The 72,089-nt window shown below is 39.0% G+C and overlaps 1 pseudogene; it reads right to left on the reverse strand.

Annotated features, from left to right (window-relative positions):
• Positions 1-7,428: 7,428 nt before the first annotated feature.
• Positions 7,429-50,851, reverse strand: LOC149143524 (iron-sulfur cluster assembly SufBD family protein ABCI8, chloroplastic pseudogene; annotated as a pseudogene).
• Positions 50,852-72,089: the final 21,238 nt, after the last annotated feature.

Here is a 72,089-nt window from a genome sequence, read left to right on the forward strand (position 1 = left end):
ACACTTTTCTTTCACTGTACTTGCGTACCTGTAGGTATAGATAATTTCAAGACTTCAAGATTAACCCAAACTGTCAGATCTACAGATCTGAACATGCGCCGAGGAGATATCAATCCATTAGTAGATCCAATTTGTAGTTCTCATGTTTCTCCTGATTTAGATCTAGCTTTCTCTCACAAACCCATCACTAGAATTTCAGATCTAGCTTCTCTTAAGATCTTCTTATTTCACAAGTGTCTAGCCAAATGATCTCCTTTGCTTTATATAGGCAAGCTCTCCCTAAAATCATGGAACATGGGGCTCAATAATAATAATAATATAAAACAATACCACGGGCCAAAACCATAGAATCAAGAACGGCGGGCTAAATACCACGGGCCAAACATAGGAAACCCCACGTGAACGCGCTTCTCTGCCTTGAAGTAAGTGAACTGGGGGTACGCACCTTCTGAACGGGTGACCTGCGTGTATGTACGCAGTTTATCTAAGACATGCCTGCGTGTACGCATCTTTTGTACGGTGTACCTGCGTACCCCTTATTTTCTTCAATATTTGAGAGCTGATCATCAATCTCTGCTACTGACCTGAAGTACTGTGATCTATCACCTGTATGGGTTTCCATCAAGGACAATACTTTAGCCATAATGCCAACAATCTCCCCCTTTGGACTTGATGGCAAAGCTTACTAAGAACTTGCCATTTGATTCCTTTGAGCTGTCCTGCATCTATGTATGATGTCACATCTGATATCTCTTCTGTAGATTCATCTGAATGTATATAAGTGAGATGATCTTCTATGAGAGGGTTGCCATCAAGTACAACACATGCATCATAATGCCAACAATCTCCCCCTTTGGACTTGATGGCAACAACACCAAAATCACTCTCCCCCTTTGACATCAAGGGCAAAGGGTTATGCTCTCCCTAAGAACATGCTCCCCTTGACTATAAACCAGATCTGCTGAAGTTTCTGAATGAGCTCCCCCTTTGTATATGCCATGGTGCATCAATCTGATAATGCTCTTTCTGAGAACAAGCTGAAATATCTGCTCTGTTATATAGTGTTGTTCATGCTCAAGCTCCCCCTGACTGTAAGCAAGGTTTGCAAAAAGATGTTCTACAAGAAGAACACGACTCTACATATCATAAATGACCTTCCTATCACCAAAAGACTTAATACATACATCCATCACCCAACCAAGTGGGGATACATCAGGAACTAAATACATTACATCTTCATCCCAGGCATAGTGGGGAAACCAACATAGGTCGTTACATGACCTGAAGAGATGATAGACTATGACATCTATAACAGAGATCAATCACCTAAGATAAACATCAGCAACAACACTGTATGATCTGCTCCATAGTATCTGTCAACAGCAACTAGATCAGCAACTTGCATTAGTGCATGAATCATCAAGGTATGTCCGCACCAACAGAATTTCACATTCTATGTGAGAAACACCATAGCCATCATGATCATCATTTGGGAATATCTGCATCAATCAACATATATACGAAACAACCTATCATCATATAGGTAAGAGCTCATCATCATCATGTCTCCAACAATGCAACTTTGAATGATCATCCCTGTATCCAGCCAACAATCATGCATCATAACTGTAATATATGATCTTTATGCATATGTCAACAGCAGCATATGAGTGACTCATCATCAAGAAGATGTGAATTTAAGCTAAGTGCTTCTCCTTATCCTCATTAGAGAATCAACCACAAATATGATCCAAGAACCATGTGAACAACTCATAGCAAGATGAATCATTTAAGCATCATCACCAAGGATTATTACCCATAATGCCAACAATGCATTAAAAACATATGCTCCCCCTAAACTGGTGCCATTTGTCAGATCTTATCAACAAGAAAAGTCAGCCATTAAATGCCTTAAGACAGATACGCAGTTTTTCATTATATGACCTGCGTGGCTCCGCACATCATCTTTCGCTCCTCTGCATATCCACGCACCTGTCCTTCTGTGTTTCTGCGTACTCACACAGACAGCCTTCTACTACAGTGCGTACCCACGCACCTATGCCATCAGTTGTGCCGCGTACCTCACGCATCCTTTGCTTCTATCGCGCCGTGTACTTTCGATCTTGCTACGCACCTGTTCTTCTGCCTCGCCGCGTCTGTCCGCATGTGCTATTTTGTTACGCCGCGTACATACGCACTGGGACTGTGCCTTTACTGTGTATCCTCGCACTTTCACGGTGTATCACCTGCGTACGCCCGCACTTTCACAGTGACTGGTCTACGTACCTCTGATTAGAACCCAATTAACAGTACTCCTTTGTGCTACTAATATTCAGATTCCCAGATCTGATCTTGTGCTCAAGAGATCATACTTCATAGATTCACTTCACTTTCCCTACTGCCTTTCTTCAAACAATCATATACGTGATTGTGCAGTATCCAACTCGCGTATATACGCGACTTCCCTTTATGGAGTTTGCATATGAGATTCTAGACACTGAAGTTTTGTACTTTCAGCTCCCTCTGATTTTGGTATGTCTGTACGTTGTACTGTGCCGCCTTTTTCTGACTTTACTTCCTTTTTCCTCCATATCTTCAAGCGTGATTATGACATTTTCTCCTTTTGATATGGTGCCCACACTTTGTTCCTACAATTCTTGGCTATATGTCCAAGCTTGTTACATGCATAACATCTTACATGTTTCATATTCCATTTGTAGCAATTAGCAGCTTTGTTACCATACATATTGCAAGCAAAGCAATATCCATTAAAGTACCTTGAATGTGATGATCTTTCTGCATAATGGTCTTGAGCCCTTCTTCTTCTACATCTAGCTGCAACATGTCCAAGATTATGACATACATAACATTCAACATTATTCATGGGAGGAGTAAAGGATTTTCTTTGAGGAATCTCTTTCCTTGGTTGATGATGAGATTGATCTTTCATTTCTTCGTTGATCACTTTAGAGTTCCTTGCCTCACCTTGTGAACTAGATTCACCTTCAACAGATTCATGGAAACCAAGACCATTCTTTAAAGTAGGAGACCTTTGACTACTAAGAATATCATCCAAGACTTTAGAACTATCTTGAAATCGTAAAAGCTTATCCTTTTCTTCTAATTTACCTTTCAAGATATTTACCTCAACCTGAAGCTGTTCTTCCTTTTCAAGAGATTGCCTTTTCAAATCTTCTTCAGCTTTCCTTCCTTCTTCCATTTTTTCCCTTAGTTTGAGAATCTCCTTTTCTTGTTCTTCATTCAGATCCTGCTGCATTTGACGAACTCGGAAGACACATTCCATCTGAGATTTTAAGCTGATGACTTCGTTGTCTTGTTTTTCAATTGCTTGATGTAGATCTTCATTTTGCTTCTTTGATTCTTCAAGATCTCCTTTTAATGAGAGGATTGTAGCTTCAAGATTTTCATAGTAGCTGGATCTATCTTTGAGTTTTTTTATGGTTGTGCTTCTTTCGTTGACTTCTTTTCTTAATGATGTCACTTCATGCTGCAATTTTTTACATTGGTCCTCCTTGTCCTTGAGTAGTTTTCTTACCTTGTTTCCTTCTTCTAGTTGGGCCTTTAGTTTGGTAGCTTCTTCTTTGAAGTCACATTCCCTTTTGTTCAATAGATCTTGTTGATCTCTAATTTTTTCTGTCAGCCTTTTAAATTCTTCCTCTATTTGATATCTTTCTTGTTCACCCATAAGAGCAAATTCAGTAGTCTCATTATCACTTTCATCTCTTCCAAAAGGAAAGATAGCTGGAACATCAGAGGATAATATATTCATACCTGAATGGTCATCTTCATTCTGAATTGATTCTGAATCTGAAGAGCTTCTTATACCTAAACCCCAATCGATTCTCCCACTGTCATAGTTCTTCTGAGATGTCTTCTTCTTCTTATGAGCTTTCTTCTTAAGCTTCTTTCCCATTGTTCCACGGATCTCCTTCAAGCGATCAAGCTTCTACCAAAGGACCTGCTCTGATACCAATTGTTGGAAATAATACTGAGAGGGGGGGGGGTGAATCAGTATTATCACATTAATAAAACTTTTTCATTTCCATAATCAGATTCATATATGCTACTTCCACAACTTCTTATGATTAAGTTAATTGATCTTCAATGAGTGTATTAGAACATTATCAACCATATTATCAATTAACAAATGCAGTAACGTAGAATAGATCATCACACATAAGGCACACACATGAACACCATGATATAAGGTGGAAACCCAATGCGGGAGAAAAACCACCTGTTGCAAGTCATCTCAATCTTCTTCTTAATAAGAAAATCCTTTTACAATATTTTGTACTGGTGCAGCCTCATACCAGTACGGGAGCTACAACCCCCTTTGCTCTTGTACTAGCCGATCCATTTACTAGTACACAGGCTACTACCTGCTACAATGCTCCAAAGATTTCTTTTAGCTCTTGTACTAGCTTAGATACTAGTATGTAGGTGTTGACCTACAATCTTCTTTCCTCTAGGTACCACGTTTCATCAATTTCAGACTGGATACACTGAAGCACAACACATAATCTGAAGGGCCACTTTTCATCCAATTTTCATACTGGACCCAACAACATTGAAGCTCATAATCAAACAACCTTCTAAATTACCCAAGCACTAGATCAATACATATACAAGTGAGTCATCAATCAGATCTAGTTCATTAGATCACATAGAATGAGTCAATAAGAACCTGATCCATTCATCCATAAATGTATAAACATTTAATCAATCACTGTTGTTATCAGAACTTAATACCAGAAACCAGACATCACTTCACAAACCAGAACATAGCAATGATAAATATGGACAGCTAAGTAGATTTCATGAGAAGTACGTAGCTTCACCCATATAACACCTGCGTAGAAGTACACACTGTTTCCAACTGAGTTCCTGCGTACCCACGCACTCTACCTCACAGACTTCCTGCGTACCTGCGCTTTGTGTCCAATGAACTGCCTGCACCCCTCCACATCTACAGCACTTCTGGGCCTGCGTATCTGTGCACCTGCAGCGCTTCTGCGCCTGCGTATCTCCGCACTTTTCTTTCACTGTACTTGCATACCTGCAGGTATAGATAATTTCAAGACTTCAAGATTAACCAAACTGTCAGATCTACAGATCTGAACATGCGTCGAGTAGATATCAATCCATTAGTAGATCCGACTTGTAGTTCTCATGTTTCTCCTGATTTAGATCTAGCTTTCTCTCACAAACCCATCACTAGAATTTCAGATCTAGCTTCTCTTAAGATCTTCTTATTTCACAAGTATCTAGCCAAATGATCTCCTTTGCTTTATATAGGCAATCTCTCCCTAAAATCATGGAACATGGGGCTCAATAATAATAATAATAATATAAAACAATACCACGGGCCAAAACCATAGAATCAAGAACGGCGGGCTAAATACCACGGGCTAAACATAGGAAACCCCATGTGAACACGCTTCTCTGCCTTGAAGTAAGTGAACTGGGGGTACGCACCTTCTGAACGGGTGACCTACGTGTATGTGCGCAGTTTATCTAAGACATGCCTACGTGTATGCATCTTTTGTATGGTATACCTGCGTACCCCTTATTTTCTTCAATATTTGAGAGCTGATCATCAATCTCTGCTACTGACCTGAAGTACCGTGATCTATCACATGTATGGGTTGCCATCAAGGACAATACTTTAGCCATAATGCCAACAATCTCCCCCTTTGGACTTGATGGCAAAGCTTACTAAGAACTTGCCATTTGATTCCTTTGAGCTGTCCTACATCTATGTATGATGTCACATCTGATATCTCTTATGTAGATTCATCTGAATGTATATAAGTGAGATGATCTTCTATGAGAGGGTTGCCATCAAGTGCAACACATGCATCATAATGCCAACATGCTTTTGGTGAATTCCTTTTTGGTGATGTCGAATGCCAATGCAATGGACATTTATCCTCGATGTTTTTCTGAGCCAAAGGGAAGCTCCACAAGTAACAACCAAAAAGTAGCCTCAAATATATTATTGGGGGCCAAAATGCAATAATTATATGACAATCCAACAAAAACTGCATGTTAATCATCTTCCCTTTAATATTCATTAATAATTTCTTTGCATGATCATGTAATACTAAAGTGTAAAGTAGGGACATTTAAAGTTACTCGTCCATCAATATCACCTTTGAGAGCACTTAGTAGTTAATACTTCCTATTACACACATAGTAGATCACCAACCTCAAGGATAACAATATAAGCACAACGAAAATGAAATTAAAAGAAATGGTACGAAGTCAAATGCAATTAATCTCGAATCAAGAAAATACCAAGCCCTTCAGATTAGCAAGGCATTCTTAGGCACTAAAATAGAAAATCCTTCCATTGCATCATTTTCACCTTTTCTTTAATTTCTTTAATTGAGAACATAACTTTCAGAAGAAAAAAAAATCATTGAAAAATATCTCAAAATCCTAACAATTGCCTGAGTGATTGTCGTATCAATTAAAGAGAAAGGAAATCATTCGATATGCTTTAACTTGCAGAATATATTGAATAATATGAAGTGTTCTCATCCCTTGCTCCTAATGAAATTGTGATCCGTGGGTTCCAATGAAGTAATCAATTTCCCTCCAAGATAGTTAAGAGATCACTTTGGAGAAGGACTTCAAGAAGCATTGGGATAGTAGAAATGGAATTAATTAGGAGGAAATGAAGCACTTTAGTGGGTTCTCCAAAATATTTGAATGTAACCGAAAATGATTTTATACTCTGTCCACAGATTTTAAAACAGAAACCATTCAGCTACATCTCATTTATTTTCTACCTTTCTCTAATATGTAATTCTTTGAGCAAGAATAGATAATTCACAAATATTGTCATGAAAGACAACTCTTCATAATCCTAATAATTTTGGCTCTAACAAATAAAAAATTTCATGTAGTGAATAAATATTACATGGTATATTTCAGTAATTAAAATGACAACTTTATTCTTAATCTCATTACAACAAAAATAAATTCAACCCTAACTAGTTGGTATCTAACAAATCAAGAATTCTATGTAGTAAAGTAAACTTACATGGTAGGTCCAAATTATTTGCAATGACAACTTTATTCTTGACCTTATTACAACATAGATAAATTCAAGAGTACATACATATTTCCTTATTTGAGACAAACTTTGCAATGACAACTTTATTCTTGATCTTATTACAGCATAGATAAATTCAAGATTACATACATATTTCCTTATTTGAGACAAAATTTGAAAACATTCTAAGATTTCATAAAAATATAATGATACAATTTACCTGTAGGACATGAGAAAGCTATCTACATCTAGCACCTGTCACTGGACAATAGTGTTATTGAGACACAATCTCATGGAATTATAATCATGTAGATAGATAGTGTTATAGATATACCTTGCAACACCTATTCAACACTACCTTCAAGCTTCAAATTCATCAATTGAATTACTTTAGTAGAAAATTCTAGTGGGATTTCATTAAATACAACCTGACAAAAGCCATCTATGATAGTTGTCGTTGCCTTCTCTGGATCTATCCCCTTCTGGAAATAGAATAACTGATATTCCCCAATTTTTTAGGTACTTGCTTCATGTTCAACATGGGCTATTGGGTTCTTCACGTGGAAAAGGTTGCAAATATTAGATGTATAATGGAAACAAGCATGCAATTCAAGCTTGCTCCTAAGGTCTCTTGGGGGGATTATAGAACACCATCTACTTAAAACATGATATATGGTAGTAACAAAAACCTACCCAAGATCCCAATTAAGAAGTCAAAATGTTGCAAATAGGAGATGTCTTAAACAACATCAACTATTTAATTGCATAATAACACTAAAATAGACAAATCTTTAAAATGTTGAAAAGTGTGAAAAAATGGAGTTGGAATATTAGTGTTACCTCATGGTAGATATAGATATGTAAAGTGTAACTTCTATCTAAAACACGTAAATGTAACTTCTATATAAAAAATTGAAGTTGGAATATTATAGTTATGTCAGGGTGGATATAGCTATGTGAAATGTAACTTCTATATAACATTCTAAAGATCCCTTTTTAGTCATTTAAGAGACTAAAATTTTTTTCATCTTTAGTTAATAACTTAATACTCCACCAAAAATAGCATTGAATTAGTTCTTCACCAATCAATGGGAAATTTTAAACCATTGTGAAAATGCTTACTCATTCCCCTACCATATTTCTGATATTTTATTTATGTGCAGATTTAAGCTCGTGTAATGTAACTTCTACATATTTGAAAATTTAAATGTAAAAAGTTATCCAGATTGAAGTTATACAATTAACATATGCACAATAAGATACAATATGCATGAGTTATAAGTAATATGATGTTTACATGTTATATCAAGACCAAATTTTTCTCATCTCATTAACTCTTATCTTATAGTTGGTGATGGATATAGCCTTTAAAATTATGAGTCATCCTTATCATATCTTATATTTAATGATGGATATAGCTTTTAAAAGCATCAACCTTGTTTTTTATTTTATGTACAGTCAATTTAAATGTAAGTGCTCATAATTTTATTCAATATTACCTTGTTTTGTACACATGGAAATAAAATGATGTGGGGGTGGTGTTTCTAATTATTTTCAAACTTGTTTTAACTACCTAAATTTAGCCTATTTAAAATAAACAAGGGTGGGGTAGAATAACAATGAACGAATCCATCCAGATGGTTGGGGAGCTACTAGTAAATTTTGGAAGAGTAGTTCCATTGTCAGAGGTCTTTCAACAACCCTTGAAATTGTTGAATTGATTATTACATCATGGAACATAAGAGGCCTCAAGAATAGAGGAAAACAGAGGTACCTTAAAGAGAGACTGAAGAAAGATAAGCCAAGTATCATGATAATTCAAGAAACTAAAATTAGTGAAATAAAATTGAAAGGGGTTCTTCAAAACTTTAAACCCCAGTACCAAGTCATGGCCCAGGAAGCAAGCGACAGTGCTGGGGGACTAAAGATTATATGGAACCCTGAAGAGGTTCAGTTTTAAGATTAGGTCAGCCTCCGAAGAATAACGTTAGCTAAATTTTGAAACATTGGATCCAAAGAATGGGTGCTGCTTACAAGAATTTAAGGGCCTCATATCCCAGGAGAAAGAGGCTCTTTCCTACAAAATATTGAAAATATGATAAATTTATACCCATAAGACCTTTGGATAGTCAGAGAGGATTTTAATATGATCACCTCCTTAGTGTATAATAAGGGAGAAATGTGAAGAATGGATGCAGACATGGAAGCCTTTAGCGATATCATATCAGAACTACACATTGGGGACATGCCAAAAATTAATGGTGTTCATACATGGAATAATAGAAGGGGAGGGATACATCAAATCGCTTCATGGTTGGATAGGTTCCTAATCTTAGAACAAGCTATAAGCAAAGATATATTCATGGAAGCCTCGATCCTCCCATGTATGGGTTCAGATCATTGGCTGATAATACTAGAAGTGGACCTGAAAGAATGACCTGTTGGTCGGATAAATCGTTCTTGCGGACAAGACCGATCTCCCTAGTATCAACAAATATCTAGCCACAAGCAGGACAAGCAAATCTACATTTCTCTAAACATATTTTGATTCATTAATAAAAACTAAAGAGGTGTTTTAGACCCTACCATAAGTCCAACGCTAGTTTGTGGCATCCATGCTCCAACCGTCCGAAAGAGTTTCCTTTTAAAAAGCTGCAATCACAAACAAGCACACATCAAATAACACCTGCATAGCTAATATAATAAATCATGTTCATTATGATGATCAAGGAGTTCATAAAATAAACCATAAAACACAGCTTATTGAGAAAAATAAACTTGATTGTATTAACTTTGAAATAGAAGAACTTTACAACGTTTGGTGCCTTGATGATGTACAAGATCTTCCCAGGGTCCAAACAGGAATCTCCTCTACTTTGACAAGCCTCACTCTCTTCTAAATGAGATCAAAAGGTATGTAATCTCTCCTCTCAAAAGCTCAATTAGGAAGACTAAGTTCCAGCAGCATTTCACCTCAAAAATCTTCAGCTTTCAGCCTCTTTAGTAACTAGCCCAATGCTTCATTTTATAGTGCAAAGGAAGGAGGTTACATGTCCATATATGAAGGGATAGAGTCCTCCTTCAAAGGGATAAGCTCCTCACATCAAGGGGTTAGCTCCTTAAGGGATGGGATGCATGAACCTTAAAGGAACGAACTTGCCACCTCAAGATTCCTTCTAGAAGCATCCAGAAATGACTCAAAGTGAGTTTTTAAGAATGTACTTATGCCTTTTTTACTTTTACAGGGGTCTGCACCCATTACACAGAGACAGAGCGGTCAAGTGCACAAGGGACATGACCATTAGGTGCAGGATCGCAGGTAATGCTAAGAGAAAGTGCAGAAATAGAGTTTTAGAGACTTTTAAGGTCTTTCTCTTATTTTCAAGGCTTGATATGAAGAACTAAGGTTTAAGACTTGCAAAGGAGGAAAGTATGAGTGGTGATAGACTCACACAGACTGCAGAATGTCATGGTGACAGTTTTTGTGCAACAGATTGCCCCCTAAAGTGCGAAGTCTGTAATAGATGAGGATGGTTTTGTCATCTAAGAAGAGTGAAGTACTTTATCATTTCGAAGATCATCCTGTGGATACCCTGGTCGGAACCTGTAAAAAAATTCAATACAAAATATATATATATATATATATATGTGAAGATATCATCGTTGAGGTAAGCATTCCCATACTCAGATCAAAACTGACTAGAGAACTAACTAAATTGTTCTGATACAAGAATGATTTTGTAATACATCACAAGTATAGACATATGTAGACACAGTATGGGTGCAGCCATCTGTTTATGAATAGTCCATTGTATAATGAATAACAAAATTCCTCGCAGCCTGGATGGTGGAAACTAGATCCAGGGTCTTGATTTTCTGCTTCTCGAACTAGTACAATTCTATCCATGTGAATAAATGTGTCGAAGTTGAACATGGTAGAAACCACTTGATTACCAGTCAATGATGTAAACTGTTAATAAGTGTGAGAGAAACCACCAGTAATGTCAATGGCTCTCAAAGTACTCAGTACAATCCATGAAATGTGAATAAATGAGTTGATGTCGAACATGTCACAGAATCCTTTGATCGAAGGTCAATGATGCAACCTATCATCAAAGGTGAGAAACCTGCCACTGAGGCATGCAGATTCCAAGGTAATGACGATTTCTAGATCATCTTTCTAGATAATGAGCTGAAGTCGATAGAAAGTGATCCGTCGTAGGCAAGCCCACAACATGACATCATAGATCAAGTTTGAAGAAACATATTTGGCAAGGGCTAACTCAGGGATGGTCAAAGATGGATGACAGATATTTTGAAAATGAATGGTTTATTTGAACTGATCTCTTGAACACATAACGACACTACAGATGGTTTGGTGACAATTGACCCAAAGCTAATACCCAGAAACTGGCTAAAGACTTTCAATATGGTTTGATTAACTGTTAGGCAAAGGATTTCCAAACCCAGGTGAACAAAAAGTGTCATGTTCAAGAGTGGTTAAATGCTTTTCTAAAACACAAAGTGTAACAAACAGGTTCATTTTTCTCTCTTTCCCCCCACCATTTTTGGCAAGTACCTCTTTATTTTTGACAAGCTTGACGAGGATAATATTTGTTGGATTATAAGCTCATCCTTTGGATGAGTCCAACTTAGTTTAAAATTTGAACCCTAAGAAGGAGTGGTCCATTCCTGTTTAAATTGAATAAGTCCTTTACTGTTTGAATTTGTACAAGTCCAGTATAGGAAAAACTTAGTGTTTTTCAATTTTAGGGAGTCAGAAGAAAAACTTAAGGAAACTCCATGGGTGTCCCTTTTCGTAAATTTGTGTCTTCCAAGCCCAAAAAAGTATAAAATAATACTTGAGAGAATCGCTTGACCATTACGATCAAGGAGTACTTTTCATAATTAGTGGCCCTGATCTGAAAAAGTAAAAAAGCGATCAAAGACACGTCGTTTTATTACCAATATCGAACTTGAAATGACAAAAGTCCGGCAATATTTTCATGTTTATACGGTCAGAAAAGAGCTGTAAGTGGACCATCCTTTTAATTCCATTTTAACGAGTTTAAAAAGAAAAACTCGACAATCTTTTCATATTTTACGAGTCAGAAAAGAGCTTTAATAGGACTCCAATGTTTTTTGTTGAAAATGATTAATTTATCCCTAAAAATCCAATATTCTGCCCAAAAACTCAAAACATTACTCATATCTGTTTATAATAAATAAAAATGCATCAAAAGTAACCTTTTTATAGTGAAAAATTAAAAAATTAAAAATTCATTTATTCAAAAAAGCTTATAAAAAGGGCTTTTGCAAATTCATTTTTACCATTTGACTTCAGAGTGAAAAGTAAGAGCTTTTGGTAAGAAACTTCCTGTGAAGATTGCGGAAAATATGACCGTTAAAATCGAAAACCATCAGCTCCAGGTAATCCACATCATCCCTAACCTGCATTTTAACGATTTAATTTTCATTTTAGAGCTTTAAAAATTGATTTTTAAGGGAAAATCATGTTTAAAAAACCACTCGCGGGGTCTGCAGGTGCAACATGTGGCCCCTGCGGACCCCGACTTTTTCGTACAAAGGAAAAAGTCGAGATCCCGCACCTGCTCTTAAGGACGAGTGTGGACCTACACACTGTCCCTAACTAGCGGGTGCGGACCCCGCGGAATACGTTTTAAAACTTCAATTTTTTCCATTTGCGCCCAAAAATTTTTGAACTAAAATGTTCTAATCCACCTTTTTTGCAATGTAGGATATAAAAAAATGCTCATTTGGCGGGAACGGGAGCACGAATATGTGGACCTAGCTGCATTACTTCATCCACCTACAATACAGGCATTAAAATCATGCGGACTATTTAAATTCTAGGCCATACCCGACATGAGGACTCAGGTAGACTTCTTGCAATGGCTGGTGGACAGGTGGAGTACATAGGACTAGTGTTTCATTATTGGTGGCCACCGGCTCGAAATCGAGCTAGAGGACATATACTTCTTGACTGGTTTGCCCAGGAGAGGTGAACAATTATCTCTATCCGGGACTAGGCCAGGTGGCCAGTCTGTCGCTAGTCTCCGACTATAGTTTTGTAATGACCAAACAGAGGACAAATGGATAGATATCAAAACTATCTCCCGTCCTGAAATTAAAGTGATTACATTTACTATCACCAGACTATGTGGGAGTGCGGCATTGCATGTAGCTACCGAATCCCAGATGCGAATGGTAGTAGACTATTACCGAGGCACCGTCTTCAACTGGTGTGAGGCTGTGTTAGCGAATGTAAAAGGCCAACTGACTAGAGCAAAGAACGGACAACTAAAAAACTTTGGATATGGTTTCTTGGTTGTGAGATTTGGCCTAGAGAGGGTCCCTATGTTGGTCCCACAACAGCTTTCCGTTGAGGATGGACTTCCTCGAGAGCCTAGGATTATGCGTTGGGTTGCAGTGATGGCCCGTCATCCTGAGGAGGGTTCAGAGGTTGTCCGATTTCCACCTGAGTATTTTCGTTGGTTGAGGAACCAACTTTTTGTGATTTAGGATTTTCCATATGCTGGGATGGATTATCATGGTGATCTAGACATGGCTCTTCCACCAGGAGAGCAATGGGATGATTCAGGTAAAATCATTTTCAACACTTTCTAAACTTTAATTTTATTTTTTTGTTTTTAAATCGTCCAAAATTGAAACTAAAAAGTTTTAAATGTAGATGTGGGTCCATGGTGACCAGCCACTCTCCAGCCCTATGAGAGGAGACAACCAGCTGCAGCAACACCAGCCCCATAGGACCAATCAGCAGAGACCCTGACCGAATTGGAGCATCATCTAGAGCATTTGACAGCAGACATTCTAGATATTAGCATAGATGATATTACACTTAGGTTACAGCGCTATGTGATTGGGGTCCCAGGACCTTTTAGGAGGTTCCTTTGTAGGGTGGCCCGAGCAATGCTTTCTTATCGTGATCATCACCAGTGATAGGATGATCGCCTTTATAGACTCACATGACATTTTATATCTTTTTGTACTATCATTTTTGCCGATCATAAGGTGTTTTTCAATCAATGATCGAAGACAATGTATATTTGACACACCTCTATGCTATGATATATCACTATTACTGGCTACCTTGTATAACATGTTATGGAATTTTTTTAAATTTATTGTTTTGATTATTGCAAATGTCTATTTAACATTCGAGAAGCAACTGCATCTGCTAATGTATTTAAATGTCTTGGAATATGCTGATATTCAATGTAGTCAAATTCACGTTCCAAGAGACGAACTCTCAAAAATAATATTAATAACACTGGATTTCTAATGGCATAAACCTTGTTAAGATGTAATACAACGAGTTCAAAATCTAACCTAACAATCAAACTCTGAATCCCAAATGAGATGGATTCAGATAATAACTCAATCACTACACTATACTCTGCAATGTTATTTGTTGTTTGACCGAGGCTTACCCCATGCATAGATACTAACTTGTTAGAGGGTGAATAGATAACCCAAGTTGCGGAAGAAATGTTTCGTGTATTATGACAAACGGCATCAGCAAAACCAATGTATGTTTGAAGATCCATTGACATCTACAATATCAAGAGTAAAATCAAGATAAGCAAGAATAATGATAAAAACACTCTCTAAACTAGGCACACTTTCTAATCTAAACACGCCAACTAGAAAGAAACTATTCTAACAAAAATCTCCACACAAAAAATTAAGCATAATATCTTGTCAGGTAAAGCCCATTTCTGGGTTTACCCAAAGAGACACCATCAAAATATTCCAATTCATAGGCCCCTTTTGCTAGCTTTCACTTAACAACATAAAGACCATGCCACATAGGTACGAATTTTCCAGCCCCTAGTTTATCGTTTGCTTGATCATATAATAAAACTAGGTCACCTTTCGAAAAATTACGAGGTGTAACATTTCAGTTGTACTGAGCTTTTATCCGTTTTGCATGAATCTCGATTTCTAATGCATCATCACGTCAATTCTCATCTAGCTAAGCTAAGTACAACAAACGTTTCTCCTCTTCGGAAGTGGTTGGGAGTAATTCTATGGCTATTTGCAATGACAAAATTTCACATTCAATGGGTAACACTGCTTCCAAACCATAGACCAGTTGAAAAGGAGTGAAACCAGTTGATGTTTTTACTGAGGTTCGGTATGCCCAAAGCGTTGAAAATAACATGTTATGCCAATTCAACGTATGAGTCCCAATGATTCGTTGGATCATAGTGACTAGAACTTTATTGATTGCTTCAACCAGACCATTAGCCTGTGGGTAATATGTAGTAGAACTATCGTGACGCAGGCAAAGTTGATCTGTTAGTTCAGTCATCATGATATTTCGAAAATGACTTCCATGATCAATAATAATCGCTTGAGGAACACTGAATCTAGCAATTATATGATTGAAAATGAAAATTGCAGCAGTTTTTCCATCTACCGAAAATGTAGGCATCGCCTCGACCCACTTAGTAAAATAATCTACCGCAAGGATGATATACGCATGCCCCCCGACCGAGTGAGGGTTACATGTAAGAAATTCGATACCCCACTTTGCAAAAGGACCGACGACAATTATAGGGTGGAGAGGAGCAGGTGGAGCACGCATCTTACGATCAAAAATTTGGCAATTGTGGCATTTCCGGACTACATTGATACAATCTTTAAATAAGGACGGCCAAAAATAACCAACGTGCAATATCTTTTGGGTTGTGGCATACCCAGACATATTACCGCCACATGCTCCAGAGTGACAGTCATTTAGAACCTTTTCAGCTTCTTCATGAGTTAGTCAGAAAATAGAATCCGCCCCACGACGATAGAGTGTATCTCCAATAATATTGTATTGTTGGGATTGGAAATGTATTTTCCTTCATTGAGATCGTGAGATTTCAGGCCGAAAAGATTGGGTTTGGAGATAGACAATTATATCTCCATACCATGGATCAAGAGTACTGATAAGAAACAAGGATTCATCCACAATGGGTTCTTCCACCACAGTTTCAGTGTCAGTACGCGGGAAGTCACACATCAATTCCGCAAAAACCAAAGATTTCTTTGCCTTGGATTTTTCAAATTCCAAGTCAAATTCCTGCAGGATAACTATCCATTTGGAATACTTTCCCCCTAGCAATTGTTTAGTCAAAATATACGTCATAGGGTTACAGTCAGAAATTACCGTGGTTTTGCGTAATAAGATGTAATGACAAAATCTTTGGACAGCTTGAACAGTTGCCAAGGTCAATTTCTCTACATGCGAATATTTAAGCTCAATCGGATTTAGGGTTCAACTAAGATAGTAAATCACATTTTCACTATTGAATTCATCTTCCTGAACTAAAACCATCCCATTGGTGGAATGAGAAGCGGCAAGGTACAAGAAGTAATCCTGGTTGTAGTTGGGAGGATGCAATAACGGTGCATGGGTCAACGCGTGTTTAAGTGCATCAAAACATTTGTCAGCTATCTCATTCCAAAAGAATGGAGTATTCTGTTTCAACAACTTGTTAAAACCTTTCGTTATCTCGACGTAGTTAGGAATGAAATGACGTAAAAAGTTTTCTTTCCCTTGAAAACTTTAGAGTTGGTGAAGAGTCGAAGGCAGAGGTAATTTGACAATAGCTTCAACCTTCGAGGGATCGACACGAATGTCGGCTTTTGAGACAACAAATCCCAGTAAACGACCTATTTCTATACAAAAAACACATTTGTGTGGATTCAGCCTAATTCGATAATGCCTACATCTCATAAATATTTCTTGTAAATGAGTGTGAGATGATCGGCTCTATATAACGAATGAGCAGGTAAATCATCGAGATAAGGTTGCATAATGTGCTTGATGTCATGAAATGTGTAAGACATAGCCCTTTGAAAAGTTGCTCCGGCTTTCTTCAATCCAAAAGGCGACTTGCAATAATCAAATGTCCCCCATGGACAAATGAAAGCCAGATTTGGTTGATCAGCAGGGAGTATGTTGATTTGATTGTAACTGGAAAAACCATCCATAAAGGAGAACATTTCACTGCCGGCACAATCATCAGTAATTTGATCAATATAGGGGGTTGGATAATTGTCTTTGGGACAAGCTCGATTAATATCCCTATAATTGATACATATTCTTATCGTTCCTTGATCTTTGTTAATAGGAACAATATTCGATACCCAATCCATTAAGGGAACTGGATAAATGAAACGTGCTTTAAGTAATTTCTCAACTTCAGCTTTAATAGCAGCATCTTTTCTCCGATGGATCTGACGCAAACGTTGCCGAACAGGTTTAGCATCCGGGTAAGTTTTAATTTCATGAACAACAATTGATGGATCGATTCCTAGCATTTCTTCATATGGCCAGGAAAACACGTCACGAAATTCTTGAAATAGGGCTTTATAAGTTTGGATTTCGTCGTCCATACAGGACGCACCTATATGAATGTTTTCAATAATTCCGGGTTTTACTGAAATGTCAATAGGAACCGTTTGAGAGATATTTCCCAAATTTATCTCAGAATCAGGATGTTGCAATGGATTCTATGGTTCTTTGACATAATCAGCGGTAAAAATAGATGAAAAATCATTTTCAAAATGATCAAGCTCAGGTAAAAACGAAGACCGATGATGAAGATCTTCCCATGGTAAATGATCAACAGACATGAGCTCACGAATCTGCTCATCAGTATGAACAGGATCAGAAAATGTTGTTGAATCTGAGGTTGATATTGAAAGTGATTCTCCATGGACCACATTCATTGGATCAGATTTGGTTGAACAAGAGTCAGAAAACCACTGTACAGCCTGATATGCAACTTCAAAGGGACTCAAAGGCATTGCATCACCAAATGAGTCCACCTCAGAATAGAAAGGTACGATCCAAGGATCATCAAAGACATTGGTGTTTGATGAAATCATATGAATAGTTGCAAAAGAAGGCGATACGTTAGGAGGAGGAAATGAAAAAGTTCCTAGTAAACCAAAATCTTTAACCAATCCTACCCCAACATCCTTGTAAGGGATAACTATTTTACTAACATGTTGAATACTATTAGAAGAGGTTGGATTGGATTAAAAATAAGTTAACTGATCTATTGTAACGATCTTTCCATTATGAGGAAACTTAATAAGCCGAAAGACTAATGAAACAACAACAGTCATTGCGTAAGACCAACTGCGACCCAAGAGAAGGTTGTAATCTAGAGGGGCATCAACCACTTCCACAGCTAGATTTATAGTTTTTCCTTCAACCCCTATAGGTAAATCTTGCAAAATGCCAAAAGGATGAAACCCTCAGCCATCAAAATCCTTTAGAATCATCGGGGATTGATTGAGTGTAAGAGAACCAAGCGATCTCCAACACTGAATTGACATAATACACGTAGAAGCTCCCTCATCAATCACAATCCTAAAGCAAGGTCTATTTTTTACTAACACTGGAATCTGGAAAGCCATTTGGTGAGGGAGATGAGGTGTACTATTCTCTAAATCGAAGATTATAAGGTTCAAATCCTGAATATCAACAGCTCCTATAGCAGACAATAGTAATTTACGTTGTGTTGGACATGATTGCAGCACCTCCAAAGCCGACATTGCTGAAGGGGAAATAGCTAAGTCTTCAACAATGTTATAGTTATGAGGAGCTCTCGCATGTGGATTGAAAGCTGACTTCCGAAGTATACCTTTAGCAGGTGGTTTGATTACTAAGTCTGAATTAGGTTTCTCGATCTGTAGCGGATCATAACCAGAAGGAGTTGAAGTTGATGGGTTTGAATTAGAAGATTCTACTTCCTTACCACCAACAAGACCTTTACTACCATAATCTTGCGATCGCATTGCAATCCTGACATGGGACATCATCATTATGGGTTCTTCTAAGGCATTTGAGGAAGAACCTATCATCTTATTATATTGACTAGGAAAAGGATCCTTCAAGACAGCAGGTGTTTGAGAAACTTAACGATTTTCGAAACCTCAGCTCGATGTGGTGAGTCTCTTGTAAAATGTTCTTCGTCACAAATGAGACAAGGATATCGAGATTTACGTTTCTCGTCAGTAGATTCAGTTTTATCTTATTTCTCTTTTTTGTTTTGTTTATTTTTCTTCTTCCCCTTCTTTTTACTGCCGGATTTTGATTTGGTGGTAGATGATTCTATGACATGGATATCGGCAGGAATTTCAGCGGAAGAATCTCCTGTCGGGGAATCTGGTAAAGTTATAATCGGAGAAGAATTCTTTAAAGATTTCTTCTTGCTTTTGGTACTAACTAAACCAATCATACCATCAGCGGCATGAGACCCTGAAGGAGCTGCAGTTATTTGATTTCTTTTTAGAAGGTCGGGGATTTTTTCATGTAAAGTACCCAACTGCGTATAAACGAGGTTAAGGTACTGAGCCTGAGCAATTACTTGCTCTTCAATAACAACTACTTCTTTAGCTACATCCTAAGTGATTTTAGGTAATAATGATTTAACAAACCATTCTTCCAAAATTTGATCCGGAATAAAAACTTTCACTAAACGTCGTCGACGTCGCCATTCATGAATATGATCTGAAATATACGTGGACGTTCACTATTTTAATGAAGTTAATAATTCCATGCCATTGTCATATCTAACAGGCAACTGAAAATGAGTTAAGAAGGAAGTGGCTAACTGACTAAAACTATAAAAAGAGCCTCATGGTAACTCAATGTACCACTTGGTAGCAAGACCAATCAGAGTGCGTTGAAAAAGACGTAAGCGAATTGAATCATCGATAATGGAATTGGATGCACACCAGAGGTGATAAGTCATCACATGATTAGACGGATCTTCTCCTGACCTACCCTCAAACTTCGGGATATCACTAGGCAACTTATTTGGCATTGGCGGCCAAAACAGAAGATAATTAATTGGATCATTCGTTAGGCACAACAAGTCAGGTAAATCCAAAGTTGCTATAAACGGTAACTGATGGTTAGGGTCTCGAAAACCTTGGGTCATAAGACCAGCCCCAGGAGGAGGATATCTAGGATAACTTGGAATTGGATTCGCATTTTGGATATTATATCCTCCTGGAAAACCAGGATTAACCGGACCAAACTGGGGTTGTTGAGGTTGCTGATAAGTATATCTAGTACTGTCCCTGGTACGGTTGATAAGTGAATTGTGGTTGACCTGTGACAACTGTACTTGGACTAGGTTGTCCTATAGGCATCTAAACCGAAGTCTGAATTGTAGGTCCGGACTGTGGTAAAGAGGCTTGAGGAGTTGATGCAGGAATACTAGAAACCGGAGCTGCCGATACTCTAGAAGTAGGTGGGCTTGACTGAACAGAAGTTGCAGTAGTTGCAGCAGTCGTTTGAGGTGGAGCCTGAGGTGAACTAGGCCCAGACTGATGAACTACACCAAGTGCAGAAGTTTGAATAGTAGGCTGGACAGGTTGTTGGGTTGGACCAGAAACCAAAGGTTGTCCAAATTGCGATGAGAACTGCACATTGGGTTGCAAAGTCTGTTGAGATGAATCCCACACCACGTTCATTCCGAGGTATGGACCCATATAAGGTTGAGCGTATTGAGGACCATAACCAGGTTGAGTGTAGGGTTGATAATTAAATGGTACATTTCCAATTCCTTGAACAAATGGTTGACCAGAAGGTGGTTGGAAAATTACTTAAAACAAAAATGCCAATGGAACTCACTCACAAGAGACTTTTGACAAGACACATGTAGATATCGACAGAAACTAAAAGTCGTAAATAAAAGTTAAACCTAACTAGACGAAAAGATTTTAGGTTTTTCAAAAATTTGGACAGGGTCCGCAGGCTTCCAGTACAACCAGATGCGGTACCGCTCTATGTAGTAAAGTAACAGTGCGGAGATATCCGCACTGTATTACAAACAGAACGTGCGGTCCTCTTTAAAAATTTCAAAAAAACAAAAAACAATCTAGAACTTAAAAACTACCCAATCCCACACACATCAAGAAAAAACCAGAAACAGAAACAAGTCTCTCAAGTCAAAGGTAAAGGAAAACCAAAAAACCAAATTCTGATCCCTATTGGAGTCGCCAATTTGTTGGCTGGATAAATCGCTCTTGTGGACAAAACCAATCTCCCTAGTATCAACAGATATCTAGCAACAAGCAGGACAAGCGAATCTACCTTTCTCTAAACATATTGCGATTCGTTAATAAAAACTGAAGAGGTGTTTTAGACGCTACCTTAAGTCCAACGCTAGTTTGTCGCAGCCATGCTCCAACCGTCCGAAAGAGTTTCCTTTTAAAAACCTGCAATCACAAACAAGTACACATCAAATAACACCTAAATAGCTAATATATTAAATCATGTTCATTATGATGATCAAGGAGTTCATAAAATAAACCATAAGACACATCTTATTGAGAAAAATAAACTTGATTGTATTAACTTTGAAATAGAATAAATTTACAACCTTTGGTGCCTTGATGTTGTACAAGCTCTTCCCAGGGTCCAAACAGGAATCTCCTCTACTTTGACAAGCCTCACTCTCTTCCAAATGAGATCAAAAGGTATGTAATCTCTCCTCTCAAAAGCTCAATTAGGAAGACTAAGTTCCAGCAGCATTTCACCTCAAAAATCTTCAGCTTTCAACCTCTTTAGTAACCAGCCCAATGCTTCATTTTATAGTGCAAAGGAAGGAGGTTACAAGTCCATATATGAAGGGATAGAGTCCTCCTTCAAAGGGATAAGCTCCTCACATCAAGGGGTTAGCTCCTTAAGGGATGGGATGCATGAGCCTTAAAGGAGCAAACTTGCCACCTCAAGATTCCTTCTGGAAGCATCAAAAAATGACTCAAAGTGAGTTTTTAAGAATGTACTTGCGCCTTTTTTACTTTTACAGGGGTTCGCACCCATTACACAGAGACAGAGCAGTCAGGTGCACAAGGGACATGACCATTAGGTGCAGGACCGCAGGTAATTCTAAAAGAAAGTGTGGAACCAGAGTTTTAGAGAATTTTAAGGTCTTTCTCTTATTTTCAAGGCTTGATATGAAGAATTGAGATTTAAGACTTGCAAAGGAGGAAAGTATGAGTGGTGTGTTATCTCTCAGGTTGTTCCCCAAGAAAGCTCTAAGGGGGGAATACGGCCGAGGTAACCACTAACCAGACTTTTAGCTCAGATTCTAGCCAATCTGCAACCAGAGAGGGCTCTCTCTTTGTAATTTAGCTTTGTTTTGAAGTATTTTAGGCTAGTTATGATGCACAGAGTTTGGTTTTAAGTTTGTTGGATGGAGATCTTAAATAGAGCTAGGATGCAAGTCTAAAACAGTTTATACCATTGGGCAAATGGGGTCAATGAGGACGGACTGCTGAGAGTGTTTTCTTTGGTAAAGGGCAATACTATGGAGCAATATACTCTATCTTGGAACAATTTTGAAATCTGGAAATTGATGGAATGTAAGCCAGTAAATGAAGGGCAGCCAAGAATCCTTCATTTTCTTGGCAGAGGGAAAGTGCATGAATATTATCAAGGAGCAGTAAAGAATTCCTAGGCAATATTCAGAGTGAAAGAATCAGTGGAAACAAGAGCAGCTAAGAATTCCTATTTATGGCTAATTCTGAAGAAAACATAATTAATACCAGAGATTGAACATAGAGTGTATTTAAACAAATTCTGGGCTATTCTTTTTCTCTGTTACTAATATTATGAAACATATATGAAATTTGCAAACACATAAGACACAAATCACAGTTTAGAATAACTTATTGATCCATAGAAAGACACAGGAATTCTGTAGCAGGTCCCAAAACATCAAATCCACATTCAGACGGTCCAGCAGCAATGAACTTCAATAACCTTTGTATTAAAAAATCTCAGAGTTATAGCGCAGTCTAGAGAGTAAATCACCAACCCCAAATACATTTTATGGGGAGGTATTTATACAAAAAGGAGAAAAAAATATCATGTAGATAAGCTATCACACAATAACTTCCTTCACCTACTCTACAGAAGAAGTAAATGAGAGAAATGAATGCAGCAGTAAATGTTGGTGTGCTGGCTATTTAGTCTGTCAAATATATTTGACTTTTTGGACTGAGTGAGTCGGCTGGTAGCTGCGTCTTTACTCTGTGCTCCTGTGTTTGTTGTCTCGCTTTGTTGTTGTCCCAGCCTTGTCATCAGTGCTTGGTCTTGCTTTAATGAGCTGCAGTCCCAACCTGATTTCCTCTTTCTGCTATCTTTATTCTTTGACAGGTGGCCCGTGCATTTGAATTTGCTGACCTGTAGCTGATCAAAAAAGAAAAAGAACTGAAATTACCTTAGCAAAATCTCAAACATCTCCTACCACCATTGGTCTGTTGGCAACTGATGCCTTTGTATTTTTATTAGTGTCTCATCAGCTTCAGTATATCTATAGAAGTTGGGATGGACTTCAAAAAGATGATTTACCTCATGTACAATGTAGAACAAATTTTCTAGTTTGTCATATAGACTCTATCTAGAGGGAGGCCCTGTGTCTTCTGAGGTGCTTGATGATGTTATAATTTGATTGGAAACATAGTTATTTACCCTATTAGCATACTATTCATGTGGTAACAGTCTCCCACTGCTGGTCAATAAACTGGGTGACCCTTTGCCCTGCAATATTGCAAACTTTTCTTTGAAGGCATTTATTTCTGTTTGCATTTCTTGGCACTTTCTTTCCAAGGTTTGTACAAAATTTCTCAGGGTCAGCACCTTTTTCACTATCAAAATGGTGTCTGTTCTGTTCCTGATATCCAACGCTGCTAGTTGTTCTCTGGTATGAGTATTCAAAAATTGAATCATTCTATTGGCCTGCTCAGACATGTTTCCCAATAATGCTCTAGCCTTTTGAGTCTCAAATTGAGCTATCCCTATCAATTCTATTTTCTCATGTATTGTCTGAATTGATTGCCATTGGTCAGTCATAGACTGGCCAATTTTGGCCCACAAAATTGTCTTGATTTCAGACAGAGTTTTATGTACAGTAAGCTCTTTTTCTAAGGATTTTATTTTGTTATCCAAGGCCTTTATTTCTCTTGTTTTCTCAGCCACTGTTATCTTGGACTTGTCATAGCTTACTTCCAGCTTGACCAACTTTTCTTTGGCCTCTTTCAGCTCTGTCATTTGGACTTCTAGCTCTTTTACTGCTCTCATCATTTCTTCCATACTCATGCTAGATTCTGGTGCTGTTGTTGCTGCTGCTGCTGAAGCATCCGTGGTTGATGTACCTGTTGTTGATGATGGGATGATAAGAGGGATTGCTGCTGCAAGTGTGGGAGGGACAGTGGCAGTTGTTGGAGCTGTTTCAGGTGGCTGGGAGGTCGACTCTCCCTACTTGGACTGCAATGCTTTCTCCAATTCTTGCTCCATTTGAATTATCCTTTGATTCATCCTCATCAGAAAATCCATTGTATCTCCTTCTGCCTTCTCTTCTGCAAGTTCTGTAGTTTGTGGGTGCATGGTTGCAGGTAGCCTCAACTGCTTTCTAAGTGCAGCAATATCTTCTTCCTTTTTCCTTATGAGGGCTTTGATGCCCTTGGCATCCTTAGGATCATGCCCTAGCTCAACAATAATTTCCAAATCCAATTGAGCAGATGTATTGCTTAATGACTCCTTCAATTGGTGGGCCAGCATTGCCTTGTCTGCCAGTGTAGCATAGGCCATTTCGCCTGTTTGCTTGTGCAGCTCAATTTGGTCCATTGGATGTATGTCTTTGGCGAGGACTTCTAGATTGGTCTTTATGTAGTCCGCAGTTGTCTGTGGTTGCTGAACCTTAGGCTTGAAATGACTTAAGATCATTTTTTCCTCCTTAATGTCATAAGTTGCAATCAGCCTTTGTTGTTTGGAGGGTGTTGTTTTGAGAAGTTGATCATAAAGCTGTATTCTCAATAACTCATTTTGGGCCTTAATTTCCATGAATGTTCCTTTAATACCAGATGGTTGCTTGCTTTGCTTCTTTGAGGAGGACACCTCCATACCATGTTGCCTCTCTGTTTCTTGTCTGTGAGAGCTGGTGGATGTTTGCTGGCTGGTTTCCTTCTCCCTCCTTGGACTCTCTAAGATTTCTTCACTAATTTCCTCTTCAATTTGAGGAACTACTCTCTGCCTTGTGGCCTCTGGCTACTGTGTTGACCCACTTGCAGGTGTGGTCTCTTCCTTGTCCCGTTTCTTGCTCCTTTCCTCATTGAGAGGAGTCTGTAATGCTGGCACTTGTGGTGCCTTTGTCTGTAGTGGAGGGTCTTGCCCTTGACTCTGTTCCTTTGAGGTAGTTGGCTGGTCTGTCATTGTTTCTGGCTCTGTATCTACTACCTCCTTGCCCTTTGTTGTACCTGCTACTAGTGTAGTCTTTTCTTGGGCAGCTTGTGAAGCTGCAGTAGTTGATTTTCCTTCTCCGACTTGTTGTGGCAGTTTGAATGACACCTGCCCAAAAGAATCCAAGTCAAGAGATTTTTCCAAATCTTTCATATTTTGCTCCATTATTTCTTCCTCAGTGAACTCTTCAACTAGTGTGCCTTCTACCCACTCATCTTGGTTGGCAAATTGTTCTATCTGTGGGATTTTGCAATGTTCATAAGCTAACAGCCTATAATTTATTTTTCTTACATTGATAAAGCCATTTGGGTCATAAGGTACCCACCAGAAGCTCCTTTTTAATCTGAGTTTTTCACCCAATATCTGATCAGCATCTTGCCATCCTTCTTTTTTGTTCATGACATAGGGCCCTACTTGGTCTCTGAATTTCAACTGAGCCTTTTTCTTGGTGCTATGAAAATGAGTCAAATCTGAATTGATAAATTGCCTTTAATATTCCAAGGCAAACAGTCTCATTGGCACATATCTTGGCAGCCTGTAGGGACACAACTCACAGCCATAAATTCTGATGACAGTGGATTTTGGTAGAAGTACCAGTCACTTATTTTGTAGTTTTTTGAGAGCTACAATATTTTCTGCATATCATAAGATAGCCTAGGAGGAGGAGTTCTCTTTAGGAGAGAAGAGACTGGATAGACAAACATGTCAATGAACTCACAGTAAGAGTAGGGAGAGCTGCGGACTTCATGAAAGACTGAGGTCCAAAAAATCACAGACCTCTTTTCTCCTTTAGAGTCCAATCTTTTGATGGGGCATTGGAAACAGTCTGGCTGATAATACAGGAATAGATGATAGATGTAGGATGAATACTTGAATACTCCCTCCCTATCTAGTTTCACTAGTTGGTCATGTATCTTGTTGGCAATGAATTTGGCATAATTGTATTTGACAGCAGGGGGCTGCCCTGGGGTAAATGCAGACAGTAAGACCAATATAGTTTCATCAATATGTTCACTTGTCTTGAAACCCAGAACATAAGATATCATATCAACAAGTAATTTACCCACTTCGTTGAAATATACATAGAGAAAAGGAGGTGGCCCTGTAGGCTGGCGATCTGCTCTCATGAATACTTGGGCAATTCGGGCTATCTCTGAGCTGGAGAGTTTGGGACCTTCATCAAGCAAGAATTTCATAGAAAGAGGGAACATAAGCTGAGTTGGCTTGAAGTTTAGCATTTGATTGATGGAGTCAGGAGTTATATGAAAGAGGATGCTCCCAAATGGAGACTTGACTGCCCTTTGAGTTGGTTCATAGTGTTCACAGCAGAGGTGAATTATCTCAGGGAAGATATTGACAGAGGGGAGGTAGTATATGGGCAAATTTGATTCCCATATCCCATAAATATCATTGTTTTTCAAATAACTGTTCCTCAGCTCACAGAATGTCTGCAGGTGGTTTCTGTCACCAACCAAGTCTTGGATTAGATAGTCCCTATCAGCCAAAGGTAGTGTTTCTAATTCCTTGTGGGGTGCATTGAGAGGAGTAATGTTTAAGGCCACTGGAGTCTCCATGGCTCAATTCTATGAGTGTGAAATTTGGAAACTGAGGTTTGTGTGGATGAAATGAGTAGAACAGCAGCTTTGGGCCTCTTTCTGTGGAATTTTACAGATTAAATTCGGCTGAATGAACTCATGGGGTGAAAATGATAGTGAAAAAGATAGTCTGCAGAGTTTTCTTTAGCAGGAAACTGGATATGGACAGCTCTGGGCTTTTTCCTTCGGCGTTCACAGAATAGAGTGAACTCGAGTTCGAGTCCACGGGAGAAATTTTGCAAAGGGTGACTGTTTTTACAGGATTTCTTGGTGAAAAATTAGAGAAAATTGCGGTTATGGTGCAGTTTCTAAAGGTGTTTTGATGGGTTTTAACTTAAATTTCGGAGTTCATAAGCAATTTAGCAGAGGAAACTGAAAAACACAAGGGTTTGGGCACGAATGTAAGTAAATACCTGTTTTAACGGTAAATGAGCGATTAGCAGGCAGCAAGTCGAGCTGCGGGGTCGAGCTACGGAGCAAATTTGCTAGGTGATGGACTGTGCAACTTTGGTGGCGAATTGGTCGTAAATCACATGCAGAGGTCTCCACTAACGAACAAATAGAAATAAACAAAAAACAATCATTTTCGCGACTTTTAACACAATTTGGGCCTTTTTGGGCTTTTGGCGCTTTTTTATGATGACGTCATCATGACGTATTTTTGTCGTGTAGCGGGTACGGAGGATGACGTGTTAGCTGACGTGTTGGATGACGTGGTGGATGACACGGTGGCGAGGTGGTGATGTCAGCAGATGACATGGCGCTGATATGGAGCGGTGGCAGGCGACGTGGATGCGACGTCATCAGGTGACGTGGGTATGACGTCAGGGGGTAGGCGGCGGGGCGGTAAGCGGTATTCCCCGCACCGCCTTTGGGCAATGGTGGTTTCGGGGGAGGGGGCTCCGATCACGCTGGGAAGCCGACGCGTGGCAGGGGTACGGCAACAATACTGCCAATCCCCCGGACGCTAACGTTCGACAGATGGGAGCTTCCGATATCGCCGCCAGCCGTTGGATCTATGGCACGGGATCGGACGGTCGACAGGTGAGGTAAGTGGCAAAGGCTTATTAACACGGGACCCGTGTTAATATTTCAATGTTTTATAAGGTTTTGGGGGGTATAAAACCTTTGGTTATGGTGGAACGGTTATTCATTTAACCGAATGTTAAATGAAACCCGATATATACATGTGCGCCAGAGGTTAATGTATGGTTTAGGTGGGGGGATTTAGTGTGGTTGTTTATTTAACCAGATGTCAAATAAACCCCAAGGTTTTTGATTGCGGAGGGGCTATTATTAAGGTCCCAAATGGACTAATAATTCCCGAATTGTGTTATAAGGCTATAGTTGCCAGGGGTAGGAATATTATGTATTTTTGGGTTTTTTATATAGTTTTTTATAGAATAGGGGTGGGAAAATGATAAAGGAGCTATATAATAAAGTTAATGTTAATATGATTTTATGGATAGGTAACGCTAAGTTTATAAGGTAATAACTTAGGTTTTTAGGGAAATGAAGTAAAATGGTAAGATCTTTTACACAAGAAATGTGGCTTGTTTTAACTAAGTAAACTCAGAGTTCAACTTAGCATTTCTCATAAAATGAAGTGAAGTAGGACTACTGGGCAGATCCCAATGTCCTTGAGGGGATGTTAGTAAATGATTTCTGGGGGAATGAAAGGGGAAATTAGTCATGCTTCCACTGTTCTGCAGTCACTTTGCCATGGTACTTGTGACATCCATGAGATAAGTCTTTCTTGACAAGACAAAAATGATCACAAACTTGCTTCTGCAACCTCAAACTGCCTACCCAGCCTAATACACCTAGCATTTTTTCTTCCTTTTGATTGGGTGCATTTGGACTAGCAAACCCTGATTTTCCTCTTTTTCTTTTGAATGCCCTCCTATCTAAGTCTACCCTTATCTCTTCCAAGGGCCCAGATTAAGCAGTTGGGCTCCTTTGTTTCTCTACCTATTTACTCATCTGCCAAGCTTGAACTGTTTGGACAGATCTTTATTCTCTATTCTAAAGACAAGTAAATTCAAACATGATCTAACCAGGATTGAACTGTCTGGCTATTCATCAACTGTGTCAAGAATCAACCAACTGTACACAACGAAATTCTTCAAAAATGTGACAATAGTGGCATTTAAACTAGCACACTTTCCTGGTCTTTTGGTTTGGGGTTCATTTTTATCATTTTTTCTGACCAATTCATTCTTTTTTCCCTTTGATTTTTCTTTTAGGGCATACCCTCTTTTCATTTTTTAATTTTCTTCATTTGTCTACAAAATATGGAACCTTTGCAGCATGCAAGGATGAACATATTTGGCTCTTCTACAGTCAATCATGAAAAATGAAACCTATTGGTATAGGAACCTAACAGTGGCTCCACTTGGGGATGGCTTTTCCTGGTGAAAAGCCAAGAACAGCAGGTCAGATGGCCTTACTTTCAACTCTTGTTGTAACCTGAAACTTCCTTCTGTTGTAGACCAATAAACTGAACCTTTGTGGCATTTGTGCACTTCTCATGAGCCGATCTGTGCAGAATTACAGCTCTGTCTTTGCTGGTTTCTCTGAGTGTTTGTCATCATCTTTATAGTTCCCCAAGTTTTCTTCTTGATCTCTTCTGGTAAATTGAAAATATACACAAAAATGTGGTACAATTCCTTGTCTTTCCCTCAAAATTTGTTGCATCTCATTCCCTATCATATTGTTGTAGTAAATGCAGAAAAGTAAACACTATTATGTACAAACTAAAGTGTTGATTTCTTCAAAAAACCTGATCAAAATAATGCTTGAGCATTTGACCATTCACTGGCCCATCATCTGCCTCTGTGCCATCCAAGCTTTTCAGAAAATAGGTGTTGTTTCCTTGTACAGCCTGAATGACATAAGGTCCTTTCCAAAGAAAATCAAATTTACCATGCTTTCCTTTGTCTTCCCTCCTAGAATCCCACTTCAGCACTTTGTCTCCTATGAAAAAGTCTTCTGCTTTAGTTCTTTTGTCAAACATCTTTTTCAGTTTTTCTTGTAGAACCTGACCTCTCTGATATACTTCCTCTCTAGTCTGCTGCAAGTGAATAGTTTGATTGATCCTTCTCTGAATATCATTAGGTTTTGCTTGTATTTCTTGCAGCAATTTTATCACTGGGATTCCCAAAGATGAAGGGAATCTTGCCTCCATGCCATAAACCAATTCATATGGGCTTGTTCCAATAGATCTTTTGGTGGTCAATCTGTCTGCCCATAGTGCATTTACAAGTTTTTTATGCCAATTTTTCTTGTTTTCCTCCAAGACTTTCTTAATGATGTTGATTAAGCTTTTGTTGGATGACTCAGCTAGACCATTACCTTGGGGTAATAGGCTGTGGAGTGGCCCAAGGTAATGTGGTACTTATGACAAAAATTGATCATTCTTTTGGATTTAAAGGCAGCAGCATTGTCTGTAATAATCTTCTCCGGACAGCCAAATCTAGACAGAATATTGGTTTCTAAGAATTGCATGATGATTGAGTCATTGGCTTGCCTACAAGGGATAGCCTCTATCCACTTGGTAAAATAGTCTGTGGCTGTCAAAATCCACCTATGTTGACCAGAGGATGAAGGGTGGATTTTCCCAATGAAGTCTAAAACCCATTGTTGAAATGGCCTTTCAGTTGAAATGGGTTTGAGGGGCAAAGGCAACAGCTTTTTCTTGCCTTCAAAAATTTGGCATTTGTGGCAAGAAGTTACATATTTCTTTGCATCAGCAAAGAGGGTGGGCCAATAAAATCCAGCCCTTAGGATTTTATCAGCTGTTGACTTCCAATACAAGTGTCCACCGCAGTCCCCTGCATGAAATTCCTTAAGTACTTTGTCAGTTTCATCCAGTGTTAGGCAATTAAGTAAAATACCTTCATGGTTTCTCCAAAACAACACATTATCTATGATACAAAACTTTGAAGCTTTCATTTTCAAGAATCTCTTTTTAGTCCTGGATAACCCTGGAGGAGCTTGCAGGTTTAACAATATATAACATATGTCAGCATACCAAGGTGATTGTAAAAAGGCTTGATTGATCTGTGGAGTCGCCATCTCCTGTTCGTTATCCAGTTCATTGATGTCAAGGGCTTGAAAATTGGTTTCAGTCATCAGCTTGGCTAGTCCTTGTCCTTTTATCAGTTTTGTTGGCTTAATTTCAATGTCATATTCTAAAATGTTAGCTATCCATTTGCCCCTTTTACCTTCAATTCCTTCTTGAGTTAGAATGTCTTTGACCACGGCATTTGGGACATAAGCTATCACATGAGAATACAAGATATAAACTCTGAAATCCTTGATGGCTTTTACAAGGGCATAAGCTTGTTTTTCCATGATCTGATATTTTAAAGGTGCATCTCTAAGTGCTTTGCTGAAAAAAGCAATGGGCTTCTCACACCCTTGGTCATCTTTTTGCAATAGGACAGCAGCAATAGTATGCTCAGATGCAAAGGAAAAGATCATGAAGTCTCTATCAAACTTGGGGCTTGTGAGGACTGGTGTTTTTGTTAAAGCTATTTTGATGTCCTCAAAGGCTTGTTTAGCTTCTATTTTCCATTTGATTTTAGAATCTTTCTTCAGCATATTATTCAACAGTCTTATCAGTTCAGCCAAGTTGGGAATGAACCTCCTTAGGAAATTGATCTTTCCTAAAAAATCTTGCAGTTCTTTGATGTTTCTTGGGTGAGGCACTTGGAGAATAGCTTGTATTCTGTCCGGGTCAATTCTAATGCCATCTTTTGAAATTATGTGACCTAGGAGTTTGCCTTCTTCTAGGCCAAACAATGATTTCTTTGGGTTCAATGATATGCCATATTTTCTGCAAATTAGGAACACTTGTCTCAAATGCTCTAAATGTTCTTGGTCTGATTTTGAAAAAGCAGTGAGGTCATCAAGGTATATGACTAAGAAATCATGGATCTCTTTTGCAAAGGCTATGTCCATTGCTCGTTGAAATGTGGCCCCTGCATTTTTGAGTCCAAAAGGCATTTTGACATATTTGAAGGTTCCCCAAGGTGTTGTAAAGGCAGTTTTATCTTGATCATCGGGTGGACTAAAATCTGGTTGAATCCTGAGAATCCATCTAACAGTGAGATCCTAGAAGCTCCTACTACCCTTTGTAAAATGTGATCCATCTTGGGTAAGGGGTAGTGGTCCTTGAGAGAGACTTTATTCAAATTTCTTAAGTCAACACACAGTCTTATCTCTCTCGTTTTCTTCCTAGTAGGTACTAGGTTTGAAATCCATTCGGAGAACCTGATAGGTGCAATGATTCCAGCTTCATACATTCGTTTGACTTCCTTTTCAATAAGGGGAAGGAGGACAGGATTCACCCTTCTAAGCTTTTGTTTAAAAGGTTTTTGATTTTCTTTCAAGGGTATTGTATGTTGGATGACAGAAGTATCATAGGACTTGAGGTCCTCATAGCTCCATGCAAAGACATCTTGGAACTCTTTAAACAACTCAATGTATTTCAGCTTTTGATCAGGAGGCAATGTTTTGGACAGTTTTACCATTTTGGGATTTTCTGTGGTTCCAATATTGCAGTCCTCAATTTCTGCATTCAGTGGTTGTATTTTTGGCTTTCTTGGAATATCATTTGAATCAAATATATCCTCCAAAGGAGTTAAGCCTGTGGGCAGAAAATTATCCTTTAGTTCAATTACTTCAGATTCTCCCTCAGCCATTTCATCAAGGTCCATTTGCTTCAGCTCTTGTAAATTTTTGTCATCAAAAGTTGTTGGATGCAAAATCAAATTTGTTGTTTCAGCTGATAAACTTTGCTCACTTTGGTCTATTTGTTGTTGATCATCAATGGTGCTTGTGTCAATGTTTATACTTGAGAATTCCTCTTTCAAAGTCAGGAAATTATTTATTTGTGTATCATTTTCAAACACCTGCCAATTTTTGACATTATCTGGGACAAGCAGGTCTGTGTTTGATTTCAGCAGTGAAGTGGTGGTTGGGCTCAAATGGTAGCTTGCAAGTGCTGGCAAAAGTTGCCAAACTATGTGCATGTAAATTGTGCTTTCTTGGAATTTTGGTGAGCTGAGATTCTGAGAAGGTGTTAAGTATTTCAATGGCTGCCCCTCTGTAAGCTCTTAACCTAAGATCATTTGTAACAAAGTTTCCCTTCATCTGTTGTATAATCAAATCTGAGTCCCCTAGAATTGAAATCCTAGCTGCCCCAAGACTTTTAATCAGTTTGAGACCCAGTAAAAGGGCCTCATATTCGGCCATGTTGTTTGTACATCTGAAATTTAGCCTATATGCATGACCTTGAGCATGGTCATTTTGCATGTTGTGTATCCAAACCCTGCTCCTGCTCCTAATTTGTTCACTGACCCATCAAATTCTAAGTACCATAAGATTTCTTGATTGTGACTAGCCTTAGGAGTTTTGGAAACTTGCTCAGTGGGCAAATTTGGATTTTGTAACTCATATGGTATGTCTTGTTCATTTGTTGCATCAATCACATCAACAATTTTTTGATCTTGGGCACTAGATTGTTCATTTATGCTTTTTGTTTGTGTTGTTTCCAGGAGTTTGACATCAGTTTTGGGACACATCTCAGCATTGTATAAAATGAATGAATCCATATCGGAATGCATAGAATAGATGGGGAAGTTTTGGGGTTTCTCTTGACTGCTAACCACATATTTCATCAATGTTTCCCGGTACAATCTCTTTGGCTGTCCAAAGACTGAAATGGTGGCATAGGACATGTCTAGTTGCAAAGACCCTTGGAGTTTTGCACCCCAAGATCTGGACAAAAGCATGCCATACTTTGGTGGGATATCAGCTACCACCACATCCATCAAGATTGTCTTGGCGGGGTATTGTACTAGAGATACACACAGATCTTTGATTAGGCCTAGACACCTGACCTGGCTGGAATCAAATGAGAACAAGTCTTTGTAAGGCCTTGTGATATCTAGGTCCAGTCTTTCCATCACAGACTTAGGCATTAGGTTATGGGAGGCTCCCGAATCAAACATTGCATTATGCAGCACTTTGTCATGAATGTTTAAGCTTACATAGAATGGAGGAACCCCTCCATCTATTGTTTTACCATTGACTTCAGGACCAAAAATCAGTTCTGGTTGGTCATCTAAAACATTGACTGCATCCCTATTTTCTGATATTTGAAGTGACCTGTTGATTTGTTCCCTATAAACTTCATGTTTAGCCAATTCAGACAAAGGAATAGCTATTTTCAGTTTGCCTATTTCTGTTTCTAAGTTAAAAGGTTTTTCCACTTGAATTCTTGTATTGTAAGCAGCAAGATTTTCCTTTTTTGTTGTATTTTCAGTGACCTTCTCTTCATCATGAGTGCTGTTCTGAGCTAACTCTGTTTTGAAATTATTTTTCAGGAGGGCAGTTTAGATTTTCTTTTAAGGGAAGGGATGTGGATGGCTGATTTTTTTAGGGCTGTAAGTCTGATATGTCTTCCACAGTGGCTTCCTTTGGGTCGAGGTCTGTTTTAGTAGGGGGTTCTATCAGGACAGCTTTATCCTTTGTTTTCTTTGGCTGCTTGGCATCTTTCAGCTTGGTAGGTTCAGGCACATCTATAGTTCTGCTTCTTAATTTGTATTGTTTGTGAACCTCATAGACCGCTGCATCATAACCTTCTCTGAAATCAAATGACTCTCCGGATTTGGTTTGAAATTGGTTGAAACTATGAGCTTCTTGGTCATCTTGGGTTAGAAAGATTTGTTGCTCACTGTTTAAACCCATTAGGTTGATTTGAGTATCCTCTGTTGGCTCACTAGAGGTTGAGGCTTCAGCATAGTTCTCTTGAAATGGAGGTCTGATATTCTGATCAGGGCCAACTTTCCCGGTGTTAGGATTTTGATTTTTTCTAAAGTTTGGATTTCTGGTGGTGTTACTTGGTTGGCCATCCCAAGAAGATTTCCTTTCAATGGTTTCCACTCTGTCACCCAGTCTGTCCATTCCTTTGATGATTGCATCTAGTTTTTGCTCAAATGCAGAAGGCTCTTCTTTGAAAGTTGTTCTCCTTTCATTTCTAGCCCGATTTCTCTTAGATATCAAGTTGGCCTCTACACTAACCGCTATGCTTTGCATGTCTTCTAAGCTAGGAGGAGCCCTTTCTCTTAGTTGATATGCCATGTCAGAATCAAATCCATCAGGGAATTTGATCAAGGCTAGGTCAGGAGGAGGTCTAAGGTTTTGAGGGATAGCATTGTACACATTGTTGAATCTAGCACAATAATCTTGGACAGTTTCTTGTGGGCCTCTTTTTAAACTGTCATACTCTGATAGGATATGCAATGGATCCTTCTTCTTTTCCCATCTGTTCAAAAAGGTTTGATATAGGGCATCTGGATCAGCAATTGTGTTTGCCCCAAGTGCCCTAAACCAGGTCCTTACTTCACCAGTTAGGCTTTGAACAAAAATTTTCATTCTGACATCGTTGTCATCGATTTCATAGTTCTCAAAGTAGTCCATCATTTTCTTAGTGTGTTGTTGGGCTGTATAGGAGCCCATACCATCAAAATATGTAATTTTTCTCTGATAATCTAGAGGCATAACCCCTGGATTTGCAGGCAGCAACAGAGGAGCATATCGGTTTGCCATATTTACAGGGATAAATGGGACAGCAGGAAGAAATAAGACAGCTAGAACAGCAGGGACAGCAGTGGAAATATGTGCAGTGGATGGGGGAGTGGAGAGGATACTTTGAGGTGTGGATGAAGAACTTGGAGAGGCTGTAGAAAGGACTGCTGCTCTCCGAGGAGTAAGCTCAGATTTTGAAGGGTTTTGCTGAAGTATATCAAGGTCTAACTCAACAGGATTTTGTAGATTTTCTTGTCTTCTAAGACTCTTAGAGATCGAGTTAGGATTTTTGAAAATAGCTGGAGGGTTTGGATCAGGATTTGATCTTGTGTAACGAGTTTTCTTCTTTGGAGCCAGCTTCTAAATTTTTTTTTGGTATTTTCTGGAAATGTTTAAAGATCACAGTTTTTAAGAATTTTCTGAAGGAAGCTCTTATGCAAAATAGGAAGTTTTGGGCTTTCCTTTGAATATGCTGAAATAGGGAAACTGATCAAATCTTTGGGATAGTTGTTTAAAGCCTAAAACTAGACTGGAGATTGAATGAAGTAGCATTTATCTACTCCTGTAAATGCACAGCAAAACAGTTTCAAAGGCTACCTGGCTAACTTCAAGCTCCATCTGTAGTTTTAGAAAATAGACAGCAGTAACAAATAGTCATTCAGGTCCCCAGTGGAGTCGCCAATGATGTTATCTCTCAGGTTGTTCCCCAGGAAATCTCTAAGGGGGGAATACGGCTGAGGTAACCACTAACCAGACTTTTAGCTACAGATTCTAGCCAATCTGCAACCAGAGAGGGCTCTCTCTTTGTAATTTAGCTTTTTTTTGAAGTATTTTAGGCTAGTTATGATGCACAGAGTTTGGTTTTAAGTTTGTTGGATGGTGATCTTAAATAGAGCTAGGATGCAAGTCTAAAATAGTTTATACCATTGGGCAAATGGGGTCAATGAGGACGGACTGCTGAGAGTGTTTTCTTTGGTAAAGGGCAATACTATAGAGCAAGATAATCGATCTTGGAACAATTTTGAAATCTGGAAATTGATGGAATGTAAGCGAGTGAATGAAGGGCAGTCAAGAATCCTTCATTTTCTTGGCAGAGGGAAAGTGCATGAATATTATCAAGGAGCAGTAAAGAATTCCTAGGCAATATTCAGAGTGAAAGAATCAGTGGAAATAGGAGCAGCTAAGAATTCCTGTTTATGGCTAATTCTGAAGAAAACATAATTAATACCAGAGATTGAACACAGAGTGTATTTAAACAAATTCTGGGCCATTCTTTTTCTCTGTTACTAAGATTATGAAACATATATGAAATTTGGAAACACATAAGACACAAAACACAATTTAGAATAACTTATTGATCCATAGAAAGACACAGGAATTCTGTAGCAGGTCCCAGAACATCAAATCCACATTCAGACGGTCCAGCAACAATGAACTTCAATAGCCTTTGTATTAAAAAATCTCAGAGTTACAGCGCAGTCCAGAGAGTAAATCACCAACCCCAAATACATTTTATGGCGAGGTATTTATACAAAAAGGAGAAACAAAATATCATGTAGATAAGCTATCACACAATAACTTCCTTCACCTACTCTACAGAAGAAGTAAATGAGAGAAATGAATGTAGCAGTAAATGTTGGTGTGCTGGTTGTTTAGTCTGTCAGATATATTTGACTTTTTGGACTGAGTGAGTTGGTTGGTAGCTGCGTCTTTACTCTGCGTTCTTGCGTTTGCTATCTCCTGTGTTGTTGTCCCGGCCTTGTCATCGGTGCTTGGTCTTGCTTTAATGAGCTGTGGTCCCAACCTGATTTCCTCTTTCTGCTATCTTTATTCTTTGACAGGTGGCCTGTGCATTTGAATTTGCTGACCTGTAGCTGATCAAAAAAGAAAAAGAACCGAAATTACCTTGGCAAAATCTCCAACATCTCCTGCCACCATTGGTCTGTTGGCAACTGATGCCTTTGTATTTTTATTAGTGTCTCATCAGCTTCAGTATATCTATAGAAGTTGGGCTGGACTTCAAAAAGATGATTTACCTCATGTTCAATGTAGAACAAATTTTCTAGTTTGTCATATAGAATATGTCCGGAGGGAGGCCCTGTGTCTTCTGAGGTGCTTGATGATGTTGTAATTTGATTGGAAACATAGTTATTTACCCTATTAGCATATTGTTCATGTGTTAACAGTCTCCCACTGCTGGTAAATAAACTGGGTAACCCTTTGCTCTTCAATATTGCAAACTTTTCTTTGAAGGCATTTATTTCTGTCTGCATTTCTTGGCACTTTTTTTTCCAAGGTTTGTACAAAATTTCTTAGAGTCAGCACCTTTTTCACTATCAAAATGGTGTATGTTCTGTTCTTGATATCCAACGCTGCTAGTTGTTCTTTGGTATGAGTATTCAAAAATTGAATCATTCTATTGGCCTGCTCAGGCATGTTTCCCAATAATGCTCTGGCCTTTTGAGTCTCAAATTGAGCTATACCTATCAATTCTATTTGCTCATGTATTGTCTGAATTGATTGCCATTGGTCAGTGATAGACTGGCCAATTTTGGCCCACAAAATTGTCTTGATTTCAGACAGAGTTTTATGTAGAGTAACCTCTTTTCCTAAGGATTTTATTTTGTTACCCAAGGCCTTTATTTCTCTTGTTTTTTCAGCCACTGTTATCTTGGACTTGTCATAGCTTACTTCCAGCTTGGCCAACTTTTCTTTGGCCTCTTTCAGCTCTGTCATTTGGACTTCTAGCTCTTTTACTGCTCTCATCATTTCTTCCATACTCATGCTAGATTCTGGTGTTGTTGTTGTTGCTGCTGCTGAAGCATCCGTGGTTGATGTACTTGTTGTTGATGCTGGGATGATAGGAGGGATTACTACTGCAAGTGTGGGAGGGACAGTGGCAGTTGTTGGAGCTGTTTCAGGTGGCTGGGAGGTCGACTCTCCCTACTTGGACTGCAATGCTTTCTCCAATTCTTGCTCCATTTGAATTATCCTTTGATTCATCCTCATCAGCAAATCCATTGTATCTCCTTCTGCCTTCTCTTTTGCAAGTTCTGTAGTTTGTGGGTGCATAGCTGCAGGTAGCCTCAACTGCTTTCTAGGTGCAGCAATATCTTCTTCCTTTTTCCTTATGAGGGCTTTGATGCCCTTGGCATCCTTAGGATCATGCCCTAGCTCAACAATAATTTCCTCCAGTGTCTTTATTCTGTTGTCTTTAGCCAAGGAAGATATTCTTTCCAAATCCAATTGGGCAGATGTATTGCTTAATGACTCCTTCAATTGGTGGGCCAGCGTTGCCCTTTCTGCCAATGTAGCATAGACCATTTCGCCTGTTTGCTTGTGCAGCTCAATTTGGTCCATTGGATGTATGTCTTTGGCAAGGACTTCTAGATTTGTCTTTATGTAGTCCGCAGCTGTCTGTGGTTGCTGAACCTTAGGCTTGAAATGACTTAAGATTATTTTTTCCTCCTTAATGTCATAAGCTTCCATCAATCTTTGCTGTTTGGAGGGTGTTGTTTTGAGAAGTTGATTTTAAAGCTGTATTCTCAATAATTCATTTTGGGCCTTAATTTCCATGAATGTTCCTTTAATACTAGATGGTTTCTTGCTTTGCTGCTTTGAGGAGGACACTTCCATACCATGTTGCCTCTCTGTTTCTTGTCTGTGAGAGCTGGTGGATGTTTGTTGGCTGGTTTCCCTCTCCCTCCTTGGACTCTAAGATTTCTTCACTAATTTCCTCTTCAATTTGAGGATCTACTCTCTGTCTTTTGGCCTCTAGCTGCTGTGTTTACCCACTTGCAGGTGTGGTCTCTTCCCTGTCCCGTTTCTTGCTCCTTTCCTCATTGAGAGGAGTCTGTAATGCTGGCACTTGTGGTGCCTCTATCTGTAGTGGAGGGGCTTGCCCTTGACTCTGTTCCTTTGAGGTAGTTGGCTGGTCTGTCATTGTTTTTGGCTCTGTATCTACTACCTCCTTGCCCTTTGCTGTACATGCTGCTGGTGTAGTATTTTATTGGGTAGCTTGTAAAGCTACAGCAGTTGATGTGCCTTCTCCGACTTGTTGTGGCAGTTTGAATGACACCTGCCCAAAAGAATCCAAGTCAAGAGATTTTTCCAAATCTTTCATATTTTGCTCCATTATTTCTTCCTCAGTGAACTCTTCAACTAGTGTGCCTTCTACCCACTCATCTTGTTTGGCAAATTGTTCTATCTGCGGGATTTTGCAATGTTCATAAGCTGACAGCCTATATTTTATTTTTCTTGCATTGATAAAGCCATTTGGGTCATAAGGTACCCACCAGAAGCTCCTTTTTAATCTGAGTTTTTCACCCAATATCTGATCAACATCTTGCCATCCTTCTTTTTTGTTCATGACATAGGGGCCTAGTTGGTCTTTGAATTTCAACTGAGCCTTTTTCTTGGTGCTATGAAAATGAGTCAAATCTGAATTGATAAATTGCCTATAATATTCCAAGGCAAACAGTCTCATTGGCACATATCTTGGCAGCCTGTAGGGACACAGCTCACAGCCATAAATTCTGATGACAGTGTGATTCTGGTAGAAGTACCAGTCACCTATTTTGTAGTTTTTTGAGAGCTGCAATATTTTCTGCATATCATAAGATAGCCTAGGAGGAGGAGTTATCTTTAGGAGAGAAGAGACTGAATAGACAAACATGTCAATGAACTGACAGTAAGAGTAGGGAGAGCTGCGGACTTCATGAAAGACTGAGGTCCAAAAAATCACAGACCTCTTTTCTCCTCTAGAGTCCAATCTTTCGATGGGGCATTGGAAATAGTCTGGTTGATAATACAGGAATAGATGATAGATGTAGGATGAATACTTGAATACTCCCTCCCTATCTAGTTTCACTAGTTGGTCATGTATCTTGTTGGCAATGAATTTGGCATAATTTTATTTGACAGCAGGGGGCTGCCCTGGGGTGAATGCAGACACTAAGACCAATATAGTTTCATCAATATGTTCACTTGTCTTGAAACCCATAACATAAGATATCATATCAACAAGTAATTTACCCACTTCGTTGAAATATACATAGAGGAAAGGAGGTGGCCCTGTAGGCTGGCGATCTGCTCTCATGAATACTTGGGCAGTTCGGGCTATCTCTGAGCTGGAGAGTTTGGGACCTTCATCAAGCAAGAATTTCATAGAAAGAGGGAACAGAAGCTGAGTTGGCTTGAAGTTTAGCATTTGATTGATGGAGTCAGGAGTTATATGAAAGAGGATGCTCCCAGATGGAGACTTGACTACCCTTTGAGTTGGTTCATAGTTTTCACAACAGAGGTGAATTATCTCAGGGAAGATATTGACAGAGGGGAGGTAGTATATGGGAAAATTTGATTCCCATATCCCATAAATATCATTGTTATTCAAATAACTGTTCCTTAGCTCACAGAACGTCTGCAGGTGGTTTCTGTCACCAAACAAGTCTTGGATTAGATAGTCCCTATCAGCCAAAGGTAGTGTTTCTAATTCCTTGTGGGGTGCATTGAGAGGAGTAATGTTTAAGGCCACGAGAGTCTCCATGGCTCAATTCTATGAGTGTGAAATTTGAAAACTGAGGTCTGTGTGGACTAAATGAGTAAAACGACAACTTTGGTCCTCTTTCTGTGGAATTTTACAGATTAAATTCGGCTGAATGAACTCATGGGGTGAAAATGATAGTGAAAAAGATAGTCTGCAGAGTTTTCTTTAGCGGAAACTGGATATGGACAGCTCTGGGATTTTTCCTTCGGTGTTCACAGAATAGAGTGAACTTGAGTTCGAGTCCACGGGAGAAATTTTGCAAAGGGAGACTGTTTTTACAGGATTTCTTGGTGAAAAATTGGAGAAAATTGCGGTTATGGTGCACTTTCTGCAGGTGTTTTGATGGGTTTTAACTTAAATTTCGGAGTTCATAAGCAATTTAGCAGAGGAAACTGAAAAACACAGGGTTTGGGCACGACTGTAAGTAAATACTTATTTTAACGGTGAAATGAGCAATTAGCAAGCGGCGAGTCGAGCTGCGGGGTCGAGCTATGAAGCAAATTCACTGGCTGATGGACTGTGCAACTTTGGTGGCGAATTGGTCGTAAATCGCATGCAGAGGTCTCCACTAATGAACAAATAGAAATAAATGAAAAAAAATCATTTTTGCGACTTTTAACACAATTTGGGCCTTTTTGGGCTTTTGGCGCTTTTTTATGATGACGTCATCATGACGTATTTTTTGTTGTGTAGCGGGTACGGAGGATGACGTGTCAGCTGATGTGTTGGATGACGTGGTGGATGACACAGTGGCGAGGTGGTGATGTCAGTAGATGACATGGTGCTGATGCAGAGCGATGGCAGGCGACATGGATGTGACGTCATCAGGTGACGTGGATATGACGTCAGGGGGTAGGCGGCGGGGCGGTAAGCGGTATTCCCCGCACTTCCTTTGGGCAATGGTGGTTTCGAGGGAGGGGGCTCTGATCACGCCAGGAAGCCGACGCATGGCAGGGGTACGGCAGCAAAACCGCCAATCCCTCGGACGCTAACGTTCGGCAGATGGGAGCTTCCGATATCGCCGCCAGCCGTTGGATCTATGGCGCGGGATCGGACGGTCGACAGGTGAGGTAAGTGGTGGAGGCTTATTAACGCGGGACCCGCGTTAATATTTCAATGTTTTATAAGGTTTTGGGGGGTATAAAACCTTTGGTTATGGTGGAACGGTTATTCATTTAACCAAATGTTAAATGAAACCCGACATATACATGCGCGCCAGAGGTTAATGTATGGTTTAGGTGGGGGGATTTAGTGCGGTTGTTTATTTAACCGGATGTCAAATAAACCCCAAGGTTTTTTATTGTGGAGGGGCTATTATTAAGGTCCCAAATGGACTAATAATTCCCAAAATTTTGTTATAAGGCTATAGTTGCCATGGGTAGGAATATTATGTATTTTTGGGTTTTTTATATAGTTTTTAATAGAATAGGGGTGGGAAAAATGATTAAGGAGCTATATAATAAAGTTAATGTTAATATGATTTGATGGATAGGTAACGCTAATTTTATAAGGTAATAACTTAGGTTTTTAGGGAAATGAAATAAAATGGTAAGATCTTTTACACAAGAAATGTGGCTTGTTTTAACTAAGTAAACTGAGAGTTCAACTTAGCATTTCTCATAAAATGAAGTGAACTGGGACTACTGGGCAGATCCCAATGTCCTTGAGGGGATGTTAGTAAATGATTTCTGGGGGAATGAAAGGGGAAATTAGCCATGCTTCCACTGTTCTGCAGTCACCTTGCCATGGTACTTGTGACATCCATGAGACAAGTCTTTCTTGACAAGACAAAAATGATCACAAACTTGCATCTGCAACCTCAAACTGCCTACCCAGCCTAATACACCTAGCATTTTTTCTTCCTTTTGGTTGGGTGCATTTGGACTAGCAAACCCTGATTTTCCTCTTTTTCTTTTGAATTCCCTCCTATCTAAGTCTACCCTTATCTCTTCCAAGGGCCCAGATTAAGCAGTTGGGCTCCTTTGTTTCTCTACCTATTTACTCATCTGCCAAGCTTGAACTGTTTGTACAGATCTTTATTCTCTATTCTAAAGACAAGTAAATTCAAACATGATCTAACCAGGATTGAACTGTCTGGCTATTCATCAACTTTGTCAAGAATTAACCAACTGTACACAACGAAATTCTTCAAAAATGGGACAGTAGTGGCATTTAAACTAGCACACTTTCCTGGTCTTTTGGTTTGGGGTTCATTTTTATCATTTTTTCTGACCAATTCATTCTTTTTTCCCTTTGATTTTTCTTTTAGGGCATACCCTCTTTTCATTTTTTTAATTTTCTTCATTTGTCTACAAAATATGGAACCTTTGCAGCATGCAAGGATGAACATATTTGGCTCTTCTACAGTCAATCATGAAAAATGAAACCTATTGGTATAGGAACCTAACATGGTGATAGACTCACACAGACTACAGAATGTCATGGTGACAGTTTTTGTGCAACATGACCTAACAACTGACCTTTCAGGTTTGAAGCCTTTTGGCTAAGGGAATCGAGCCTCCTTAAAAGACTTAAGGAATGGTGAAAAATGATCAAACAACAAGGGAGGAACTATATGCATACTTTCCAGCTGAAACTCAATGAATTAAAGAAGAAACTCAGGAAATGGAACAAAAAAGAATTTGGACATATTATGAATGGCAACAATGAGATAAAGAAGTGCATGACGCAGGTATAACAATAAATCATACAGGATGGGAGATCTGAAGAGCTTGTCAAAGAAGAAGGACAACTAATAAACCAGCTGGAGGAAAGAAGAAAATAGGAAGAGATCCTCTGGAAACAAAAATCTCAGGTAAACTGGTTGCAGGAAGGTAAGTGAAACAAAATATTCTTTCATAAATCCATGGTTCATCACAACCAACACAACCAAATCTACTCCCTGAAAAATGAGGAAGAGCAATGTTGAGTCCAACATGAGGAAATGGAGGAGATCCTTGTAAACCACTTCAAAGATCTTCTCTCAGAACCTCCAGAGAATAGAATGGAAGCAATCCAAAGAATGATGCGGCATATCCCCCAACTAGTAACTCGAGATCAGAACCTGGCCCTGATGCGAGCTGCTACTTTGGACGAAGTGGAAGAGATTGTCAATGGAATGCAGAAAAATAAGGCCCCATGACCGAATGGGTTCACAGCGGAATTCTACCAAGCCACCTGGAAATTCATGGGTCAAGATATCCTAGAGGTAGTAGAGGAATCTCGCCGCAACCAAAAGATATGCCCCAGAATGAACTCTACCTTTATTTCTCTCATTCCCAAAACTTTGAAATCTGAGGATCCCCAAGGATTCCGTCCTATTGCCTTATGTAATATTATTTATAATACTATTGCTACTCTTATTTTAAAATGGCTAAAATCCCTCTTTCCAATCCTCATCTCTCTAGAGAAAACATGATTTGTAGAAGGTAGGAAAATCCTAGACAATTTCATCACTTCTCAAGAAATTATACAATCTCTCAAGGCAAAAAGGATTCCAAGTATGATGATTAAGTTGGGCCTATCCAAGGCTTATTATAGGCTTAGTTAGGACTATCTTTCTGGTATTATTAAAGCCTATGGTTTTTCCCAAAGATGGATAAATTGGATCCTTTCCATGATCTCCTCCCCTATCATTTCTATTCTATTGAACGGGACTCCTACCCCCACTTTTAATCCAACTTAGGGCCTAAGGAAAAGTGACCCAATATCTCCTTTTCTATTTATTATTTCTGCATAAGGGATGGTCCATTATATTAAAAATGAAGTCAGAGAATCTAGGCTTATAGGCCTAAGGATCTAGGTTAACAACTTAGCAATCACCCACGAACAATTTTTGGATGATATCATGTTATTCTGCTAGGTCTCCCTGAGGGAAGCTCGTCAAATAAAAGAGATTCTTAGCACTTTTATGGAGGCTTCTAGGACAAAGGTAAAAATGACAAATCTTGTATTTTCTTCTTTAATACCCAAGGGAATGTCAAGACCCATCTAGCCAGGATCCTAGGGTTTAGTACTGGAAATCTCCCATCTAAATACCTAGGTATGCCCCTATCGGATAATCCTCTAAAATTATCCTGCTGGCAGCAAATCCTCCGAAAAATGCAGGGAAAGCTAAGTTGCTAGGCCTTTAGATTCCTGAATCTAGCTGGCAAGACTATCCTTCTTAAAGTTGTGCTACAATCGATACCCATTTACCAACTCTCAGGCATGGCAGCCCCCAAAGGGGTGTGCTCAAAAATGGTTGATATATTCAAGAAATTCTTGTGGGGTGGGGCTCAATAGATTAGAAAATGGGCACTGGTATCCTAGCAAGGCCTGGCAACAAAGAAAATGGATGGCAGGCTAGGCCTCAGAGACCCTTATATTTTGAATCAAATAATGGGAGAAAAACTATGGTGGAGATGGATTGGAGGTGGAAGGGACCTATGGAAACAAATATGGACAAGAAAATACAATATTCCAGAGAGAACTGAGGATATTCTGAGATATAGAGACCCTCCAAAAGGATCGACAGTGTGGAACTTGGTAGCCTAGAATAGACACCTCATAAACCAAATGCCTTTTGGGAGATCCATAATGGCAAAACAACAATATTTTGGCTCGACTCTTGGCAACAAAGGGAATGAATGATCAAAAAGAAAGAACTCAGGGACATATATCTATATACCAGTGACAGGAATATACACTTGGTGGAGAAATTTTGGAAAGAGGACCAAGGAATGGGAAGTTGGAGGAGATGGAAGAAGAAGGAAGATTGGGGCCAGGTCATTGAGACTAACCAATGGACAGCACTATACAAAGAGTTGAGATTGAGACAATTAACGATTCGAAATGATCTTGATATCTTGAGATAGGGCATACTACAAAGGGAACCTTCAGCATAAAAGAATCATATGACATTCAAGAAGGACAAGGTCAAGACGAGCAAGACATCATATGGGAAAAAATATGGAAGGGAAGATGGTGGCCTAAGGTTTCCCATTTCCTTTCGCTGGTCTGTAAAGGACGAATCCTAACCTCGGATCAATTGCAGAAAAAGGGTTTTGAGGGTCCTTCCTTTTGTTGGCTCTGTCATCAACACAGAGATGATCTGGAGCACATGCTCAATACACGCCTATTCGTTGAACACAAATGGAGGCAAATGCAAGGATTTTTTGAAAGAATGGATTGAGAATAGCATAGAATTAAGGAAACAATCCTCCTTTGGAGGAGCCATATGTTCTCAAGCATGGTATTAAATCAAGCATGGGGCATGGCCCTAGGATTTAATCTATGGGATATATGGAAAGAGCGAAACCACAAAGCATTTAAGAATATACCCACCGCTCAAGAGAAGGTGTGGGAAGGAATAGTCGAGAACACCAGGGAAACAATCTTAGAAGAGAAATGGTACCAAGAAGATTAGCAAGTCTGCCCCCAAGAAGCTAGAATCCTCCAAAAACTCAAACTATCACTGGAAATGATAGCTCCATAGACATGGAAAAAAAACGGGGTAGGCTCGATACCCCTAGCTCACTTTACTCCTCTTGGAGAAGGATTCATAAAACTCAATTTCGATGGGGCATCAAAAGGGAATCCGAGGGTGGTAGGCCTAGGTTGCCTCTTCTAGGACCCCCAAGCCAACACTCATCTAATTTACGCTGACTCATGTGAGATAGAAAGTAACAATGAGGCGGTTTTGCAGTAGCAAGACAAGGACTTCTAATCGCTGTCAGAATGGGGTATCGAAACCTAGTGGTGGAAAGAGACTCAAGCCTAGTCATAAACACGTTGGCAAAGTTAAACAATGGCACCAAATGGGACAAGTTTAGCCAAATTTGGAGTCTAGCCCGACTTATCCAAGAGATAGGAGAAGTAATTCAAAAGTTCGATTACATTCTGGTTCGGCATGTTAGAAGATAAGGGAATAAAGGGGCCTATTTTCTTGCCAATTAGGGATGCAATCATCAAAATGAATCGCTGGAAAAAATATGGCTAGTCTAATCTTGGGATGGGAGATTTAAAACCCTGGTGGAAGTACTAGATTGGGATCACAGGTAAAGCGATGATAACAGCTTCCCAAAAACACAAGACCTCGATCCAAGTGCGAGCTAGTGATTTGGAAAGCCTGGGGATAGTAATGATACGTACCTCTTAGACATGTACTGTTGCCCCCCACATGCTCAAGGTGATGGGTGCGGTGACCCTTGGCATGAGTGCATGCAAGGGTGGTGGGAAAGGTGGTAGGGAAGGTGGCGAGGTAGGATGTAAAGGAGAGCACTACGGGCAAGAGGGTGAAGTTGAAGCTTTGGCTTCCGGAAGAAGGAGGTGTTGTAGAGGAACGGGAAGGTGATGACTTCTTCAACTCCAAGCTTGGAGATGACTTGCAACTGTATACAGGTATGTTTTTATGACTTTCTCCTCCATTGCAATGATGTCTTGTTTGGAGTTTTTCTGGTGGGAGAGGGGGGAAAGTAGGAATATCAATTGGGGGGTTGAGAATTATTGGTGGCAATGGAGTAGGAAACAGGTTGCAATTTCCTGGTTCTGCGTCTTTGTCTTGCGCCTGTCGGGTATTGCCAATGGACTCTATTGTGTTGGCCTTGTTTCATCTGGTTTGGAAAACCCAGGTACTGTAAATCGGGGATGGTGCGGGGCTGGTCGTAGAAGGCATGTTGGTGGTGGCAATGAGATGGATAATTGGGGAAGGCGGGAGTAGCCAACATGGTGCATGGGAGGCAGGCCATATTGCGGTAGCCAAAGCACTTGCTGAGCTAATGGAAATCCCTACTGGGAATATGGCAAGGCCAGGGACGTAGAGCGGAAAGCTAAGTATGAAAAAGAGAGAGGAAATTCTAAAATTTCCTGGGTAGAGGGGGAAGGGTTACCAATTACTGCTTGGAATTTTGTTGTATTGGGGTTGGGCTTGTGCAGTTGGTTTTGGCAAGGAACGACTTACTCGAGTGTGACTGGAAGGTATTGGGTGATGAGGAGGGGAGGGACAGAGGGCTTGTGGAGGTAGACCCCATTTGGATATTGGCTTTCCAGCCATCTTGGCTCTGGCTCCGATAGTGAAAGGATTGAGGAGGAGAATTGGATGGTTTACCTCACTAGTAATGCTATTAAGAGAAGGAACCAAATTATATTAAACTATTTTAGATTAACAAACTGTCATTGTGAATAGGTCTCAGGAATTTCTGATATGGCTCGGCCTGCGAGAGGTCATGGACGAGGAAGGTGGGGATAGGCCCCTAAGAAGGATAAGGAGCCGAGTACGTCAGAGCCCTGGAGGGGAAGAAAGTCGGTAGAACACCTTATCACTGAAGCTACTAAGGCTTACCATGAGGGTAATTATGAGGGAATTCGAAAGCTGTTAGAAGAGTGGGAAGAGGAAATAAAGCAAGGCAATGAAACAGAGGAGGACATGGAAAATTCGAAGACCTTAATCTTAGAACTAGGAAACACCAGAGGAAGAATTACGCGGTTCAAACAGAACTTATATCTCTATTGGTTGATGAAGGGACTTTTGGGCAAAGATTTGGAATGAATCTCGGTAGGCATGGCAATTTCACTCCAAGGTATGTCGAGTTACAAGAAATACTTGCAAGAAATCCAATTCCAACTCCATAAGCAAGAAATTAGGTTAGACAAAATTGAAAGACACATTCCATGCATCCTAGAATTGCCTGAGATGCCTAGATCCATAGTCAAGGACCCCGTACCTATGGAATCGGCCTCGGAGGAGCATAAGGGCTAGTCAGTTTTCTAGGTTTACTTTTGTTTTATATGCGGATAGCTTTTAATTTTAGTCATGAAAGTATATGTATAGTTAGAAATCTAGAGTATGGACACGAAACAGAGACATATATAGCTTAACTAGATAGATTAAAACTCTATTGTTTTTGGACGGCTTACAATGTGGATAGCTGGCTAACAGACTTGGTTTTGCTCCTAGGCAAGTTGAGGCCACCTAGCCAATCTATGTGGTGTAAATTTGCCTATGTTTGAATAGAAAATGAAATGGTCCTGCCAAGCTTAACAAAAAAATATAAATAAATAGGTGTGGTGTTTCTAGTGATTTTCAAACTTATTTTAATTACCTAAATTTAGCCTATTTAAAGTAACTAGTTGTGATGGCCATATTATCTTCAAGTCAGTAAATTTGCTTGAGGGCATCTTCATGACATCCACCATCTCTAAAAATTTATGAAATATTAGTAGTATCTTGCACTAAATAGAGAATGTTGGCATAGAATCTTTTATTATGTTTTTTACTTCGTTTCACAAATTTATTGATATTTTATGATTCTTTGTTTCAATTTCCATGCTAAGACTGGATTCATAATGCCTGCCATGATTTTTAGTTGTGCACACATCATATTGCTCACTTCTAATTATATAAAAAACATATAGTATGCACAATGACATGTAGTGACATGTGGGTGTCTATTTTACTCAATCATATGCTTGATTTTTAGCCCATTCCAATCCTACCACAATGAAATTAAGAGAGACAAGGACACAAGGAGGACTGCCAATAAATGAAATTAGAGACTTTAGAATGCAACTCAAATAGCTAAATGTAATGATAAGTATTTGCAACTGTCTGGTCACTAATGTGCATCGAATCACACTCTGAAAAATTCCTTGCATTATGAGAATTTGGTTGCATCTGCACTAATCCTCTGTAGTAGTTTCTTGACTTTCCTATAGATATAATTTTAGAAACAATTCTACTCCTGCAATTCTTCCTTATATGGATCATCTTTGTCCACCCCTATTGATAGTTATTTTTCAAGGCAAAAAAATAGAACTCTCCAATTGCATCATCACCTTTCAAAACAATGTTTGAGTATTTCCAGGTGATTATCGAACCAGTCTCTACTTAGGTTCATGAAATCCTTGATTTGTCTCCATCGCACAAAACTCTTTTCGTAATAAAATTATAAATCCCACGTCTGCATTTCTCGTCACCGACATACCAATTTTTCACAGTGGAATGCTTTATCATTTCTACCTCGATGCAATAGAGATCCACTACTGTGGCATGGAGATGATTGGTGTCATAAAATGGTGTAGTGCATCCTTCGATATACGTCACAAAACTCCTCTCATTTACAAGAATAAGAGTCCTCTCAAACTGCCTGTTCTCCATCTCATTCATCCTGAAATAAGTGTATATTTCCATGGGTGACAAAGTGTGCTTAGGGATTTAATAAAAGGATCTATCACTAAAAAAAATGCAACATAACAGTTATCATCAATAGGAACAATTGTGTCAAGCTACTTCCTAACTAGATAAAGATACTCATGAATTACCTCTTATAACGAACAAAAGATAACCTCAACTACATATAGAGCCTACCTATGCATGGTAGCAATGAAAACACTGTAAAAAAACAACATCTACAACAACGTTGGTCAATCTCTTCTTCTATTCAAGGGCATGCTCAACTTTTGAACAGTATCAAGCAAGTCAGGGTCCACTCATTAAAGCTCCTTTTCTTCTTCTACTCTCTCTGTTTAGGTTCAGAATAATAGCAAAGGTCTTAGAAATTGATGGGTGGTTAAAAGTTATCAGACCATTTGAGTTCTTCCATTTTTAATCATTGTTTATAAGCATTGAGTCTAAATTGCAAAAGCCATTCAAGTTCCTTCTTTTTAGCTGAAATTAACCTAAGTTTTGGAGAGTTGTAAGGTTTAATGGATCTAAGTATATTATCTTTAAAATATAGTAACATGGTTTAAAACTGTAGGCATTGAGATCACAATCTAAGGATGAAACAAAAAATATTTTATGTTCATGATTACAAGAAATTTTAATTTCATGTAAAAAAGTTTGAGGAAGGTCTTGTCATGGTAGAGTACATTACACAAAAAATCCACCACTAAAAAAAGGTGAAAAGAAAAAATAAAATTTCATGCATTTTGACCCTAGAAAAGTTAGGGAGGAGCAAACTGATCTGTACAATAAGGACATGCAAAATGCTTACTTGTACATTGCATGCTTACGTGTACATTGCCTTTTGATGAATTGTTGGCCGTAATCAAGATTTGCATTATCATAATCATTAAGCCCTTTGTAAAATAGGGACATGAAAAATTCTTACTTTTGCATTGTCTTTTGATGAATTTTTGTCCGTAATCAAGATCTGCGTTATCATAATCATTAAACCCTCAACTCTAGATAAAACTTATGCTTTGATCATACAAACCCTAGAAATTATTTACCTGCAACAAAAAATATTATATTTCGTAAAAAGGAAGATGTTTTGATCATATAAACCCTCGAAATTATTTACCTATAAGAAAAAAACCATCTTTGGTAAAAAGAAAAAACTGTCGAGAGTCCAAATTCATACCCATGTACAAATGCCCAAAATATCCATGCCCAATGGCCTTGCCCTTCCACCATTCTAATCGTTGATGCTCTCCTAAGATGTTTCCCATACAAACTCAATCTCTGGTTCAAATCCCATGACTTCCACCATTCTAATCGTTGATGCTCTCCTAAGGTGTTTCCCATACAAACTCAATCTTCGGTTTGAATCCCATGAAATCCATAGATCACGTTGATGGTCTTCCTTCTTCTGGGAGTATTCCTTCTTCTGGCATTTCCACACAGATATAGACAAGGTAGAGAAAAATGCAGTGCTATAATCTGATGTTCTAAGAATAGTTTATTTGAACCGAACATTAAAGTGGAAATGAAAAATTAAAGAAATATTTATAATGAAAAAAAATAAGAGAAATTTTATAATATAGAATATAATATATAAATTGCAATTGGGTTAAATGATTTATTTTAATAAGAATTTGTTCTTTTTGCATAAGAGTCTAAATTAAAAAGAAGAAGAAGTTAAAAATGATATTGGGATGAGTGTAAACATTCAAATATGGCATCAATTAATAATAAAAAGTTAAATTAATGAAAATAATAAAAATCAATTTGTTACATTTTGATTTTTTTATTAACTTGTGAATAGGATTTGTTACAATACCATGGGCCAATACCATGGCTTATCGATACTACAAGTCCAAAAGCCATAACTTATTTCACAACCAAAATATTTTATAACAATATGACAAGATTCTTAACCATGGATATTCACCCCCACATTGATATTAAACCTAGCTTCAGTTTTTTTACATAAGCTCTCTCATGCACTAGAGCCTATCCCCCCTTAGTGACAACTTCCTAAACTCCAAGCATATATCAAAGTTTAGTGAACTTCGCCTCTGTGAGAGCCTTTGTGAAGATGTCTGCAACCTGATCATCTGTTGGACAATATTGCACTTCAAGAACATGGTCATGAATGAGCTTTCTGATGAAGTGCATGTGTAGTTCAATGTGTTTGCTGCGCTGATGCTGGACTGGATCTTTGCATAGCTGAATTGCACTTTGATTATCACACCAAAGTGTGGTTGGATGCTGCTGCTCAAAGCCAAACTCTGATAGGATCTGACGAAGCCACAAGGCTTCCTTACTAGCTTCCACGGCACCACGATACTCTGCTTCTGCTGACGAAAGAGAAATGGCAGCCTGTTTCTTACAAGCCCATGTAATAGGTCCTGAACCAAGAGTGAAGACATAACCGGCAGTAGACTTCCGATCATCAAGGTCACCAGCCCAATCAGAATCAGTGAAACCAACTAACAGAGGAGCTGCTTTGGCACTGTAATGAATCCCAAACTGTACTGTACCTCGAACATAACGAAGTATTCTTTTAGCTGCTTTCCAATGACTTTCACGGGGGTTTTGCATAAAACAAGCAACAAGGCCAACAACAAAGGAAAGATCAGGACGAGTATGGGTTAAATACAAGAGTTTTCCGACAAGTTGACGGTATAAGGTAGCATCAACTTCAGGAGAAGTACAAGAGACTGAAAGTTTGACTCCAGACTGAAAGGGAGAAGGGGCTGGCTTACAGTCTTCCATGTGAAAATGACGAAGAATATCACAAGCATACTTGGACTGGGAAAGGAAAATACCCTCTTGGGATTGCAAGACTTGAAGACCGAGAAAATAGTGTAAGTGTCCTAAGTCTGTCATTTCAAATTTCTTTTTAAGGCTGGACTTCACATGGTTTATAAGGTTGGGATCACTACCAGTAAGAATAAGATCATCAACATAAAGAACAAGGATGATAAGAGAGTTTCCCACTTTCTTGGTGTAGACAGTATTGTCAGAATGACACCTAGAAAAGCCAGATTCTAAAAGAAAGCTATCCATTTTGGCATACCAAGCCCGAGGAGCTTGCTTGAGGCCATAAAGGGATTTCTTAAGTCGACAAACGAGGCTGGAGTCTGTTTGTATGAAGCCAATGGGTTGTTCCATATAGATTTCTTCCTGCAAGTCCCCATGCAAGAAGGCAGATTTAACATCCATTTGATGGACTTCCCATTTTAAAGAGGTAGCAAGGGAAAGAACAAGGCGGATAGAGTTCATTTTGGCAACTGGAGAGAAGGTTTCAGTGTAGTCAATGCCTTCAACCTGTGAAAAGCCCTTAGCAACTAGACGAGCTTTATGTTTATCAACTTTCCCATCTGGTCCATACTTGGTTCTGTAAACCCATTTGCATCTAACAAGTTTGCGTCCCTTTGGTAGAGGAACAAGATCCCATGTATCATTTGTCATCAATGAATGATATTCTTCATTCATAGCTGCTTCCCAATGTGGATGGCCTGAAGCTTCTGCAAAAGTGTCAGGATCATGATTTACTGGAGCTTGAGCCAGTAAAGAAGAGGCTCTTTCAAACTGAGAACGTGTACGTCGCTGATCTGTAGGATCACCGGCAAGATCACCTGCTACATCCCGAGTAGCACGGACCCATCTTGGAAGTTGAGGATCCTGAGAAGGTGGGGGAGGATTATCATCCTCGCTTTCATCATCAGAAGAAGAAATGTTTTCAAAGATAGAAGAGATAGGAAGAGGTGGCACATCCGCCGGACTAGGCTCGCAGGCCGATTTATTTTCATCAAATTTTACATCTCTTCTAATGATAACATTTTTGGACTTAAATGGAATAAGTCTATAACCTTTTACATCTTCAGAATATCCAACAAAAGTACATTTCTCACTCTTAGGTTCTAAAGCTTTATGCTTTTCATCTGGAATATGGGCCCATGCTTCACTTCCAAACACACGAAAGTGACTTACATCTGGTTTAATGGAACTCCAAGCTTCTTCTGGAGTGATATTCTCTAGAACCTTAGTAGGAGTGCGATTGATTATATAATTTGCACAATTAATTGCTTCGGCCCAAAAACTAAGACTGAGTCCTTTAGATTGCAGCATACAATTAGCCATTTCCTTTAAGGTGCGATTTTTCCTTTCAGCTACACCATTTTGTTGTGGAGTGTATGGAACAGTATGTTGCATTTGAATTCCATTTTCGGTGCAAAAGTTGATGAATGCGTTTTTAACATATTCTCCACCATTATCAGTTCTTAGCTTAAGAATTTGATGTCCAAATTGTTTTTCAACAAATGCTTTGAAGGCCAAAAAAGTGGTAAATACTTCGCTCTTGAGTTTTAAGAAGTATACCCAAGTGCGTCTGGAGAAATCATCAATGAAAGTTAAGAAGTACTTGCAGCCAGAGAATGAAGCAACAGGAAGAGGACCACATAAATCACTGTGCACAAGCTGTAAAGGGGCTGAGGCGTGCCAAGAGGCACGTTTGTCAAAACTGTCCCGATGATGTTTTCCGAGTACACATCCGGAACAAACACCATCTTTGCAAGATACCATAGGAAGACCTGTCACCATATTTTCTTTACATAGATGCTGAAGGGAGCGATAGTTTAAGTGACCAAACCGCTCATGCCAAAGTTTGCTCACTTCATCATTATGAGCAACAAATACTGAGGGAAGATGGGATGACCCAAAGTTGTGAAACTTATACAACCTTTTGGAATCATCAGCAAGACCAGTAGCTAGAATCTGTTTAGGATCTTTTAGATCCTTGATTACAACATCATGAGGTGAAAATTCAACAATTTTACCTTCACCTGAATGAGTTATCTGATAGACAGATAGAAGGTTGCAGGATAAGTTTGGAACACATAATACATCATTGAACTGACCATTGTCTAGATGAACAGTTCCAGTCCCTACAACATTAAGAGATCTATCATCACCAATATATATATTTTTGGTGTTACAATCATTTAAAGAAGAAAACATGGCTTGGTTTTTGGCCATGTGACAAGAGGCTCCAGAATCAATGAGCCACTCATGAGAATGAGAAGAAGAAGAAGATACATTTAATGCATAACCAGACTGAGATGATTGACGATGACATGCAGAAAGTGCCGTTCCGGAAGTTGAAGTTGAAGTAGGCTCCAGATGGATGTTATGTTTCTTCATTGCGGCTTCCAAGGCTTCCATCTTCTTAAAACATTTAGATTCTAAGTGGCCATCTCGATTACAAAAGTTACAATGTCTATCAGTCTTCTTCCATTTGTTTTTATTGGTCTTATCATTTTGCTGAAATGATCTTTCATTTTGAGGCTGAGATGGTTTAGGACCATTCTTTTGAGGATATGACTTCTTAGGATTCTTTGAATTTGGGTGCTGCTGGGCGGCTAACGCTTTCGTGGAAGAGTTTCCAAGATTAAGAAGACCAAGGTGTAAGAGTTTTTCTTGTTCTCTTATTAAGGAATCACAAAAGGAGTCAAAGGAAGGGGCCTTGTAGTCTTGTCCTTGACAAATGAAAGCTTCCCTTGTAGAATGGAAAGTGGAAACAAATACAGAGTAGGCTGGTCCTAACTTAGTAAGGATGGAATAAATAAGGTTACCATCATCTTTCTTAACTTTAACACCTTCCAAGAGATATCTAAGGGTCTTGAATTTGGACAAGAAATCTTCAATGCAAGAAAAATTATTAGGATCCAAAGTAAGCAGCTCATTTTCAAGTTGATGGGATCTAATTTCATTTTTAATCCCAAAAACTTTAGCAAGTTTTTCTAATGCTTCATGAGGAGTCTCAAGTCCTGCAATGTGGAATCTAAGATCAGGAGAAATAGACATCCCTATCAAACCACGTGCTTGATCTTGTCTATTTTCCCATTTTGCCGCCTTGTCTTCATCTGTTGGTTTCTTCTCTTGGTTTGTGGCTATTCTGAAGAGACCTTTACTTCTAAGTAAATCTTCCATGTATTCTACCCATTGGAAGTAGTTAGTGCTGTCAAGAATGACTTGGCATGGACTTTCCATTTTTTTTTTAAACTGAAGCTGAAGATGCTGAAAGTAAGTGTACCAACGGATAGATCTCGAAAAAATAGGCGGTTTTAAAAAAAACGGCTCTGAAAAAGGCTTCCGGATGAAGAAGTTATGGCTTTTTGAAAAAAAACTTGTTGACGTTGCCGGCAAAGTGCGCGAATGTGCGGGAATGAAAAAATCCGCCACCACAAAATGGAGACTTGAACCCAAGACCTCTACTCTCTAAAAATAGCTTTGAACCAATTGATCTATACAAAAAATTTGAGAGAGAGAGAGAGAGGGGGGGGGCCTCGGTTTGCGTGCTTGCCTTGAGAAAGCTCTTTCTCCCTACAAAACACAAAACACAAAACCGAACACGAATATACAAAGAAAAACGAACCTTGTGGCTCGAAGTTAGCTTTAGCCAAAAAACTAGAAATTTAAAAAAAAAAATCTCAAGGTTAGCTTTAGCCGAAAAACTAAATATTTTTCTCAATGTTTCTGATTTTCCGAGATCACACTAAGGTGCAGGGAAAAGAGCATACGCATGAGAAAAATCCTTCCTTTCTGTTTCTGATTTCATGGCCAAAAACCAAGCCATGTTTTCTTCTTTAAATGATTGTAACACCAAAAATATATATATTGGTGATGATAGATCTCTTAATGTTGTAGGGACTGGAACTGTTCCACTCTGTACTTCATCTGGAATATGGGCCCATGCTTCACTTCCAAACACACGAAAGTGACTTACATCTGGTTTAATGGAACTCCAAGCTTCTTCTGGAGTGATATTCTCTAGAACCTTAGTAGGAGTGCGATTGATTATATAATTTGCACAATTAATTGCTTCGGCCCAAAAACTAAGACTGAGTCCTTTAGATTGCAGCATACAATTAGCCATTTCCTTTAAGGTGCGATTTTCCCTTTCAGCTACACCATTTTGTTGTGGAGTGTATGGAACAGTATGTTGCATTTGAATTCCATTTTCGGTGCAAAAGTTGATGAATGCGTTTTTAACATATTCTCCACCATTATCAGTTCTTAGCTTAAGAATTTGATGTCCAGATTGTTTTTCAACAAATGCTTTGAAGGCCAAAAAAGTGGTAAATACTTCGCTCTTGAGTTTTAAGAAGTATACCCAAGTGCGTCTGGAGAAATCATCAATGAAAGTTAAGAAGTACTTGCAGCCAGAGAATGAAGCAACAGGAAGAGGACCACATAAATCACTGTGCACAAGCTATAAAGGGGCTGAGGCGTGCCAAGAGGCACGTTTGTCAAAACTGTCCCGATGATGTTTTCCGAGTACACATCCGGAACAAACACCATCTTTGCAAGATACCATAGGAAGACCTGTCACCATATTTTCTTTACATAGATGCTGAAGGGAGCGATAGTTTAAGTGACCAAACCGCTCATGCCAAAGTTTGCTCACTTCATCATTATGAGCAACAAATACTGAGGGAAGATGGGATGACCCAAAGTTGTGAAACTTATACAACCTTTTGGAATCATCAGCAAGACCAGTAGCTAGAATCTGTTTAGGATCTTTTAGATCCTTGATTACAACATCATGAGGTGAAAATTCAACAATTTTACCTTCACCTGAATGAGTTATCTGATAGACAGATAGAAGGTTGCAGGATAAGTTTGGAACACATAATACATCATTGAACTGACCATTGTCTAGATGAACAGTTCCAGTCCCTACAACATTAAGAGATCTATCATCACCAATATATATATTTTTGGTGTTACAATCATTTAAAGAAGAAAACATGGCTTGGTTTTTGGCCATGTGACAAGAGGCTCCAGAATCAATGAGCCACTCATGAGAATGAGAAGAAGAAGAAGATACATTTAATGCATAACCAGACTGAGATGATTGACGATGACATGCAGAAAGTGCTGTTCCGGAAGTTGAAGTTGAAGTAGGCTCCAGATGGATGTTATGTTTCTTCATTGCGGCTTCCAAGGCTTCCATCTTCTTAAAACATTTAGATTCTAAGTGGCCATCTCGATTACAAAAGTTACAATGTCTCTCAGTCTTCTTCCATTTGTTTTTATTGGTCTTATCATTTTGCTGAAATGATCTTTCATTTTGAGGCTGAGATGGTTTAGGACCATTCTTTTGAGGATATGACTTCTTAGGATTCTTTGAATTTGGGTGCTGCTGGGCGGCTAACGCTTTCGTGGAAGAGTTTCCAAGATTAAGAAGACCAAGGTGTAAGAGTTTTTCTTGTTCTCTTATTAAGGAATCACAAAAGGAGTCAAAGGAAGGGGCCTTGTAGTCTTGTCCTTGACAAATGAAAGCTTCCCTTGTAGAATGGAAAGTGGAAACAAATACAGAGTAGGCTGGTCCTAACTTAGTAAGGATGGAATAAATAAGGTTACCATCATCTTTCTTAACTTTAACACCTTCCAAGAGATATCTAAGGGTCTTGAATTTGGACAAGAAATCTTCAATGCAAGAAAAATTATTAGGATCCAAAGTAAGCAGCTCATTTTCAAGTTGATGGGATCTAATTTCATTTTTAATCCCAAAAACTTTAGCAAGTTTTTCTAATGCTTCATGAGGAGTCTCAAGTCCTGCAATGTGGAATCTAAGATCAGGAGAAATAGACATCCCTATCAAACCGCGTGCTTGATCTTGTCTATTTTCCCATTTTGCCGCCTTGTCTTCATCTGTTGGTTTCTTCTCTTGGTTTGTGGCTATTCTGAAGAGACCTTTACTTCTAAGTAAATCTTCCATGTATTCTACCCATTGGAAGTAGTTAGTGCTGTCAAGAATGACTTGGCATGGACTTTCCATTTTTTTTAAAAACTGAAGCTGAAGATGTTGAAAGTAAGTGTACCAACGGATAGATCTCGAAAAAATAGGCGGTTTTAAAAAAAACGGCTCTGAAAAAGGCTTCCGGATGAAGATGTTATGGCTTTTTGAAAAAAAACTTGTTGACGTTGCCGGCAAAGTGCGCGAATGTGCGGGAATGAAAAAATCCGCCCCCACAAAATGGAGACTTGAACCCAAGACCTCTACTCTCTAAAAATAGCTTTGAACCAATTGATCTATACAAAAAATTTGAGAGAGAGAGAGAGAGAGAGAGAGAGAGAGAGAGGGGGGGGGGGGGCCTCGGTTTGCGTGCTTGCCTTGAGAAAGCTCTTTTTCCCTACAAAATACAAAACCCAACACGAATATGCAAAGAAAAACGAACCTTGCGGCTCGAAGTTAGCTTTAGCCAAAAAACTAGAAATTTAAAAAAAAAAATCTCAAGGTTAGCTTTAGCCGAAAAACTAAATATTTTTCTCAATGTTTCTGATTTTCCGAGATCACACTAAGGTGCAGGGAAAAGAGCATACGCATGAGAAAAATCCTTCCTTTCTGTTTCTGATTTCATGGCTAAAAACCAAGCCATGTTTTCTTCTTTAAATGATTGTAACACCAAAAATATATATATTGGTGATGATAGATCTCTTAATGTTGTAGGGACTGGAACTGTTCCACTCTGTACTTCATCTGGAATATGGGCCCATGCTTCACTTCCAAACACACGAAAGTGACTTACATCTGGTTTAATGGAACTCCAAGCTTCTTCTGGAGTGATATTCTCTAGAACCTTAGTAGGAGTGCGATTGATTATATAATTTGCACAATTAATTGCTTCGGCCCAAAAACTAAGACTGAGTCCTTTAGATTGCAGCATACAATTAGCCATTTCCTTTAAGGTGCGATTTTTCCTTTCAGCTACACCATTTTGTTGTGGAGTGTATGGAACAGTATGTTGCATTTGAATTCCATTTTCGGTGCAAAAGTTGATGAATGCGTTTTTAACATATTCTCCACCATTATCAGTTCTTAGCTTAAGAATTTGATGTCCAGATTGTTTTTCAACAAATGCTTTGAAGGCCAAAAAAGTGGTAAATACTTCGCTCTTGAGTTTTAAGAAGTATACCCAAGTGCGTCTGGAGAAATCATCAATGAAAGTTAAGAAGTACTTGCAGCCAGAGAATGAAGCAACAGGAAGAGGACCACATAAATCACTGTGCACAAGCTGTAAAGGGGCTGAGGCGTGCCAAGAGGCACGTTTGTCAAAACTGTCCCGATGATGTTTTCCGAGTACACATCCGGAACAAACACCATCTTTGCAAGATACCATAGGAAGACCTGTCACCATATTTTCTTTACATAGATGCTGAAGGGAGCGATAGTTTAAGTGACCAAACCGCTCATGCCAAAGTTTGCTCACTTCATCATTATGAGCAACAAATACTGAGGGAAGATGGGATGACCCAAAGTTGTGAAACTTATACAACCTTTTGGAATCATCAGCAAGACCAGTAGCTAGAATCTGTTTAGGATCTTTTAGATCCTTGATTACAACATCATGAGGTGAAAATTCAACAATTTTACCTTCACCTGAATGAGTTATCTGATAGACAGATAGAAGGTTGCAGGATAAGTTTGGAACACATAATACATCATTGAACTGACCATTGTCTAGATGAACAGTTCCAGTCCCTACAACATTAAGAGATCTATCATCACCAATATATATATTTTTGGTGTTACAATCATTTAAAGAAGAAAACATGGCTTGGTTTTTGGCCATGTGACAAGAGGCTCCAGAATCAATGAGCCACTCATGAGAATGAGAAGAAGAAGAAGATACATTTAATGCATAACCAGACTGAGATGATTGACGATGACATGCAGAAAGTGCCGTTCCGGAAGTTGAAGTTGAAGTAGGCTCCAGATGGATGTTATGTTTCTTCATTGCGGCTTCCAAGGCTTCCATCTTCTTAAAACATTTAGATTCTAAGTGGCCATCTCGATTACAAAAGTTACAATCTCTATCAGTCTTCTTCCATTTGTTTTTATTGGTCTTATCATTTTGCTGAAATGATCTTTCATTTTGAGGCTGAGATGGTTTAGGACCATTCTTTTGAGGATATGACTTCTTAGGATTCTTTGAATTTGGGTGCTGCTGGGCGGCTAACGCTTTCGTGGAAGAGTTTCCAAGATTAAGAAGACCAAGGTGTAAGAGTTTTTCTTATTCTCTTATTAAGGAATCATAAAAGGAGTCAAAGGAAGGGGCCTTGTAGTCTTGTCCTTGACAAATGAAAGCTTCCCTTGTAGAATGGAAAGTGGAAACAAATACAGAGTAGGCTGGTCCTAACTTAGTAAGGATGGAATAAATAAGGTTACCATCATCTTTCTTAACTTTAACACCTTCCAAGAGATATCTAAGGGTCTTGAATTTGGACAAGAAATCTTCAATGCAAGAAAAATTATTAGGATCCAAAGTAAGCAGCTCATTTTCAAGTTGATGGGATCTAATTTCATTTTTAATCCCAAAAACTTTAGCAAGTTTTTCTAATGCTTCATGAGGAGTCTCAAGTCCTGCAATGTGGAATCTAAGATCAGGAGAAATAGACATCCCTATCAAACCGCGTGCTTGATCTTGTCTATTTTCCCATTTTGCCGCCTTGTCTTCATCTGTTGGTTTCTTCTCTTGGTTTGTGGCTATTCTGAAGAGACCTTTACTTCTAAGTAAATCTTCCATGTATTCTACCCATTGGAAGTAGTTAGTGCTGTCAAGAATGACTTGGCATGGACTTTCCATTTTTTTTAAAAACTGAAGCTGAAGATGCTGAAAGTAAGTGTACCAACGGATAGATCTCGAAAAAATAGGCGGTTTTAAAAAAAACGGCTCTGAAAAAGGCTTCCGGATGAAAATGTTATGGCTTTTTGAAAAAAAACTTGTTGACGTTGCCGGCAAAGTGCGCGAATGTGCGGGAATGAAAAAATCCGCCCCCACAAAATGGAGACTTGAACCCAAGACCTCTACTCTCTAAAAATAGCTTTGAACCAATTGATCTATACAAAAAATTTGAGAGAGAGAGAGAGAGAGTGAGAGTTCAACAAGTTTTTTTTCAAAAAGCCATAACTTCTTCATCCGGAAGCCTTTTTCAGAGCCGTTTTTTTTAAAACCGCCTATTTTTTCGAGATCTATCCGTTGGTATACTTACTTTCAGCATCTTCAGCTTCAGTTTTTTTTAAAAATGGAAAGTCCATGCCAAGTCATTCTTGACAGCACTAACTACTTCCAATGGGTAGAATACATGGAAGATTTACTTAGAAGTAAAGGTCTCTTCAGAATAGCCACAAACCAAGAGAAGAAACCAACAGATGAAGACAAGGCGGCAAAATGGGAAAATAGACAAGATCAAGCACGCGGTTTGATAGGGATGTCTATTTCTCCTGATCTTAGATTCCACATTGCAGGACTTGAGACTCCTCATGAAGCATTAGAAAAACTTGCTAAAGTTTTTGGGATTAAAAATGAAATTAGATCCCATCAACTTGAAAATGAGCTGCTTACTTTGGATCCTAATAATTTTTCTTGCATTGAAGATTTCTTGTCCAAATTCAAGACCCTTAGATATCTATTGGAAGGTGTTAAAGTTAAGAAAGATGATGGTAACCTTATTTATTCCATCCTTACTAAGTTAGGACCAGCCTACTCTGTATTTGTTTCCACTTTCCATTCTACAAGGGAAGCTTTCATTTGTCAAGGACAAGACTACAAGGCCCCTTCCTTTGACTCCTTTTGTGATTCCTTAATAAGAGAACAAGAAAAACTCTTACACCTTGGTCTTCTTAATCTTGGAAACTCTTCCACGAAAGCGTTAGCCGCCCAGCAGCACCCAAATTCAAAGAATCCTAAGAAGTCATATCCTCAAAAGAATGGTCCTAAACCATCTCAGCCTCAAAATGAAATATCATTTCAGCAAAATGATAAGACCAATAAAAACAAATGGAAGAAGACTGATAGACATTGTAACTTTTGTAATCGAGATGGCCACTTAGAATCTAAATGTTTTAAGAAGATGGAAGCCTTGGAAGCCGCAATGAAGAAACATAACATCCATCTGGAGCCTACTTCAACTTCAACTTCCGGAACGGCACTTTCTGCATGTCATCGTCAATCATCTCAGTCTGGTTATGCATTAAATGTATCTTCTTCTTCTTCTCATTCTCATGAGTGGCTCATTGATTCTGGAGCCTCTTGTCACATGGCCAAAAACCAAGCCATGTTTTCTTCTTTAAATGATTGTAACACCAAAAATATATATATTGGTGATGATAGATCTCTTAATGTTGTAGGGACTGGAACTGTTCATCTAGACAATGGTCAGTTCAATGATGTATTATGTGTTCCAAACTTATCCTGCAGCCTTCTATCTGTCTATCAGATAACTCATTCAGGTGAAGGTAAAATTGTTGAATTTTCACCTCATGATGTTGTAATCAAGGATCTAAAAGATCCTAAACAGATTCTAGCTACTGGTCTTGCTGATGATTCCAAAAGGTTGTATAAGTTTCACAACTTTGGGTCATCCCATCTTCCCTCAGTATTTGTTGCTCATAATGATGAAGTGAGCAAACTTTGGCATGAGCGGTTTGGTCACTTAAACTATCGCTCCCTTCAGCATCTATGTAAAGAAAATATGGTGACATGTCTTCCTATGGTATCTTGCAAAGATGGTGTTTGTTCCGGATGTGTACTCGGAAAACATCATCGGAACAGTTTTGACAAACGTGCCTCTTGGCACGCCTCAGCCCCTTTACAGCTTGTGCACAGTGATTTATGTGGTCCTCTTCCTGTTGCTTCATTCTCTGGCTGCAAGTACTTCTTAACTTTCATTGATGATTTCTCCAGACGCACTTGGGTATACTTCTTAAAACTCAAGAGCGAAGTATTTACCACTTTTTTGGCCTTCAAAGCATTTGTTGAAAAACAATCTGGACATCAAATTCTTAAGCTAAGAACTGATAATGGTGGAGAATATGTTAAAAACGCATTCATCAACTTTTGCACCGAAAATGGAATTCAAATGCAACATACTGTTCCATACACTCCACAATAAAATGGTGTAGCTGAAAGGAAAAATCGCACCTTAAAGGAAATGGCTAATTGTATGCTGCAATCTAAAGGACTCAGTCTTAGTTTTTGGGCCGAAGCAATTAATTGTGCAAATTATATAATCAATCGCACTCCTACTAAGGTTCTAGAGAATATCACTCCAGAAGAAGCTTGGAGTTCCATTAAACCAGATGTAAGTCACTTTCGTGTGTTTGGAAGTGAAGCATGGGCCCATATTCCAGATGAAAAGCATAAAGCTTTAGAACCTAAGAGTGAGAAATGTACTTTTGTTGGATATTCTGAAGATGTAAAAGGTTATAGACTTATTCCATTTAAGTCCAAAAATGTTATCATTAGAAGAGATGTAAAATTTGATGAAAATAAATCGGCCTGCGAGCCTAGTCCGGCGGATGTGCCACCTCTTCCTATCTCTTCTATCTTTGAAAACATTTCTTCTTCTGATGATGAAAGCGAGGATGATAATCCTCCCCCACCTTCTCAGGATCCTCAACTTCCAAGATGGGTCCGTGCTACTCGGGATGCAGCAGGTGATCTTGCCGGTGATCCTACAGATCAGCGACGTACACGTTCTCAGTTTGAAAGAGCCTCTTCTTTACTGGCTCAAGCTCCAGTAAATCATGATCCTGACACTTTTGCAGAAGCTTCAGGCCATCCACATTGGGAAGCAGCTATGAATGAAGAATATCATTCATTGATGACAAATGATACATGGGATCTTGTTCCTCTACCAAAGGGACGCAAACTTGTTAGATGCAAATGGGTTTACAGAACCAAGTATGGACCAGATGGGAAAGTTGATAAACATAAAGCTCGTCTAGTTGCTAAGGGATTTTCCCAACGTGGGTACTACAGGCAATTTATTAATCAAAGAATGAAAATTTACATAAGCTTCTCTCATGCACGGATTTCCCGAACAATGACCCTCCATGCGCTTTAAATAGAACTCATGGACCAATCGGGTGTCAAGCCACGGATCAAGTGTCGGTAATACCGAGGTGAGAGTGAACCGTCGGATCACTACATATCGTGACCGTCGGATTGTAAGTTACAAAATGTACAACGGTAAAGAAACACACTTTACCTAACTCTAACCTAACTCTATTCTAGACCAAGTTGAACTTAACTATATCCTATGTGTCGGAATATCCTAACATCCCCCCTTAAGAACAACTTGGGATAGGATTGAAGGATTTACAAATATGACACAATAGGAGAAGGAAGGAGGCACTAGAGCCTATCCCAACGTGGGTACTACAGGAAATTTATTAAACAAAGAATGAAAATTTACATAAGCTTCTCTCATGCACGGATTTCCCGAACAATGACCCTCCATGCGCTTTAAATAGAACTCATGGACCAATCGGGTGTCAAGCCACGGATCAAGTGTCGGTAATACCGAGGTGAGAGTGAACCGTCGGATCACTACATATCGTGACCGTCGGATTGTAAGTTACAAAATGTACAACGGTAAAGAAACACACTTTACCTAACTCTAACCTAACTCTATGCTAGACCAAGTTGAACTTAACTATATCCTATGTGTCGGAATATCCTAACATCCCCCCTTAAGAACAACTTGGGATAGGATTGAAGGATTTACAAATATGACACAATAGGAGAAGGAAGGAGGCACTAGAGCCTATCCCCCCTTAGTGACAACTTCCTGAACTCCAAGCATATATCGAAGTTTAGTGAACTTCGCCTCTGTGAGAGCCTTTGTGAAGATGTCTGCAACCTGATCATCTGTTGGACAATATTGCACTTCAAGAACATGGTCATGAATGAGCTTTCTGATGAAGTGCATGTGTAGTTCAATGTGTTTGCTGCGCTGATGCTGGACTGGATCTTTGCATAGCTGAATGGCACTTTGATTATCACACCAAAGTGTGGTTGGATGCTGCTGCTCAAAGCCAAACTCTGATAGGATCTGACGAAGCCACAAGGCTTCCTTACTAGCTTCCACGGCACCACGATACTCTGCTTCTGCTGACGAAAGAGAAATGGCAGCCTGTTTCTTACAAGCCCATGTAATAGGTCCTGAACCAAGAGTGAAGACATAACCGGCAGTAGACTTCCGATCATCAAGGTCACCAGCCCAATCAGAATCAGTGAAACCAACTAACAGAGGAGCTGCTTTGGCACTGTAATGAATCCCAAACTGTACTATACCTCGAACATAACGAAGTATTCTTTTAGCTGCTTTCCAATGACTTTCACGGGGGTTTTGCATAAAACGAGCAACAAGGCCAACAACAAAGGAAAGATCAGGACGAGTATGGGTTAAATACAAGAGTTTTCCGACAAGTTGACGGTATAAGGTAGCATCAACTTCAGGAGAAGTACAAGAGACTGAAAGTTTGACTCCAGACTGAAAGGGAGAAGGGGCTAGCTTACAGTCTTCCATGTGAAAATGACGAAGAATATCACAAGCATACTTGGACTGGGAAAGGAAAATACCCTCTTGGGATTGCAAGACTTGAAGACCGAGAAAATAGTGTAAGTGTCCTAAGTCTGTCATTTCAAATTTCTTTTTAAGGCTGGACTTCACATGGTTTATAAGGTTGGGATCACTACCAGTAAGAATAAGATCATCAACATAAAGAACAAGGATGATAAGAGAGTTGCCCACTTTCTTGGTGTAGACAGTATTGTCAGAATGACACCTAGAAAAGCCAGATTCTAAAAGAAAGCTATCCATTTTGGCATACCAAGCCCGAGGAGCTTGCTTGAGGCCATAAAGGGATTTCTTAAGTCGACAAACGAGGCTGGAGTCTGTTTGTATGAAGCCAATGGGTTGTTCCATATAGATTTCTTCTTGCAAGTCCCCATGCAAGAAGGCAGATTTAACATCCATTTGATGGACTTCCCATTTTAAAGAGGCAGCAAGGGAAAGAACAAGGCGGATAGAGTTCATTTTGGCAACTGGAGAGAAGGTTTCAGTGTAGTCAATGCCTTCAACCTGTGAAAAGCCCTTAGCAACTAGACGAGCTTTATGTTTATCAACTTTCCCATCTGGTCCATACTTGGTTCTGTAAACCCATTTGCATCTAACAAGTTTGCGTCCCTTTGGTAGAGGAACAAGATCCCATGTATCATTTGTCATCAATGAATGATATTCTTCATTCATAGTTGCTTCCCAATGTGGATGGCCTGAAGCTTCTGCAAAAGTGTCAGGATCATGATTTACTGGAGCTTGAGCCAGTAAAGAAGAGGCTCTTTCAAACTGAGAACGTGTACGTCGCTGATCTGTAGGATCACCGGCAAGATCACCTGCTGCATCCCAAGTAGCACGGACCCATCTTGGAAGTTGAGGATCCTGAGAAGGTGGGGGAGGATTATCATCCTCGCTTTCATCATCAGAAGAAGAAATGTTTTCAAAGATAGAAGAGATAGGAAGAGGTGGCACATCCGCCGGACTAGGCTCGCAGGCCTATTTATTTTCATCAAATTTTACATCTCTTCTTATGATAACATTTTTGGACTTAAATGGAATAAGTCTATAACCTTTTACATCTTCAGAATATCCAACAAAAGTACATTTCACACTCTTAGGTTCTAAAGCTTTATGCTTTTCATCTGGAATATGGGCCCATGCTTCACTTCCAAACACACGAAAGTGACTTACATCTGGTTTAATGGAACTCCAAGCTTCTTCTGGAGTGATATTCTCTAGAACCTTAGTAGGAGTGCGATTGATTATATAATTTGCACAATTAATTGCTTCGGCCCAAAAACTAAGACTGAGTCCTTTAGATTGCAGCATACAATTAGCCATTTCCTTTAAGGTGCGATTTTTCCTTTCAGCTACACCATTTTGTTGTGGAGTGTATGGAACAGTATGTTGCATTTGAATTCCATTTTCGGTGCAAAAGTTGATGAATGCGTTTTTAACATATTCTCCACCATTATCAGTTCTTAGCTTAAGAATTTGATGTCCAGATTGTTTTTCAACAAATGCTTTGAAGGCCAAAAAAGTGGTAAATACTTCGCTCTTGAGTTTTAAGAAGTATACCCAAGTGCGTCTGGAGAAATCATCAATGAAAGTTAAGAAGTACTTGCAGCCAGAGAATGAAGCAACAGGAAGAGGACCACATAAATCACTGTGCACAAGCTGTAAAGGGGCTGAGGCGTGCCAAGAGGCACGTTTGTCAAAACTGTCCCGATGATGTTTTCCGAGTACACATCCGGAACAAACACCATCTTTGCAAGATACCATAGGAAGACCTGTCACCATATTTTCTTTACATAGATGCTGAAGGGAGCGATAGTTTAAGTGACCAAACCGCTCATGCCAAAGTTTGCTCACTTCATCATTATGAGCAACAAATACTGAGGGAAGATGGGATGACCCAAAGTTGTGAAACTTATACAACCTTTTGGAATCATCAGCAAGACCAGTAGCTAGAATCTGTTTAGGATCTTTTAGATCCTTGATTACAACATCATGAGGTGAAAATTCAACAATTTTACCTTCACCTGAATGAGTTATCTGATAGACAGATAGAAGGTTGCAGGATAAGTTTGGAACACATAATACATCATTGAACTGACCATTGTCTAGATGAACAGTTCCAGTCCCTACAACATTAAGAGATCTATCATCACCAATATATATATTTTTGGTGTTACAATCATTTAAAGAAGAAAACATGGCTTGGTTTTTGGCCATGTGACAAGAGGCTCCAGAATCAATGAGCCACTCATGAGAATGAGAAGAAGAAGAAGATACATTTAATGCATAACCAGACTGAGATGATTGACGATGACATGCAGAAAGTGTCGTTCCGGAAGTTGAAGTTGAAGTAGGCTCCAGATGGATGTTATGTTTCTTCATTGCGGCTTCCAAGGCTTCCATCTTCTTAAAACATTTAGATTCTAAGTGGCCATCTCGATTACAAAAGTTACAATGTCTATCAGTCTTCTTCCATTTGTTTTTATTGGTCTTATCATTTTGCTGAAATGATCTTTCATTTTGAGGCTGAGATGGTTTAGGACCATTCTTTTGAGGATATGACTTCTTAGGATTCTTTGAATTTGGGTGCTGCTAGGCGGCTAACGCTTTCGTGGAAGAGTTTCCAAGATTAAGAAGACCAAGGTGTAAGAGTTTTTCTTGTTCTCTTATTAAGGAATCACAAAAGGAGTCAAAGGAAGGGGCCTTGTAGTCTTGTCCTTGACAAATGAAAGCTTCCCTTGTAGAATGGAAAGTGGAAACAAATACAGAGTAGGCTGGTCCTAACTTAGTAAGGATGGAATAAATAAGGTTACCATCATCTTTCTTAACTTTAACACCTTCCAAGAGATATCTAAGGGTCTTGAATTGGGACAAGAAATCTTCAATGCAAGAAAAATTATTAGGATCCAAAGTAAGCAGCTCATTTTCAAGTTGATGGGATCTAATTTCATTTTTAATCCCAAAAACTTTAGCAAGTTTTTCTAATGCTTCATGAGGAGTCTCAAGTCCTGCAATGTGGAATCTAAGATCAGGAGAAATAGACATCCCTATCAAACCGCGTGCTTGATCTTGTCTATTTTCCCATTTTGCCGCCTTGTCTTCATCTGTTGGTTTCTTCTCTTGGTTTGTGGCTATTCTGAAGAGACCTTTACTTCTAAGTAAATCTTCCATGTATTCTACCCATTGGAAGTAGTTAGTGCTGTCAAGAATGACTTGGCATGGACTTTCCATTTTTTTTAAAAACTGAAGCTGAATATGCTGAAAGTAAGTGTACCAACGGATAGATCTCGAAAAAATAGGCGGTTTTAAAAAAAACGGCTCTGAAAAAGGCTTCCGGATGAAGAAGTTATGGCTTTTTGAAAAAAAACTTGTTGACGTTGCCGGCAAAGTGCGCGAATGTGCGGGAATGAAAAAATCCGCCCCCACAAAATGGAGACTTGAACCCAAGACCTCTACTCTCTAAAAATAGCTTTGAACCAATTGATCTATACAAAAAATTTGAGAGAGAGAGAGAGAGAGAGAGAGGGGGGGGGGGGGGGCCTCGGTTTGCGTGCTTGCCTTGAGAAAGCTCTTTTTCCCTACAAAACACAAAACACAAAACCCAACACGAATATGCAAAGAAAAACGAACCTTGCGGCTCGAAGTTAGCTTTAGCCAAAAAACTAGAAATTTTTAAAAAAAAATCTCAAGGTTAGCTTTAGCCGAAAAACTAAATATTTTTCTCAATGTTTCTGATTTTCCGAGATCACACTAAGGTGCAGGGAAAAGAGCATACGCATGAGAATAATCCTTCCTTTCTGTTTCTGATTTGCCCAGATCGCACAGAGTCGCAGGGCAAAGAGCATACGCAGAAATGAAAGGTATAGATCCGGTTAAAAAAAAGGCTAAATAAACTGAGACCGAAATAAGCAGAGAGAAATTAACAGTAAACTGCAAAAAAAACACTGTATACCTCCCGATCTGAAAAATGACGCAGCTAGGGCTACCAGAAACCTTTTCGCATGAAATGAAAGGGGTTCCTCACTGGAACAGATGCTCCGAACGCAACAGAGCAGTCCTCTCGGCCCGAAAGCAGTCAGAAACAACAGATCTAGGAAACGACAGCCGCATGCAGTTCTACCGGCTTCAGATTTGGATCACCAACGGACGCGGCCCTCAAATAGCTCTGATACCATGTAGGAATTTACAGGGTAAGTTCCACAGAAAGAATACCAAAAGGACACCGCTCACAACCAGATCTCAAATCAATACACCAGTATTTTTGACGTGGTTAAAACCCTCAGAGTGCAAGGAGGGAAACAGTCAACGGCCTGTCCCAACGTGGGTACTACAGGCAATTTATTAATCAAAGAATGAAAATTTACATAAGCTTCTCTCATGCACGGATTTCCCGAACAATGACCCTCCATGCGCTTTAAATAGAACTCATGGACCAATCGGGTGTCAAGCCACGGATCAAGTGTCGGTAATACCGAGGTGAGAGTGAACCGTCGGATCACTACATATCGTGACCGTCGGATTGTAAGTTACAAAATGTACAACGGTAAAGAAACACACTTTACCTAACTCTAACCTAACTCTATGCTAGACCAAGTTGAACTTAACTATATCCTATGTGTCGGAATATCCTGACATCCCCCCTTAAGAACAACTTGGGATAGGATTGAAGGATTTACAAATATGACACAATAGGAGAAGGAAGGAGGCACTAGAGCCTATCCCAACGTGGGTACTACAGGCAATTTATTAATCAAAGATATTCTTAACTTGTAAAAAATAGCCTTTGTTACAATACCATGGTTTATCAATACCACATGCCAAAAAACTATAACTTACATAAATTATTTCACAATCAAAATAATTTATAACAATAGGACAAGATTGTTAACCATGGATATTCACCCTCACTTTACCATGCATCTTGTAAAGTTACAATACCATGGGCCAATACCATGGCTTATCAATACCACATGCCAAAAAACCATAACTTATTTCATAGTAAAACTATTTATTTTAATTTAATTTTACAACATTTTTTTAATTCAATCTAAAAAGGAAAATGTTACAATTTGAGATATATCTAAACCCTATATCCTTTGGACTACTAAAAATATTCCCATAGAAATTAAATTAAGGTTTAATAAAATTAAGCAAAGATGGATCTATGATGGTTCTTTCTATCTATATATATATATATATATATATATATATATATATCCATCTTAGCTAAGGATCTAAGGGATGAGAGAAAGAAAATCACAGGTGCTTTACTAGGGAGAAATACCATACCAGGTGGGTTCATATTGGGGGATATATATTGAGGAAAAAATGGCATAATATATTGGGGGATATATAGGGGGTAAAGGGCTTTTATATTGGTA

The sequence above is a fragment of the Pinus tabuliformis genome, chromosome X (genome assembly GCF_031772625.1).
Source record: "Pinus tabuliformis cultivar Carrire ecotype Pingquan chromosome X, CPIR1, whole genome shotgun sequence".
NCBI lineage: Eukaryota > Viridiplantae > Streptophyta > Pinopsida > Pinales > Pinaceae > Pinus > Pinus tabuliformis.